Genomic DNA, 65,658 nt, shown 5'->3' with positions numbered 1-65,658 from the left:
GATAGGATTGCAACTGGTCCTAAACTAGCAACCCTGAACTTTTAGGCATACTTTTGCTCTTATCAGCGTCCTGGTATCAAAGCTTTTCTCCCCTCGTTTCTCTCTCTCTCTCTTTGCTACAGGGCGCGGTCAAATAATTTGATACTTACGAAAAAGGACAGACTTTGAAATTTGTTCAACAAACAAGTAACTGCTAAAACCTCTGCTGCCTTTCGAGCAGTACTGCGAACTATAGATCATGTTGAATGTAGGGAGTTTCAGTTCAATTCTTGCCTCCTTGTTATTATTAATACCTTTACAAGGAGAAGAGGTACTGGGCCTTATGCAGAGTCGTTTTGACGTATGATTAGCGTCATACTAAAGGCCTGACTACTGCAGGAAAATATGTAAGTCGAACTCTTTAGTATGGCACTAATCACGCGTTAGAACAATTCCGCATAATGCCCAGTGGGTTTATTTACTACTTTCACTTGCATAAAACGGGACAAATAAGACACTTTTCCCATCTACTGACGGAGCGGCCGGGACACACCGCTAAAACTGGACGCATGTTCGCCCTACTTCAAGAAGTAATGCCTCCAATTTTACATTTTTGAAAACCTCTCTTCCACCACCATGCCGGTCTTCGATGTCAAAATTACTGTTCTTGAAATGTTGGAACTACTCACTAAACGTTCTTTCACTAATAACGGTCTCGCCATAAGTACCGGAGAGCATTTGATGAGTCTCAACCGTAAATTTTTTCATAATGAAGAAATCCCGCAAATAACGAGAATTTGGCTCGTAAACTGAAATTTTCAATCCAGAATACCTTTACAATGCGGATACAAATCGACTAATGTTTCGATGTAGTTATGTTCAGGGGTAAAAAGTGAGGGGGAACGCCGAGGTATGCCGTTACCCCACTTCCAAAAATATCTATGGCGTCCCTCGAGCGAAGATAGGCACCGGGAACGACGTGACGTCATGCATCCCCTTCCTTTTGAGATCTACTTTTATCCCTGGTTATGTTGACAAATTCCCAAGCTTATTGTATAACGTCTTCATCTGTTTCTTTTCATTATCATTACCACTAAAGCCATCTATTGGAAAACGGTGGAAGTAAAGTTGTACTGCTAGCGACCGGTACGTTCATAGAGAACATTCCAATTACAATAATTGTCATAAGTACAGTACATGTTGTATTTTAGTAGCTACTCGAATAACAAATTATTTTAAATGCACAAGAAATGACATACAAGAAATAAGTACTCGTACTTTGAGGAAATAATTATAAACATATTAATTATTTGTTAGAACGAGTAATGAAGTCGTACCTCAAAATGAATATCAGCAGACGCAGGTCGTGAAGAAAGCCACAATAATAAAAATTTAATTTTTGTAGCTTGAAACTGAGGTTATGTAATGTATTAATTATTGCATACAATGCTTTGTACACTTTTTCAAACTACTTTTTTTTTTTTTTTTTTTTTTTTAATGTTTACCGGCGTAATTCTCTATGAGCCGCCTGTGTGTGTAAGTTAAAAATGTGAACATATCTAATCAGTGGCGTATTTAAGGGGGCTTCTGGGCTTAAGCCCCTCGAAATTTTATTTATTATATTAAAGTAAATGAAATATCTTGCATAATTTTCACATTTATAGGAATAAAGTTTGTAACCCCCTCTGAAACAAAATCGTAAATACGCCACTGTCTGTAATAAACTCACAGCCCTTTAGCAACAGACAGTCGTATAACAGTGAATGGGGCTACGATGTGAATTTTTGATGATGAAACACAGTCAGTGTGTCAATAGATAGCCAGAATTAGCAATCGTATTTCGCCTAAAATGGCGAATGTGATTTTTATCTGTGAATAATAGCTAATAGTGTTAAGCAAAATGACTAGTAAATCCTAAAGGCCTACAGTAAATTGAGCTATTTTACTTTTTTTAAAAACTTTTTAGGACTTTCAAAATATATGTGTAAATATGGGAAATCAAAAAAATGATTACATTCATCCGTCTGTAGGTCTACAAGTAGCATTCCGAAAATGGTAAGGAACATGGGGAAATGGTGTGGTGGCTCAGTGATAGAGTGGTTATCTACCTCTTGGTGGATAGGGTCCCTGGTTCGATCCCCGACCAAGTATGTATGTGGTGAGCAACATTGTGTCCATGGGTCTTCTCGTGGTATTATAACCGCCACCAGGTTATAGAAGTATTTTTTTGTGGACGCCCTGTATATTTCGTGAAGACAGTGATTATTATTTTCGATTTGTACTTTATTCTGCAACGCATATAAGTTCTTTCTTTGGTGGGAATTGCTTCTTTCCCACACAATTGGACAAAGAAGTCTTTCATCGTTTTCTCATATATATATTTAAAACATTGATTTTGCTGAGAACATTTCAGTTAGTGACTAACCATTTCAGTGTTTCTCCCTGACTCATTATATGCATAGTATATATTCTATAGTTAATGGGAACTGAATTAAGTGTTTTCTTTAATCGCTTATGGAAACATTATAATAGATTGGAGGAATACGGACTGACCAGATGTTTCAGTAACCAAAGTGGCACCAACTGTGTTGTTTCGTAGCCCGTTATCTGTACTTTCTCACGCCAGTGTTATCGCCGTGTCTAGTGCATTATAGGCAGTTGACTAAAATTAACATAAATTGTTTTCCGTATTCTGTTTGTATGTGCATACAGGTGAGTTAACCGAGTGATTTTTGAAATGAACTGCCAACACTATTCCGTTGACCATTGCAACCCGTAGCTTGAGCTTGGACGCTCGAGGAGTTTGACTACAGGTCTGGAAGATGCAACCACGCATCTCGCGTTGAACTTCAAACATAAGTTGTGTTAAGGGGCACAAGCTATTTAGCCGATGAAGGACGATTACTTACGGCTAGCCCCAATCAGTGAAATCCCAGGTCCTCAGACCTTGTGCGTTTCAAAAGTTATATTCGCGCCCTCCAATATCAGAATTCAACTGTGAAGACCTTCTTTTCGTTTATTTACTCAAGATTTACTTTTACGCTGCAGGACTGTTCAGCGTAACAATTGGGTTCATCGTGGGACGATCCAGACAACTTTTCCCCAGTGCGAATCCCCCAAGTGTGTTCATGGTGTGAGCAAAGTGTTTCTAGTGATACCTGAATTATAATCATATATATATAGAAAGGGCTATATTTCCCGTAAAGGGCAAAACGTAATTTCAGCGGCAAAATTTATTAGTGTCCAGTGTTGTGTTCATTTCTCTTCGTTATTTCTTTTTCAAAATAGTGTTCTAATAAATAAGTATAGTGTCATTTAACCCAGTGTGTTTTCGTTATATGTATGAGTGGTGTTTGTGTGCGTTATGGTCTGGATGACCGTCTGATCGTCCGTGAGGTTTTCGAGACGAGACACCCGAACCTCTCGGCGCCTAATGCTCATCTCATTATTGAGACCGACGAGCTTTTTGGGAAACAGTTTGTAATCTTCTTTGGAGAGGTCTTCGTCGTCCTGTCCAGGTAAGTTAAAGTATCAGGAGTATACTTATTGGTAATACCACGAGCCAAGGACAGCGAACAGAACCACGCCGGTTACAAATAAATGGACCACGAACTTGAGGCCGGTCACAAATAAATGACGCCCGAACTACCGACCCGAATCGAGACCGTTGGTGCTCGAATACTCATAAGATTAATATTTTAATATACCATTTCTCTTTCAGCTCAGTACCAGGAATTTGAAAAATAATAAAAGTTTCTCTTTCAGGTGATTTTAATCATGTTTTTGTGATAGCCTAGCTTATTTTGTTCAAGATGCCATATACGCAAGCAGAATTAGCTTTATTTAATGAGAAACTAGATTTACTTTTACAAAAAGCAGATAAAAACGAAGAAAAGTTTGCTAAATTGTTAAAGCAAAGTCAAGACTACCATGCTGAAATTAAAGAGACTTTTGCTGAGGTAAAGGGCGAATTAGGTCAGAAGATAGACGGTTTACGAGATGTGTTTCGTGAAAATAGCCAAGAAACAGAAAGCGCCGAAAACAAAATACCGGAATGTGAACCCCAGTTACGGTCAGATGTTCCTACTGGAAACGAAACACCGGAATTTGAGCCTCAGTTAGTAACTGAAATTCCTAGTGTAAACATAACATTGGAATTGGAACCTGAGCTAGAGACTAACACTGCTAATGAAAAGGAAACGCAGGAATCTGAACTCCAACCAGATACAGGTAGTCTAAACCAACCTTGTAACAAATCTGATAATGATTTTATCTATTCTGAACCTAGTGACGTCGCTTGTAGTAGAAGTAGTGAAATCCACGAACATATGATTGTAGACGACAGAGGTCGTAAGCGCACAAAACAAACTACCACAAACTACAGAGAGAAAAAGCGTAAACGAAGTTACAGTTATTGTAATAAGCAAAGATACCAAGTTCAGATCGTAAACAATACGATATTTAAAGGGAATCAGAACCAAGACCGCACTCGAAAAGGTAGTAACAGAAACAGAAGGAGTCGTAAATCACGGCCACGAAATATGAGTTATCACAAACGAGATTGGAAACGCAACTTGAGTGAGAACATTAAGAGTATTTTTGTACATAGAGGTAATCATCGTAGAAATAAACGAACAGACTGCAGTTACCAAGGCAGAAATAGTAATCATAGAAAAAAAAAAGTAACCAAGACTTTGTGTGTTGATACAAATTTTTCTCCTCGGCGAGTGACGCATTTCTAAGCGATAAACATGTATTCATTTTTTTTTCCTTTTTGCTTTTAGTTTTTGATAGAACACCTGGACACGAAAAGAAGAACTACGCATTTCTTTCAAACTCATTTTTGCTTCTAGCTTTTAACTGTTCGGCAAAGAGCAGATAACACGTTTTCTTTCTTTATTGTGATAAGATAATCGCTGCATTTCTGACCACCTGCTTATGTCGCTGAATACCGGACGATATACAGCTGATTAATTCTTTTCTTTTTTCTGTCTTTGCTCCGTGTAGCACTTCACACCTCAGTCAACTGTGTATGAGTGTTGCAAACCTTACTAATGACTTACTATTAGTTTAATGTTATTAATTTTTTCTTGTTTTCATTTCAGATGTTTGAATTTAGATCTTTTAGTAAATAATTAACGTATCACATACGTAGAGGGACCGTACTTATCCAAAAACGGTTTGATATCTTGGCGAGATATCCGTACCTCAGCTAGTGGGAAGATGTTTTGGCGTTATAATATATATTTTTATTGTGTTTTAAAATTAAAAAAAAAAAAAATCTTTTAGGATCCCTTCCCACTTTCGAAATTCATAAATATGCTATTACGTGTTATTTACAATTCATGTTTGGATTTCTTTTTAGATTTTTTTCCAAAAACGTCCAGATGTGCAGGATTAGACAATTTTAGTTGTTACTTATATATATAGTTGTGTGTTTATAATTAAAATTTAGTATGTAATCACATACGTAGGGAGATTGCATTTATCCAAAAGCAATTTGAACTAGTGGCGCAGTTCCGTATTCCTAGCTAGTGGGAAGATATTTTGGCCTTATAACATATTTTTATTAAATGTTTTAAATTTTAAATCCCTTTTTAGGATCCCTTCCCACTTTCGAAATTCTTAAATACGTTATTACGTGTTATTTACAATTCATGTTTGGTTTTCTTTTTAGAATTTTTTCCAAAAATATCGAGATGCGCAGGATCAGAATATTTTAGTTGTTACTAATATATATGTATATAGCTGTATGTTTATAATTAAAATTTAGTACGTAATCTCATGCGTAGAATATGAAACTTTACATTTATAATCAATGTTAAATTTCTTTTCAGTGTTAATCTTAGATTTTCGTTTTCATTTTAATAGTAACCTGTAACTAGATATGTGTATTCTTAGTTTAAATTTTTTAGTATATTTATACGTCTAGTAATATTCTAGTGAATATTTTAATGTTTATGAATCGTAACTATATTGTGTACTTGTATGTTAAGGTGTTGTATTTATTTTTATTAAGTTTCAGAAAATTATATTTTAGCCATAGTATGTCCCAAAACTATTTGGAATTTTTTTTTTAGTAAAATTGTTTTTGTTATGGAGGATTTCCTTCAGAAATCAACATGGCCAAAGGTTTTGGAATACAAATCTTTAGGTTTCAGCCATACTGCAAATGACGGATGATTTTCTTCAAAAATCGACATGGCCCATTATTTATGAGGTTTCAGCCGTCTCAGAAATATTGATATAGATCCCGAAAAATAAACTTACTTTCTTTCCAACAGCATGAAGCCATAATGTTTTATGAAAATGACTTTGTCAATTATTTCGTATGCTCGATGACTGAATTTTAATGTGTTAATAAGACCATTTTGAATATTTGTAGCGAAGATGCCTAAGGAAGCTTGTTACAACCGTTTTGTAGGGAATTTAATCTTGATGTTTCAGACCGATCAGAGAGTTGTAATGTCGTTGACTATATTCTTGTTTGTATCTCATGTTTTTCTTTTCACAGGTCTCATGTATTTTGTCTTTCAGAGACATATTTTACGATGCTACGAGAGCATTTGTATTTTGTGTGTTTACACATTTTTTCTAGGTGGAAGACGTATGTTATGTTCCAGGGAACATACGCGTATTTTACTGAATATAAATGTTTATATTTCAGTTATGTATAGAAACATTTTGTAAGTGCCTATGGTCGCAGGCCTTTCCACGTTTCTAGTTTTTTTGCCTCGCAGGTGTCGATGGCATATTGTGTGTGTAAGTACGTGTAGTATTACACATTTTTCCCACCTATGATTTTGGTCAATTCATGGCGTAATGACCATTTATTTTCAGGAATGTTTGGACTAATGAGTCAACTTCCTTGATTCAGACCTTTGAAAAACTTGGATCAATATTGAATAGTTTTCAATATTTTAATTAATAAATTTTTTGCAGATAATACCCATCTATTTTGGTAACCCTACAATGTTTACGTTTATGGAAGTGAACAACCATTATTTTAGACTTAAGCTAATAATAACTTTGTTTCAGAATAAAATCATTTGTTGTATTGAGCATTATCGAACTAAAGTCACGACGAGCAGATGGCATTTGATCTTATGGCGTGCCAAATTTTCTTCGTACATGTCAACGAAATCACGATCTTTTCTTTGATATGCAGAATCATGCTTATTTCTTGGAATTACTATGAACGTCAATTTTGACACTTAAGTTTATTTTTTTTATTTTTGAAAAACGATTTTTCGTTCTTTTCTGCCAAACAACACGATGCACAGTTAAAAAAAAAAAAATTGGACATACAGGTGAAAATCTTATTTTGTTTACATATTGTCAATTTATCATGTGTTTACATTTTCATTCATTTTACTTTTTCAATAATTTCAAATATATTATAGTGATATCGAAACCTTAACAATAATTTTAATATTTTAGTACCTTTAACATGTTTTGCTATTTGCTTATTCATTCACATTTTGATATTTTAAATACAGATATCAGTATATTTACTAATTTTTATTGAGATATTTGATAATTCTTTAAATCGATGTTTTCTTGAATAGTTATTGAGTGTGCATATTTACTTCATATTATATCAAATAAAGTGATCGAAACTGAACACTTAAACATTTTATGAAAAGAATTTATTAGTGTTTAAAAAAAAAAAAAAAAAAAAAGCATTCAAATAGCCCTATAACGTATTTACTTCATATTATATCAAATAAAGTGATCGAAACGGAACACTTAAACATTTTACAAAAAGTCTTTGTGTTTTTTTTTTTTTAATAAGAATTTTAATAGCCCTATAAACGCTTTCTGCGAACTTAAAAAAAAAAAAAAAAAAAAATCTCCCCTTCTCCCCTCATCAACTCATCGTTGGAGAATCATGGAGGATACTCACACAGGAAGACAGCATGGTTTCAACATGTGAGGAAACGGAAGATAAGGAAACCCAACTGCACCAATTGTTCAAGAGGATCTTATTACTTCATGGAACATTTGGATTGGACATTGCTCATGCAGGAATCTCATCATGTTGTCGTGAGTGAACAAGTTCTTTGACTATTTTAAATAGCCCTTTTTCAGGTGAAAAACCATTCATCGTTTATACACGTAAGTCTCACACCATATGACAGTGTTGCCAACTAACTTATTTTAAATTTTCAGGTGAAAAACCTAATTTTATTCATACTTCGTCAGACGGCCAAGGGTTCTCAACCTGTCTACGTGTGCACTTGACAGGTTGTTCCACTTTCGGACACCAATCTATAACCGCCACCAGGTTATAGAAGTATTTTTTTGTGGACGCCCTGTATATTTCGTGAAGACAGTGATTATTATTTTCGATTTGTACTTTATTCTGCAACGCATATAAGTTCTTTCTTTGGTGGGAATTGCTTCTTTCCCACACAATTGGACAAAGAAGTCTTTCATCGTTTTCTCATATATATATTTAAAACATTGATTTTGCTGAGAACATTTCAGTTAGTGACTAACCATTTCAGTGTTTCTCCCTGACTCATTATATGCATAGTATATATTCTATAGTTAATGGGAACTGAATTAAGTGTTTTCTTTAATCGCTTATGGAAACATTATAATAGATTGGAGGAATACGGACTGACCAGATGTTTCAGTAACCAAAGTGGCACCAACTGTGTTGTTTCGTAGCCCGTTATCTGTACTTTCTCACGCCAGTGTTATCGCCGTGTCTAGTGCATTATAGGCAGTTGACTAAAATTAACATAAATTGTTTTCCGTATTCTGTTTGTATGTGCATACAGGTGAGTTAACCGAGTGATTTTTGAAATGAACTGCCAACACTATTCCGTTGACCATTGCAACCCGTAGCTTGAGCTTGGACGCTCGAGGAGTTTGACTACAGGTCTGGAAGATGCAACCACGCATCTCGCGTTGAACTTCAAACATAAGTTGTGTTAAGGGGCACAAGCTATTTAGCCGATGAAGGACGATTACTTACGGCTAGCCCCAATCAGTGAAATCCCAGGTCCTCAGACCTTGTGCGTTTCAAAAGTTATATTCGCGCCCTCCAATATCAGAATTCAACTGTGAAGACCTTCTTTTCGTTTATTTACTCAAGATTTACTTTTACGCTGCAGGACTGTTCAGCGTAACAATTGGGTTCATCGTGGGACGATCCAGACAACTTTTCCCCAGTGCGAATCCCCCAAGTGTGTTCATGGTGTGAGCAAAGTGTTTCTAGTGATACCTGAATTATAATCATATATATATAGAAAGGGCTATATTTCCCGTAAAGGGCAAAACGTAATTTCAGCGGCAAAATTTATTAGTGTCCAGTGTTGTGTTCATTTCTCTTCGTTATTTCTTTTTCAAAATAGTGTTCTAATAAATAAGTATAGTGTCATTTAACCCAGTGTGTTTTCGTTATATGTATGAGTGGTGTTTGTGTGCGTTATGGTCTGGATGACCGTCTGATCGTCCGTGAGGTTTTCGAGACGAGACACCCGAACCTCTCGGCGCCTAATGCTCATCTCATTATTGAGACCGACGAGCTTTTTGGGAAACAGTTTGTAATCTTCTTTGGAGAGGTCTTCGTCGTCCTGTCCAGGTAAGTTAAAGTATCAGGAGTATACTTATTGGTAATACCACGAGCCAAGGACAGCGAACAGAACCACGCCGGTTACAAATAAATGGACCACGAACTGAGGACGGTTACAAATAAATAGCTGCCCGAACATGGACCTCGACCTCTAGTTGGTTACAGTATCAACGTTGCCTCCAACTTTATCATTCCACCAATTCTTCCATCATCATTCAGTTGCTTTAATCGTCGTCTCTCTTATACTAAAGGACACGATCGTGGGACATTCAACTGAAATGTTTTCATTTTTGCAACAGAGGCCTCGGTGGCTCAGTGGTAGAGCGTTCGCCTCTGGTGTTTGGATTCCCGGGTTCGATCCTAGCCCCCGCCAAGTGAACTTTGTGGTGGACAAACACCGTGTGCGTGGGTTTTGTCGGGGTTCTCCCGTTTCCTCCCACTTTCTTCATTCCACTATTTTATTCATTACTCATCATCACCGTCTCCTTTAGGCTAACCGGCATAACCGTGGGACGTAAAACTCAAAGATTCCATTTCATTTTTGCAGCAGCGGTAAGGAATATACACAAAGGTTTCCTCATGCAGATTCAGTGATCCAAAAACTTAATCACAATCGCAGCAACTATTCATGTATTGAAACTATAAGTAATGTATAGAAAGCAATGAATTATCATAGGATTACGCCAGTGGTCCCGTTTGAAAAATGGTTCCTATTTTAATCAAGAGATTCCATCTGACAACGTTTCCGTGGCTTTTCCCCACCATGACAATTCCCTCTTCTCTCTCTCTTCTTTAATTTCGTGGCTTTCCTCCTGCAAGAAAATTATCGTAGCTTTTGCCCTAAAAGAACTAATCTTACTTTAGGCACAAAATGAATCACGGATGAATATAATAGATACAGTTTCTAACACAAAACGTTACATGTTTACCTCTGGTGCATGGAGTCCCTGGTTCGATTCCAGCTTGCGCCAGGGGCGGATCCAGGACCGACTTCTGGGGGGGCGATGGGTTGTCATACTACTACTTTTAAGGGCTCCAAACTTTGGGATTGGTTTTATTTATATATATAAATAAGAAAGTTTCCCCTTCTGGGGGGGGGGGCGATCCGCCCCTGCCTCGCGCCAAGTGAACTTTGTGGTGGACAAACACCGTGTGTGTGGGTTCCCTCGCGGTTCTCCCGTTTCCTTCCACTTTCTTCATTCCACCATTTCATTCATTCCTCATCATCACAGTCTCCTTTAACCTAGCCAGCAAAATTGTGGGACGTAAAACTCAAAGATTTCAGTGAAGCGTGAATAATTTGACAAAATCATTCATTACGATCCACAGTTGGGCATGAGCATTAACAAATTTTAGATAATTTTTGTGTTGCGAGAAAACACGGAATGTGAAGTCTTCACAACGTTGTAATTTGCTCCTCCTTTCTCAGCCTCAATCGAAAACTTCATTACGATATTTTCAAATTTGCTTCCAATTGTCATATTTTGTGCAGTTTTACCTGTGAGTACTGCTTCATGTGAGAGAGACTTCAGCAGCCTCAACAGAGTTAAGACTGCCTACAAGAATTCACTGAAGACTGACACATTGGATGACCATCAAGGGGCCTTCACTTAAGGACTTTGATCCGAAAACTGCAATCGACAACTGGTAATTCAGTGCAGAGAGAGAGAGAGAGAGAGAGAGAGAGAGAGAGAGAGAGAGAGAGAGAGAGAGAGAGAGAGAGAGAGTGTTACCAAAACGTGAGGTCCTAAGGTAAGATATTTTTTACAGGTATGTGGATTATCCAATTTAAAATTGATAATCCTGAATCTAATTGTCTGGTTTTGAAATTTTATGCCCTGATGTAATCTCTTTGTTTGTCAAGCCAAAGGTTTTGTGTGGACGGAGGTAGGAGGAACTCTCATAACTTGTACGTGAGAGATACTGGTGACTATCATTTTTGGATTGGCGAGTGCGTCTAACTTTGAAATTTTGCGTCCTGTATATAATATACAGGGCCGTGCCGCGGGGGGGGGGGGAGAAAAAATCGGGAGAAAACGGGGCAAAAGAAAGGAAAAAATACTTGGAATATATGTATGGGGGCGCCGTCGTATACTCTCGCCCCGGGCGCTGATTTTCCACGGCACGGCCCTATATATATATATATATATATATATATATATATATATATATGTGTGTGTGTGTGTGTATAATATTTTCAAGCATAAGGAGCATGCAAGTAGGATATAAACATCATGCTAAAGTATAAAATGCATCTTGTTATACAGAATATTAATTAGATTACAGAATGTATAGAAAAGTAATTATAGAAACAGCAATCATGCAGTATTTGTTACAAACTAAAAAAAAAAAAAAAATAAGCATGCACGTAGGAAATAAAAAAAAAACAACATAATCATTCACAATACTATTGAAGAAGTTTACAAAATATTAAAGTAAAAGTAATCAATTTTTGACATATAGTTTCTGCTACGAAATGAAATAAATAGTTCTGACAAAAACATATTGAGTAAAAATAAACTCAGTCACAAGATTCAAGTTACAAAGAAAGACAGAATTTCATTTAAAACCAAATAAACCAAACAATTCAAAAATATAACTTCAGTTCTAAATCTAAAGTAAAAGACGAAGAAAATGGAAAAGAGAAATGAAAAAAGGAGACGTTACTAACATTGTAAAAGAAAAACACAAAACAGATTAAAACAGGTAAATGACACCAAGCTGAGAGAATACTTAGAAAAAAGTACCGAGTGAAGAAAAGTATTAATTTTTAAAGCATTTTTAAAAGAATTGAAAACGAACCTTATCGAAGTTCTACTGAAACAAGTCTGATACAAAATAAAATGTATTTCCATCACAATACTATTACAAATGGTAGATTTTGTAAATAAATTCTTGGTAATGAAAAGAACATTTTTAGTTTTTTTTTTAAATAAAAGGAACACTTATTAATTGAAAATTTTCTAAAACAAAATCTCCATAAAGAATTTTGTAAAAACAAAAATTTTAGGAATGACTAAAAACAAAGCACCAAAAGATTGAGATCTTGACCAATAATTATTTTTTTGAATCAGTGGCCACAAAAGTTTCGAACGGCCCCTATATCGAGTTTTCGTATTTTCTACGGAATAAACATATCATACTGAGTGAAGTGATAGTTTTGGTTTGGCTACACTATATGTAGTTCTCCAGATATAAGGCGCACAAGAAAATATTTGATTGAAATATATTGGATCTTTTGATCCAAAAAGTCAGAGAACGCCTATCCGACAAAACTCTAAGTTTCAAATCCTTCCTCATATTCTCTCCTAATTCTTTAAATTTCCATAGTAGCCGAAATAAGAAAGCATTTTGATTTAATTCCATAAAGCCACTAAAATATCCAGTTTCACTATTCCAGACAACTTGTGCAATATTCCAAATGTGATCACATTACACACATAAAGGATTTTACAAGTGTTGATATTTTTAACATTTCTACAGAGCCATTTCAACATAGCTAGGGGAGACCGGGGCTGGTTGTCACAGTTTTTTGGTTTTTGGAATGTAACTCCGCAGGAAAGAAAATTATGAAAGTATCGATTGTTCTGTGTTAACTTTGGTATCTCTTTCACACAATATCATGGTTTTCATTGATAAATATTATTACGAAAGAGGCATTTTTGATGTTTGAAAAATGTCTTCCGTATATGACAACCTGCCCCGTCTCTGGGTTGGTTGTCTCAGTAAACAGGGTCGGTTGTTCCAGCTATTTTAAATAGAAAATACAGTAAATTTTAACTTCAACAAACATGATTTATTTCAAAAGTGCAGCAAAGAAAACTCAGAAAATTGTTCATCCGTAAGAAATTTTAAACTATAAAACATAATACAAAAGACATACTTTGTGCAAGGGCAGTTGTTTCAGGTATTAGAGATCTTAAAATTGAGCTTAACCTTTATTAGGACAATATATGCTTCAAGAAACCAGCAAATTGTATGCCTACAATAATAATAAATGTGAATTAGACATAATACAGCTCGTAAAAGGACAAATAACGCGTATTAGAATTTAAAGACAAAATAACTTGTGTTACTTGACTCATAGGCCTACTAACGTAACTTCAATAAGAATAAAAGGCTGTGATTTAGCTCATTAGTCAGATCCTGCGCAAGAAATAGAGGACTCATAGTTATGGCAAACATAAGAACTAGATCTTTGATCATGGACACATTGGTCGTGCGATATTCTTTACATTCAATACATTGCACCCAACCCTAACAGCACAATTACATAGCAGGCATATGCCTATCATGTTCCCTCAGGTACAAGGGAATGTGTCCAGTATGTGCCTTATATACTTATGAGAAAGAAATCACATGGATGGCAAGTGATAGTCACAGTCTGTGTCCGCCCCTAGGCACATGTCTGACACATATTCTAGCCTAGAACGTGCCTAGAATATTCTACGTATGTTCCCCATGCCATAAGTGTCAATGAACCACAAAATTACTCCCCCCAAAAATGTTAAAACGCTTGTATGAGTAATGTGTTTACATTAAGGTGAGTATAAACAACACTTTAAACAAGTAAAAAAAAATATCCCAGGGTAGGCACGAATCACCAACCTTTGGATTACCAGCCGCGTGCTCTTCCGACTTGGCCACGGAGGCGATGGAGAGAACGTTGCTTGCAGAGGAATAAATTGTTGAGGTCTTTTGAATTTGGCTAATCAGAGTGCTCCGTTAAGCGCGTATATTCGACGATAAGCGTTTGGGATAAGATAAAATCTACCCGCTATATAATTTTGTAACAAATTGACGAGTGTCCATTTACTTTATTTCATGGTTCTTCCATATTCACTTTCAAATGATCGGCGACAGTTGCCATCTAATAAAGTTTATGCGTTTGTTGCTTCTAGTTGCTTCTACAATCGCTTAGAAAAAGAAGCAACAAATGCATCAAATGTGGGAGATGAATTTAGAACACCTAAATGGCGAATGCTTAGCACATCTTGTGCTGTTAGGGAACCTTCTCTGGGGAAACTTATGATTCTACCTACGTAGGTAGAAAACTAAATAATAACATTCTCCTTCGTCACTTTCAGAGTCAATGTCATTGTCATGTACGGATTTTGTCCTTCTAGGCCTACCTCGTCTGCCTGAATTGGCTGCAGATTTATATATGAACTTTCATTTTCAGAAAATATTTTTTTTCTCTTGAAAGTTGTGAAGTTTTAGCCATTCTCTCTTTGGATTTTTGTCCTTGTTCATTGGAAGTGTTGTCTGATTTCAATCCTTTCCTTTTAGTTTTGTGCTCTCTTTTCTTCTGTTCATCTTCCAATTTTCTTTTCACTGGAGTGTCTGTCAAGATAGCGATTTCTCTTCTGCGAGTGTTTTTATTATTATTTGTACTACGCTGTTCTGCATTTTGTAGTGGTTGGCTTACTACATCATTAGAGCTTCCAACTGGACTGGTTATCTTCGGCCAAATTACCTCATTCTGGGTAGGCCTATGTATTTCAGAGTTGTTCGTAGGTTGAGGTTGATCGGTAGGATATGTCTGGATGTCAGGGTTGTCATCAGTTGAAAATTCAGGATTAGATCCAACGTCAGAATCAATTTGGTTGTAAATATTATGAAGTAACTCCATTTGTGATTCTGGTCGATCAGTTACATACAATGGAAGGAAGTCGGCTTCAGAAAAAATATGTTCATTATAAGGGTAAATATCAGTGCACTGAAAACCAGATTGAACGTTTGCTGATGTCATAGCAAGGGGATAAGAAGTAGCCATTATCTTAGGGATGTCATAAATAGTCATCGTCTTGTTGAGCATCCCCAAGAGTCACATGCAGACTTAATATTCATTTTAGTGGTCCAAACAAAGTTCGGTACAAAAGCTGTAGGCGGTGGGAACAATGTGGCTCGAACAATAACATCATTGCACCGTGTTTCTTTGCGAAGTCAAGACCTTCTATTCTTAGGCAGGTGGTTATCCAGGAGCAACAAAACTGGTTTTTCATATCAGCATCGAATTACAGAAACTAAGTGTTGGATAAATGTAACAAAATGTGATTCCGTCATTCATCCAGACGGGTTAGCACATCTCTTGAGGCCTGGAAGCCCACGTGCAATAAAATGATCATTGAAGTAAATATGCGGAAAGACGAAGAAGGGTAGTATATGATTTCCCACTGCTGAAACTGCTCTAGGTAAAGTTACTAAGTTTCCCCTTTCGGCCGAAACCATGGCTCCCACATGCTTGAATCCTCTTCGAGCGTTTACTTTGTCTGGTCTCTGCACTTGTTACTCCTCTTTCATCCATATTTTAAATCTCTTGCGGCAGAAACTTCTGCCTCTTCAAGACGTCAGAAAGATTGCGAAAAAATCATTCTATATTTGTGGGGTTGAACCGTTGAACGCTGCAGTACTTGCTAAACTAGTTGTCTCTGGTACACGAGGAGCTAGTTTAGGACGCATCTTCAAAAAAGCAGTCAACCAATCTGTACCAGCCATTTTATTTTCATGCCAATTAGACGGCATTTTAGGGTTACTTGCTTCAGCAGCTTGAAATGCCCATTTACGAACAACTCCTGTACTCAATCTAAAGTATATATCGTCGGCACGAAGCAAGTACGGAGTTATTTGTTGTTCTGCGGCATCTGGAAAAACTTGATGGTTTTTATTTGTCCAACGGATATTGTTGGAGACGATAGATTCTTATCACTAAGATCACTGTCGGGGATTTTCTGTACGTATTGAGCTAAAGACCTATAATTCACATTAAAGTCTCTGGCAGCCTGTTAAATTGAACGTCCTTCCAATTTAACACTTTTAGCTGTTGGTAACGTAACATCGGGCGGGACTTCTCCTTTGTTGGTTGATATTTTGAAATTCCGAGTCATTGTGCTCTGAAAAAAGTCACATGAAACAGCCAACCCTATTCAGAACGTGACAACCAACCCCACACGCCATGTTTATTTTTTGTACGCCTCCACGGAACATAGAACGAGATACAAAAAATATAAATTATTAAAATTATAGCATTATAAACAAACATTTATAATACCATATTGAAACTTCCAAGCTTCCTAGGTGAAAAGCAAAACACGACGCACAATCTAAGCCTCAAAAATTACTTGAACACTGACAAAACACTTTTTATTGTCTCATACAAACACTTCTGGCGTCTTCCTCCTGCAACTAACTCACAATGTACTCTGTATAATTACACGTCACCGAAGAGAGTCACAGATCCATGCGTCGTCTATAAACTGAATAATTGCTGTTGTGACAACCAGCCCCGGTCTTCCCTAAATTCTTTCTGGCTTTAGATATTGCTACTTGAAGATGTTTCTGATAAAGTAAATTGCCATCCAATATCACAACTAAATCTTTAAATCCTTAACAAACTGAATAACAATACGAACTATTATGATGATGACAATAATAGAAACTGAAATTATACTTTCTGAAAGATTAGTAAAAATCTCAATGTAAGAAGTGCACTCATGGAAGAAGGAAACAGGAAGAGAAAACTGAAAGAACAAGTCATATTTCCATTCATACTCCACACATAGTTAATTTACAATATTCAAATATGTGGAAACAAACAAAACATTGTGCATATGTTTGAAAGAAATTAACACATCAGGCAGTGGAGTAGGGAAGGGGGAGGGGCAGAGGGGCCGGGCCCCCCCAAAGAGGTCCGACAATGTACTTTGGTACTTTGATGTTTGTAATTTTTTATATATTTTTATGTTTATATATTTTTTCTTTGTAATTTTTCTATATGTACCTATAACAGCACTTGCCCCCCCCCCCAAACACACATCATGGCTACGCTACTGACATCAGGTATGAATGTCATATAAACAACACGAAAACAAATTGTGTTTGACCAAGGGAAGCAATAAAAATTGTTATTTTTCCCTCATGACCAGCCTACGCCTGAACCTCGCCTCATGAATAAATACACTTTCAGTACAATGGAATTCAGTATCAAATATTCAGTATATCTAAATTATATAGCTCTTTATCTAAGATATAATATATACAACATTTTTTCGACTTAGAGTATCGCTTTGTTTTCAGTTGAAGATTACGAGAAAGGATTTTTTTTTTAATGAAAAAAATTCGAATCTTTTCATTTTGTTAGTTTGGTTGTTTTTGCTTTCGATTCAGATAGAGCAAAGGAGTTAATCACTTTCAGATTCTGACTCATGATTCTAGAGTAGTCTGAGCTACCGTACTGTTTTTAAATCCTACTGTGAGTTACCAACCAAAATTTTACTACCAAATTTTTACTTTAAAAAAATCTTACATTTGTTTATTGCCTATCAGGTGGAGGAATCAACGTTAGCCAACCGAAGCGTTAACGCAATCTACCGAAAACGTCCCCGCAAGCTTTTAGTAGCTCGCGATCACTGCTCTAGAGGAATAAGTATCAGCGGAAAATTAATAAACAATTTGCCCACGATACGATATGATCTGTGCACCATATTTAACAAGGAATCATGAGCTGGGGCAAAGATGCTATTTGCGCACTTATTAGTGCGTACGAGGAACATACATTTTTATATATTACAAAGTCAATGCTCTATCGCAACAAACATGCAAGGCAGAAGGCACTGGAAAATATTGCTGGCCGAGTATGTGTTATGAGACCTAACACTTCTTCGGAGGATCTGAAACAGGAAAGATCTTCACGTATGTGACACAAAAGGGTAGGTTTTCCTACGAGATATGCAGTAACATTTTTCGTAATATAAATCATAAGATATTTCTTAGGATTTATCTCATAGTGTATAGTCTACCTTAGCGACTAACTGTACAGTCAGCGACAAAAGTTTTTTTTTTCGTTTAGTAAAATTTATTTTGGGAATAACGGTGATACGCACACCGTTTCCCAAGCTGCAACGTACAGAGAATTACATTCTTCTTATTTTACCAAAACCTGTACTCAAATTGTCCTTCCATTCAGAAGTTACTTACAAAACTAATTTTATCAAACGGAAAGAAGTTTTGTCACTGACTTTCTTGGAAAGAACTGGCACTTTCCAAAACAAGACTTTACTTTCACAACAGCTGTTCGAGACAAGACAGTTTCGACTCTCCTTGTCTTGTAGGAAACCATAATACACTTGAGTGTGGACAGAGCTCTTCCAAGAGAAAAGAAATACGTACACTTTCCGAGCCGAGACATCGCTTTCACGAATCTTTTCGAGACGAGACAACCTTAAGTCTTGTGGCGTAGGCAAGCTTAGCGCGCATTGAAGTAAACTTGGGATTTTTGACCTTTTATTGGTCACAGCACAGTCTCCTTTGTTCAGTGTACCCCCGAAACACTACGTAAGTGTTAGATACACTACAGCAGATACCCATTAATTCCTAGTGTCTATTCTTGAATATCTCTAGAAAATAAATATTTTTAGCCTTTTGGAATAATTTTCTTGTTCTTTTTCTTTAAATTACTTTTTAGTTATTTCCTACTTTCATTGTCACATTGCATCAAAGGTTCTGAGGCACACAGACATTGAATCTCGCGGCATACTAGCGTGCCACGGTATACCAGTTGAGAACCAGTCCAGTAGATCAATTTTTTTAGGGAGTGTGCCATTGGACAGTAAGGAGAATGGACAATCTTATACAATAGTAGTAGTAGATATTTCTTCACTTTTCTAAACGTAAGAACATAAAAGATTCTTCCATTTCTTTTTTAACCAACAAAACTATAAAGGAAATGTTATTTTCTTGTCAATTTACTCAAAAACAGAAAAAATAAAATAATATTAACAGTTATGTTTTCAAAACAATTTAAGTGTTAATTATGATGAAATTGGTTTTCAACCACTTATTAACTAGCTCATTTCAGATATTTTCTCCATATGTTATTCAGTTTACTCAAAGTGTTCGTAGTACGAAAATTCTAAATAGTTTGTAAACGTATTTACTTACCTTTATCTGCTATTTGAGATAATTGAAAGCTAAGTACCTGGTAACTCCTAAAGAACTCCTTTTGTCTACAGAAAAAAGAATTTGCGTATATGATTACAAATTATTGTAATTTTAACTTGAAATTTCGACATGTAAAGTTTTGAGGTTTTAATTATGAATACGTCACCAACATTGAATTGTTTTCAAAGTCAAAGTATAGGGAAGGTTAAGTGTCGTTATGTAATAAACAGGTCTCTTCCAGAATGCCTCAAAAGTAGCAAGTTGCAAGATAACGAAGAGTCTATATTATATGTGTTAAGTAAGATTATCTCTGCTAATAACCGTGTTTATAAGGCTTTGTTCATTATCAACTCCTACTACGTAAGACAATTATTCTTAGTTGGACTTAACTGAAAAGTTGGTAGCTTTCGGAAATATCATTCAAGTTGTGTCGCAGATCGTCTCTTGACTACGAGTTGAGGAAGAACTGTAAAAATTCCTTTAAGAAAAGTGTTAGCGCCATGCAAGGTGAGTTAGTTACAAACACTAAGTAAAGGTAGAAAGAAAGAAGAAAGACGTTCCTAAAGTGGTTACGAATTACTGGACAAGACCTTCTTCGTGGCTAAGCGGTTAGCGTACCGCCTTTGGGCTGAAGGACCCGGCGGGAACTCATGTTGTTCGGATTCCACGTTAATCACTAGTCCCGTCTCATATACCCTCGCTGTTGAAAGGGACGTTAAACTCAAAATCAACTCAACTCAATTACTGGACAATTTCTGAAGACAATATTTTCAGTAATATTGAAGTGAAATACACGATCTTATTGTCATTGGAAAAAGGGAAGTCTGAAGTTTTATTCTGACTTCAAATGCACCCAATGCGGGCTCTACTAGTAATACGGCAAGCCTCCAAGTGATGAACCCATTCCTGTCAAACAGTGGCGGCGATTGGACGTTAAAAGTGGGGGGGGGGCAAGACATGATCTGAATATTTGTATATCAATGTTAATATACGAATTTACTTGGTTGAAACTATATACATTAATAGGCCATTTCAGAAAAGTGGGGGGGCAACTGCCCCCCTTTGCCCCCCTAATCGTCGCCCATGCTGCCAAACCTTATCAAGCGTGTCTGGTATGATGTTCTTGATGCTTTCGATAAGGCATCCTCTCAATTATACTCGTAACAGTGTAGCTGGAAGTGCAGGGGAGCTCCCCCGTAGCTAAGCGGTTGGTATACAAGTTGGCGTGGAAGACCGCGTTCAATTCCCAGGAGGAGTTCGTGTGGTTCACATTACGGTACGTTACTCTCAACTCAACTCAACTGAAGACTGTCCGTGGTAGCTCAGTGATGGAGTTTTCACCTCTGGTGCATGGGGTCTTGGTTCGATCCCAGCTTGTGCCAAGTGAACTTAATGGTGGATAAACACTGTGTGTGTGGGTTTTCTCGGAGTTATCTCGTTTCCTTACACTTTTTTCATTCCACCACTTCACTCATTTCTCATCATCATCGTCTCCTTTAGCCTAGCCGGAATAATCGTGGGACGTAAAACTTAAGAGATTTCATTTCATTTTTTCAACTCAACTGGAAGTGCAAGATGTAAACATTGTCCTTCACGAAAATACACAACAAGAAGTAACATACTGTGACGTCCGGTAAACGTGGCAGCCATATACAAAATGTGTTATCTGCGGCCTTCGCACGACCAATCCATTTTCCTAATAGGTCATTTTAGGTAACCCCACACATTCGTATGCTAATGTGGAGGGGCCCTGTCTTGTTGGAAAATGAAGCCCTGTTCCTCCTGTTCCGTGAGGTGTTTTATTAACTAGCCTTTCAATATGTCAAGGTACACCTGTCCCGCGATAAATCGACCTACCACTGAGACATTTCAATCCATAAATATCACCTAAGATAGTTGCTTTCACCACTACCATTTTAACATCACTTAACTCCAAGATCCGGATGGAATTGGAGTACCACCATGCATGTGTCAAAATTTAAAAGAACTAGAGTAACGCAGAGCCCTTCTCTTGGTCGGCAAATCTCGGTAATAAGTGTCGCTATTTACACTAACCTGCCAGACGCAAATAGATGTCGCTAGCGTGCAACAGATTCACTGATTTAACTGTTCAATTTAAATATTTCAAAATAGAATAAGGGTAGTAACCGTGATTGCAAATAGATTTGAGCATATTTCTACAATAATATTTTATGGTTTTATTGCAAACTTAAAAGTGTATTGTTTCAATTGAATTATTTCATAATGGATGATGATTATGATAAACATGAATGTACTTCTTTTGCTTATTATTAAGACGTAATCACATATTTAGATTCGAAATTTAATATTGGCATGTTCTTTGGCTAGATTAGTTTTAGAGAAAGATAAATTAAACAATAACTAACTAACTCTATGGCCTATGGAACACGGAGGTTCAATGCCGCGTGCACAAAAGTTCTCCACTGACTTCTACCTTTAACCAACTGGATACAGTTTCTATTTTGTATTCCTATTTTTGCAAGATCCATCCTAATATTGTCCTCCCATCTGCGCCTAGGTCTTCCTAATGGTCGTTTTTCGATTGGACTTCCAGTTAAAACTTTGAAAGCGTTCCTACTTTTTTCCATTCGGGCTACATAATCTTCCCACCTGAGACTTCTAGACTTGATCACCCTAGCAATGTTTAGTAAATGGTATAAATTACGCATTTCCTCGTTATGAAGTTTCCACTATTACCCATTCTCATCCCTATTGGGTCCGAATATTCGTCTTAGAATCTTATTCTCAAATACTTTCAGTCTACGTTCTTTCCTTAAAGTAAGCGACCATGTTTCGCAACCATACAGAACAATAGGCATGATTATCCTTTTATATATTTTAAGCTTCAAATTCTTTGACAGAATTCGCGACGACAAGAGATTTTGAACTGAATAATAACACGAATTCCCTGCTCTTAGTCGACATTTAATTTCTTCGTGAATATGATTTTCCTCTGTTAGATATTTGAAAGTATCCACTTTATCAAAAGTATTATTGAATATTTTAACGGATCCATAATTTGAAGTATTACGATCTCGACGCACTTCCATGTATTCAGTTTTCTCTACATTTACTTCTAAACCCATGTCCCTGCAAGCATTTAATAAGATCTTTTCATTTCTTTATATTGTTCTTCTATCATCCCCTATTAAATTTAAGTATTAGCGTACGCCATAACCTGGTGAATACTATTCAGCTCTAGAGCTTGGTTGCAATCTTTGATTTTCTTTATAGCGTACTTCAAGACAAAATTAATAATAATGGCGACAACGCATCTCCTTGTTTCAGGCCATTCTCGAAGTGAAAGCTCGTGGAAAAGAATTTTCCTATCCGGACTTTACTTTGGGATTCATTTAAACATATCGGAGACCCGGGTTCGATTCCCGGCGGGAGCTCATGTGGTTCGGATTCCACATTAATCGTTATGTCCACGACTCATATAGCCTCGCTGCTGAACGGGACGTTAAACTCAAAATCAACTCAACTCATTTAAACATATCGTAATAAATGCTTAAATGTAAACAATTTAATTTTAAAATAAATAGATAATAAAAGTTTTAATTATGTTAGCACAGTGACCCAAAATTTCTGGATTTATGATATTGTTCGACTCACACAGCTTTCCCCGTATGCTTGGTTAAGCAATTCAAATGTCTCTGTAAAACTTCACACACATACGTTGATGATTAAACGATACATAATGACCAAACTCATTTTTAATACAAATAAAATACGGAAAACTTATGAAAAAATGTAGCGTATTTTTTTTTCAATAATTTACTCATTATATTTGTCGTCATATTTCAGAAAACAAAATCGCCACAAGCCCAGATTTCGATGAAGCTCTAGATTGTACATGTAAGGAATTCCAGCATAATACTTGTAGATATGCTAATTACAATAATATTTTAGATCCATAAATTACTTACAGTGATATCTTAGATTAGTATGCTGTTTAAGAGTGACACCTTACTGTTAGAGTTATATGTTACTTAGAGTGGTATCCCAGAATGACATGTTAATTAAGTGACATCTTACAGTCATACTTCATCAGAGTGACATCTTAGAGTGATACGTAACTGTAAATCATTTCTGCTCGTAGCTTCGTTTCATATCGCACTGAGAAAAAAAATGTAGGTGGCGTACTTAAAAAGATAGGTTAAATGCGTAATTCCTGTAGTTTTTGGACTTAACGTACAGCAGACGTAAAACTGAAAACGCATATTTTATAATACTTTCTGTATAAGTCTTCCATCTATACGTACTTTAAGTGTGAAATAATGTAGGCGGTCAGGATCTCAAATACAAATGGACGTATACATTAGGGCGGAGCGAAAAATCACTTTTTTATATATCGAAAACGCAATAGTGCGGAAAAGTTGTCAACTGATGTTGATAAAATACTGTAAAAATTTCGTCGCTGAAATCGAATATCTTCGGGTGGCGAATCGCCAAAAAAGATTTTGTGTATTTATAGGGTATGCAAACCCGCCGTACACACCACTTTTTTGTGTTTCTATGGTAAATGAACAAAAGTATTACCTATATTTCTTATCTTAAGCAGTCTGTAAAATTAAAGAAATAATTTCTGGATGATTTAGGCAGATTTGGAACCATAAAATAGCCCCTTTTAGCAAAACAAATTATTCTATACCATACATTGTACTTGTGGTCCCATATAAAATTTAAGGTTCCAGCATTGCATTAATACTCCGATAAATGTGTTCATTGTCCATTACAACTTTTCCTTTAACACTCCTTTTCCTTTAAAAAACAATTATCGTACTGTTTTATACAGCTTACTGTGCTTCCCTGCGTAAGAATGTAATTTGGACTAGTCCAATTCATAGTAGCAGTATTAAAAAGAAACAACATTAGTAGTCGATAACTTTGTTCGAGTGTGGAAGACGATCTTTTCAAGATATTTTGCGGTATTAACATTGCGTTTTGGTGTTTACTTCGTTGTACGTAGTTGATAAGTATATAAACAGTTTGTTTGTGTACTGTAAATTAAACTTTATGTAATTGTGAGATTCGTACTTTGCATCAATATTGAAACTCTAACCATGCCAAAGATAAGAACAAGATTAAGAACGACTTACCCCGTATTTGAACATTCAGCTGAGCTTTCAGGTGTACAGTTACCCACAAAATCAGATGTAATAAAACATTATTTTTAATTGGTAGAGCTTGAAAAGTGTGAGAAAGGGTATGATCGATCTGTAAAGATTGTGGCGAGAGACGTTGCTCAGTGTGTGAAATCTGTTTAGGACAAGGCTTTCATCCCTACTGTGTCTTTAGAACGTATAGTTCAGCTTCTACTTCGCTTGTACGGAAAGTATACAAGAAGTTTGGTAAATCTGAGAAGAAAACGAAAGCTTCTGCAAATTTTAGGAAAAAATGGATATATTTAAACAAGATTACACTAAGTTCTTTGATATATGTTCCTGTAAATGTCATGAACTTTCCATGTGCTCATGTGAATTGGGAAAGTAAGTACCTAAGTGGAAGGAGTGGACATTTCTGCAAGATCAGAGAACAACATGAGTAGGCAGAATAGAGGGAGTTGACTACGAGGAACCTTTAAAACTAATCGTACGCACTAAAAGGAAATCAGGAGAGACCATTCTCCAACAGTCTTCTCACATATCACAAACGAGTACTTCTAATGAACTCCATACATCATCTTCTGATGGCGATCAGTCAAATGTTGATGATTACTTTGCGAAATAATAGGATATTAGAGAAAAAAGAAGCAAGGAGTAACAACATGTCCCTAGACCTCTTGTTGTGCTGGTAGACCGATTTAGAATATCTGATCGTGCAACTGCTTTGATAGCAACAGCTGCAATGCAAAGTTTTGGAATGATTGATCCAAAGGTGATAGGCCGCTCAAAAATCCGGCGAGAAAGGGAAAAGATACGACAAAAGGAAGTGCTAATGGCTAAAGGAAACTTTCTTAGAGGCTTATACTTAAATGGTCTTAAAGATCAAACTCTATGCAGGAAAGAGACTGGAGGTCGCTGGTTTTTAGTAGAAAGATACCCTACTTGTAAAGATGGAGCTAAACACTTGTAACTAATGAGAACTTCAAGATACATACCACAAAAGGAGCGGCAATTGGTTCAAAGTAATTCAAAATAACTGTTATTTCGCTAATCCGGAGAATATATTGCTTTCTATGTTTGACAATGAAAGACTTCAAGTCAGAAAAAACGCATGGAGAAAGATAGTCAGCGCAAGATGAAAGGCTAGGAACGAGAAGAGTAGAGATAATGATAGTAGCAACAGTAGGAAGACGAAACGAGGAAGACCTTCTAAAGTAGACAATGAGTCATATGTAAATAAGAAATATGCTACCAACGCGCAATTTCAATGCAAACGATTACACTAACTTTATTAACTGAGAATCAGTTGAAGTGACGCATGAAGTTGAAGCGGCGCTGTCTTGTTTTCCAATAGAGAAATCTACAGTAATAACTACGAACATCCATTCATAAAAAGAGCTTTGAAATATTTCTGACACATTCAAAATACAGAACTCTACGTGAAATTTGTAACAGAATCATCTGCATCAGTTTGTGGCAGAGTTAGTTTTATTAGACTTAAACTAAAATCCCAATCTGTAAACCGAAAAGTAGAAGCAAAGGCAAACTATGCTCTCCAAAGAACCAAAGATCTAATTTTGAACACACGTGTATGAATGGTAGGGTGGGCATGGGAGGGACCCGACCTGCACCCCCGTTCTTGTCGTGGGTCCTGGGTCGTTTCACTGAAACAAGCAGATGGATATAGAAAAACATGTGTATTTTGTATTAAGTAGATTGTTATTTTGATCACATTGGCTATTGTGTGATTCCAAATCTGCCTAAATCATGCACAAAATATTTCTTAAATTTCACATATTACTTAAGTTAAGAAATATAGGTAATACTTTTGTTCATTTACCGTAGAAACACAAAAGAGTTATATGTACAGCGGGTTTGCATACCCTATAAATACACAAAATCTTTTTTGGCAATTCGCCACCCGAAGATATTCGATTTCAGCGACGAAATTTTTACAGTATTTTATCAACATCACTTGACAACTTTTCCGCACTATTGCGTTTTCGATATATAAAAAAGTGATTTTTCGCTCCGCCCTAGTATACATATAACATATAGCTGAAGAAGGTAACATAAGTATATGCATGTGATATACGGAAAACTGTTAGATGTCAGACATCCTGCAACGGCATGATGTAACATCTAAGGGCAGTGCCTATGCAGCATACGGATAACGTCTGATCCGTACTGATTTACAAGCAAGAGGATACCGTATATTTGTACAGTAAGAGACACTTCTGGATGGTATGGTACAAGCATATCGAATTTCAAGTTTTTATTCCAATTCTAAGTACCTAAAACATCAGATTATAGGTTAAAAAAATACTCTTTAAATAACATATGGAAATTCTTTATCCCCTCTATAGACCCCCTAAAAATTAAAAATATTCACTTTTGGCAATTTTCCCCTGGGTTAGTTTCGGAAAGCTACAATCGTGCCAAATTTAATCATTGTAACCCTACATGAAGTGCTCAATTATTTGTCAGCTCATGTAGTTTTATATAGGCCTATAGATAGGATTAGGATTAGATTACTTAAAGAAAGCGATATGAAACCTGGTGTCAGTAATCGAATCCACTGTCTTCTGGTAATTAAACTTGAGAACTGAAAGTTTTGTAATATTTTTTTATGAAAAAAGACAAAAAGTGGATAGAAACAGATATAAGACCTGTTCGACCATAATCGAACTAAAATACCTCATCTGTGGATAAAACGTTGTGAACATTAAACAGTTTTTTTTTAAAAAAATGAAAAACTAAACTATGCTACTGTATACTTTCCATGTTTCATGACATAAGTATTTAAAGAATGTTGAGCAATTCCTGTTACTTGAACATTTTTTTTTTACGTAGATAATGTTCAGTTCAATGAGTACGTCATATATTCTTACTTTTATTGATAACTACATACAAGATTTCAGCAAGTTTACAATTCAGGAACACTGTCAATGTCGTTACTACTTATTATTATTGAAGAAAAAAATGTATGAGTCAATTATGCCAACAGAGCCGATAACTTGATAACGAACATAAACGTATATAAAGTTTAGAACCGTATTGTAATGTATTTTTAGCATTCTTTATGAAATTCTAAACAACTATCCCGGAGGTGCTAGTTCTTTTCATGGGAACACGAGGAGAATAAGGTGTAATAAATACGTATAAAACCGGAGATTTGAATATTGTAGAAATTGCTAGTTTCCAATTTCAGAAGCGGAATTTTCAAGAAAAGCTGTTAACATCGAAGTGGCCATTTTTAATGAAGAAATTGTGTACCAAATTTCACACTTCCAACTTAAGCATTTCCTCAGATCCGTCTGTTTCTGAATAAAAGGGACAGGGTGGCCCAGTGGTAGAGTGCTTACTTTTGGTGCGTAGAGAGTCTGGTTCGATCTCTGGCCGAGTTTTTTATGGTGGACGTCATGTCTGTGGGTTTTCTTGGGCTATTTCCATTTATCCACTCGTTTCAAAGCATAGCGGACATTTCCCTACAATGAACTGGGACCAAATTTTAATGTCAATGGTCAGATTATGTATTTTGCCCCACCGGTAAAATTGGAACAATTTAAGAAGCTTTCTTTACAATTAACACACTGTCTTATATTTTATAACGACTCACCAAGGGTAGTCGTCAACCTGGTTCGGCGAAGTAAGATATATAAATCTTGAGTGGTAGTATTTGTTTGCATGTAAAAATTATCTTTAATAATTATATACTATTATTCTCACCTTTTCTATTAGAATGATAACGTCGATGAACGTTGCTAAAATGGTTTATTAGTTGATATACTTTATAATATATTTTCCTTCAAACTGTCAAGCACACAAACTTGCTGACGAGGTATCCATAAACATTTACATAGCCACAACTATCCCATAATAATAATTTACATATCTTAAAAAAACATTCTTCTTCTGTTATTATTAAATTAACATTCTATTAAGTATAGTGCACATGTATGAGCACTTTCTGCCCAAGGTACAGGTAATTATTACTCTATCCAAAGTATTTTGTTATATAAAAATGTCGCCCGACAATTGGACTGAATATAAAAGTCATAAGCGAGTTTGGCTTTTATCTTCAAGAACCACTGGTCCGTTTACAATAGTGTTCTTACATTACATATGTTCTTTATATTTTGATCACACCTCGTATATATTCCATTACATTTCACATATATATATAGATACATTCATAACAAATCTTTCATTTCGTTAATACTTATCTTCTATTACATTAATTATATTTATTTCATTATTATCGAAAACATCGTCGCTTATTAATATAATTAACGAGGGTGCGAATTCAAAATCGTAAGGGACAAACATGAGTTACAAATAGCCAGGGCGCATTATATGATAATCATTTTAGGTGATATTTTAAAATAAACATTGGATTCCTAAGACATCAAAACATAGAAGAATCTCATTCAAGACAGCCGTTGAATAATTAGTTTTATAGAAATGGATCTTATTCTTAACATAATCTTTGACAATTAAGTTTTCAACGCAAGTCAATCTAATATAAATAACCTTTGCTTTCAATCATTTATGAATCGAATTATAATTCTTACATATATTAAAACATTTGAGAATTATCATTGATTAATGAGAATTAAAGAAAATTAAATTGAATAAAAATAAAATAAATGTTCATGAAAATCTATAGCTGATATGAATTTAACCTAATTTCATTAACGGTAATCAGGTTACGTTCGTACTTGCATACGATTCTAATAAAGTACATTGTACTGCACAATAATGATTAGGTTCTACAATATGTTGTACAGGAATTTCATCGTGATTCTGATTTTGATATGAAGTGCCATCTCTTGACCTCCAATTACGTCTATCCACGTAGTTCGTTGTATTCCTGGAATTTCGCCATACATTCCGTCTATTTTTAAACCTATTTTGATTATATGGTCTAACATATGGATTGCTACGATTAATTAGGTTAGGCGGATTCCCTACATAACTTTGCCTATTTTGCTCGTTTTGATTGCTAGAATATACTCGGCTTAGGTTATGTTCCGTATTATTCACACTTCGGATATTTAAATTTCGAACAGGCACCAAATGATCTGAATTATTCTTATTTTTACCCATTCCTGTTTGTTGATTCATAGCATGGTATTGAGTTTCATAGCATTGGACCAGCATTAATAAATGGTTGAAACTCATACACTGTGTGGAAAATAACATCTGTTGTAACTTAAATGGAAGCAAATTTCGAATCGATGCTATTATTCTCGATTCCGATTGCAATGGATTAACGACCTTTAATTCGTTGTATGTATTTACAACAAACTCTACAACAGATTTATGCAATCGAGGATTGAAGTGTTGATTTCTAATGGTAGCATCTCTATTTGCAAGCAAAAAGTCATTTTCATAATTGGCGATCAGTGCCGCTTTGAATTCTTCATATGTACTGATGTGATCACGTACTGCTTTAAACCATAATGAACAAGGTGGGAGTAATACATGAGGGATTAATTTCATATATTGTGATCTATCTATACACATTATATTGCATTCGTCCTGGAATTTCTCTAAGAAAGAAGTAGCATTCTCGTTACACTTACCACTGAATTTGCTCATAGCTCGTATTTCACTCATCTTAACACTTAATTTTACCTTCCTTTTATCATTCCGTGTACTTATTGGGTGATAGTTCCTATCCATGACGTGATGTGTCGTTACACCATCTATGTTTCGCCCATCTGTACCTTTCGGATAACTTTCTTCCAATATAATATCCTCATCAGACACCGGCAAAGGCGATGCCATCTCTGGTGAGTGGGGAAACTCCAAGCGATCACTACCCATGTTATTACGGTATGTGTTGTCCTTAACCTGTAGCATTCTAATTTCTTCCTGTAACGTAGCTATCAATTGCGTATTTGCACGTATATTGTTAGAATTATTGATGACCTGGATCTTTTGTTGTTGAACAGAAGATTCGGTTACTTCTAAATCCTTTTTTATGTCGCTGATTTCTTGACTCAGGTGGTTGTGATTATCCTGGCATTCCTCCGATATTCCTTTTAACTTTTCCTCGAACTGCGAGGTGATATCGCTCATCGTCTGGATAATTAATTGTTTCGTTTCATCCGACTTCTGTTCCATCCGTCTACTTAATTCTTCATATTGCTTGTTAGATTCGTCAAACTTCTGTTCTATCTTCTGTTCTATGGTCTGCTTTATCTCGGTAGACATCTGACTCAATTGTCGCTGTAAGGCTAACAAGATTCGATATTCTGATGATGTCATTCCTGGTGCTACATTATGTTCACCGTTGTCACTATTATTGGATTCATGCTCCATTGTTTCATTGTCCATTTTTCTTACAATTATTCTACCACTTCTCAGTATGGTCAAATTTGTATTCATTAACTTAATTGTAAAAGTAAATTCACCCTTACTTTGCTTCGGGGTAAGAATTTATGAAAAGTCCCGGGTGAGGTAAACCAAAATTTTTATAACGACTCACCAAGGGTAGTCGTCAACCTGGTTCGGCGAAGTAAGATATATAAATCTTGAGTGGTAGTATTTGTTTGCATGTAAAAATTATCTTTAATAATTATATACTATTATTCTCACCTTTTCTATTAGAATGATAACGTCGATGAACGTTGCTAAAATGGTTTATTAGTTGATATACTTTATAATATATTTTCCTTCAAACTGTCAAGCACACAAACTTGCTGACGAGGTATCCATAAACATTTACATAGCCACAACTATCCCATAATAATAATTTACATATCTTAAAAAAACATTCTTCTTCTGTTATTATTAAATTAACATTCTATTAAGTATAGTGCACATGTATGAGCACTTTCTGCCCAAGGTACAGGTAATTATTACTCTATCCAAAGTATTTTGTTATAATTTAAAACCAATAAATAAACAATTTCTTTATGATTGAGTAGCCCCAGGTGGCGTAATCACTAACGCTCTCGTCTTTGGTGCGAGCGGTCCCGGGTTCAATTCCTGGTAGGAATACTCGGTCGAAAAAGTGTAACACCTTTTTCAGGCCAGTCAACCTGAATGAGATTTTCCTGGGGTTTCCTCATTCACACCAGGCACATGTCGGGATGGTACCTGATATAATGGCCCCAGGCCGCTTGATTTAAAATACTTATATAACAGTTTAATTATTTCAAAAGAACAGAAAAGTTACTTAGTAAATATAGGTGTTGTGAAAGGTGATAGTTCCAAGTTTTTCCTTTACAGGCGCCACATAAAGGTCTCTAACCAGCACCAGAGTAAATGGAAGTTGTAGGAGTAATGACAATCCATTCTTCACTCGAGAATGGAATGGTCAGTGAAGAATGCTGAAACAGACGATTAGCCAATCAAGATGTCCCGAAGCAACTCTGACACCCCGAAAATGGCTACTACGTCTTTACTAGTATAGCATGCATTTACTCTGGCCAACACTAAATCACACCGCCATCTACTGAAGAAATGCTTAATTATTTGTTGTTGTCTACGTATATACGCAGTCTAAATACGTTTGGAAAAAGTTATGTAATTTTGTACTCAAATGATAAGGTAGAGCAAAAAATGTGTAAAAAAATATTGTAATATCTTCTAGCAGATGCAATTAGTATCGAAATGCCTGAATTTCAAGATTTGACTCAAACAGAAAAATAAAGTAATAAAACTGTTGTGATAGTGAAGAGTATTTATTGAGTTACTGAAATTCTATTAAGGATTGAGCATGTAGGAGTAGAGACTTTTATTTATGTTCTTGTAAAAATATTCTTGTAGAACCTAAAACTCATATTTTCATCTTTTTTTCAGAAGGGATCGGTGCTGATTTTGAAACTGCTATCAGCTTCACAGGTAAAATTATACTTAATTTTAACAATTGTCTAAACTGTAACTTGTTTACATGTTTTTGTTAACTTTTGGTTTCTCATGTCCTACTCAGAGAAGTTAAGTGGGTAAGTGGTAAAGCGCTTACCTCTTGCGCGTGGGGTCCTTGATTCGATCCCCGGTCAAGTAAATTTGTAGTGGACAACATGGTGGTCGTGGGTCTTCTCAGGGTACTCCAGTTTCCTTCCACATTCTCACTCCACCATTGATTTCATCATCATTCACTTACAATAATAATCAGTGTCGCTTAGCCTAAAGGGCTAAACGTCTTCGCCCTTATACACTTTGAAAGAAATTGTGCTACTGACAGTTTTCTAACCTTATAACGAAGCGTACCATCATGGACAACCCAGATGTACAGTCCGCAGCAAAAAAACTGCGACATGAGCATGTAAATTTATTGTGAAACTACCGCTAACAGCACAAGGAATCAACATAACGTCTAAGTGGCACGAATCAGGCCAGGAGACACCTCGGCGTCCTCCCCTGCACACTTATTTTGGAGCAAATGACTTCGTCGTTTCACAATAAACTTACATGTTCATGTTGCAGGGTTTTTTGCTGCGGACTGTACAATGGCTGTTCGACAAACGGCTCAAGAAGCAAGTAGCTCTTATTTTCTACGTTATACAGTGTGAAAACACTTAAAATGTATAAAGTAAATATCAAGCTTTAGTTCAGAGTTACAGGTTAAATTTAGCGCCATTGAATCTAGCATAAACCAACACGACATAACAAGCTCTATCGAATCTGTGGCGGGATATCTAAACTAATGAATAAGAAACTCGTTCGTTGAATGTAAAATGGTTAGTTTTAAGTTTCAGTATCTTTTAATTTTCTTTTAGTTTTAAAGTTGCTTATACAGTATATTGTTATTTCCAACTCTAAAAATTTAGCTTGTGGAGTTCCATGATATTTAAAACCGTTTGATGTAAGCCCTAAGCTAGAAAAGGTTGACAATGAGGACTTCATATTTCTACCATTGTGTTTCATAGTAAACATGAAATAGAACGAAATATTTAGTTTTACGTTTCATGTTTGGAGACCGATAATCAATGAAAATAAATTATTATGGAAATGGGAAAAGAGTAATCAAAGATAACACACAGGCAGGATATACGGAGGTTGTTCAGCCTACGTTTGGCCGATTTCGTTCCTTCCCCCTCCCTGGCAGATTGGACTCACCCGACTGGCTTGTGGCCTCCTGCAATGTTGTGCAGTGGCTTCCTGAGGACGGAGTTGTTCTTACGCGCGAACTAGAATAACGCACAAAACAGGACCAAGATTGCGAGTGTTGTGTTAAATTTGTTTACAAGTGTGTGGGTTTCCGCTCTGTGACCAAAATGCCGCTCAAACTAAGCCGGTTTTGGGAAGGCTATGTTGCGACTCTTTATGACGCCCACTTTAGTGTTTCTGTCATTAGAAAATAGTGCAAAAAGAATGGTTGCAACATCAGTTTAAGTGGAATAAAAAAAGTTATTAAAAAGTACAAGGGCAACGAAACTCCACCATTTGGATCACCAACGAAGTTGCCTAGGAAGCGAGAATGCACCAAGGCCACCTCCGCCATGCAGAGGAAACTTTGCAAAATGGCAATGCAAGAAAGGTGTATGGTTAATCGTCTTGACGTGTCTTTGGGGACTGTGAGCCGGACGTTACACCATCAACTCAAGCTGGAAAAAGTCATGAAAGCTCGCGGCCATCTTCTCACGGATGCCCACCAAAAGGAACGAAAGTGTAACGCCCGGAAGGTGTACGAACGACATCTGGCTAAACAAAGGTGTATGTACATCGTAACGCTCGATGAAGCATGGATTTACCTTTCCGACTGCGGCAAACCGAGAGCCATCATGTACCGAGAGAAAGGCGCCAAGAACTTCAGAAGGTGGATCCGTGTCTGTAAAGAATCCTTCCCAAAAGGGTTCATGGTCTTTACTGGCTCCTGTTACCGATGTAAACTGAAGATTCATAGGGTGGCGAAGAACTGCAAAATAAATTCGCAGTATTTTCAGGAGCTGATCATGCGGCCGATCTACGAGCATGAGATTCCAACAATGTATGGAAATGACGCTAATCTGGTGCGCATTCACATGGACAAGGCCTCATCACATACCTCACGATCGTCCCTCGCATTCTTCAGGGACATGGAGGAGGCAAGTGGTATACAGGTGATACCTTTCAATGAGGTACCTGTTAAATCTCCAGATGCAAGTCCTATGGACTATTGTGGAGTTGGATTTCTGAAGCGGGCTTTGGGAAAACGGCGTGTGACAACTGTGGAAGGACTTTGGAAAGCCGTGCAAAGGGAATGGGACAAGTTTCCCCTCACATTTCTTCAGAGAAGCCTATTGCAGTGGAAATTACGCTGTCGGACTATTGTTAGGAACCAAGGGAACACATCGAGCACTTACGGACCTGGCGCCATGGATTCTGCTAAAATTTTTAGGTAATTCGAAATTGGCCAAATGTAGACTGAACAACCTCTGTAGTCTCCTATATCATCCGTTCTCAATCCCTGGGCAAGGTATTACTTAAAACGTATTCCTCTTGTAGTATAAACTATAATTTTTACACAGTTTATTACTTTTAACCGGTTTGTATGTTATAACTAGTTATTTCGACTCCTTTTATTTATTTATTTATTTACCTTATTTTATCATAATCTTCCATTGTTTGGCACCCTTGCCTTGAAAGGTAAGGATATCTCCTAATGGAATAATGACTGAGTAAAGGTAAGGGATCATACTTTCCAAACCTTCACGCAACAAGAGATGATATACGGGGGTACATACAAAAGTTTCCGGCCCTGACATTGAAATACGCGCCACTGGTAGTAAGCTGTTAATGACATATGGTGCCATCTATGGAAGAAATAATGAATTAATTTCAATTGTTCAGCTGTGTCAGTTCGTTGGAGGCAGTCTTTTGAATCATTCGCTGTTATTTGAGCTCGCTTCCTCCATAACAATGCTCCAGTCTACACAGCTGTTGTTGCCAAAGCTATAGTGCTAAACCTGAGCTGTAGGGTGGGTGATGAATCTCCTCGAATATTTGTAGCCTTGACAACAATAGCTGTGTGAACTGGAGCATTGTCATGCAGGGTACAAGTTCAACGCACAGCGAATAACTTAAATGACTGCTTCCAAGGAACTGACTCAGCTAAACAGTTGAAACTGACACATTATTTCTCCCAGTGTATACTATGAACAGCTTATTATTTGTGGCATAATATTTCAATGTCAGACCAGAAACATTTGGAAACACGCACGTATTCAGAAATTCAGCATTATCCTCTCATGGCCTTTACCCGTCCGGCCTCAGGTACACATTTTACAGATCCTAACTAACCCTTGAACCATATTGGAACTATGCTAGAACGTGAAAATAAATTACTGCTTCCCATACACTGGGCGTAGAACCAATGGCTGCCCAACTGCCAAGTAAGTGCCTTACAGTCCACGCCACCATGGCTGTGTCATTCTTGCTGTACTTAATTTAATTAATAATTCGCATCACAAATTCTATAAATATTACTTCGCAAGGAAAGATAAAGGTTAAGAGGTTATTCTCAAATCTTTCAATTTTACACTATATTACAAGTTTTAAATGATTGACATTTCATGTTTTTTCTTGCTTTTATATATATATAAAATTTCATTTCAGAATATGGAAAATTTCACTACTTGTTACTTCTGCTATGCGGGGCTGTGTACTTCAACAGTGCAATAGGAATCACTATTCTATCATTTGTATTGCCATCAGCACAATGCGACTTCAGGATGGCGTCAGAAGATAAAGGATGGCTAAATGCAGCACCTCTTTTAGGTGAGTTATATAGTCTTCCTCATCTATAAATGCAATGATCTTTGGTTCTCAGTGTGATTTTTCTCTAAATAATTTCTGAGAGATATATATGTTCTTATCATAAGCGCCGGAGAAAATAAAATATTGGGGGGGGGGAGTACTCAAGGTTGTCCACGAGACGAGATAAGACAGTGTTTTTCGAATACAGAGATGTATTTTCCAAGATTAGTCGGGGTAGTCTTTCCTGCACCACTGTTCGTTTTCCCCTCTCCCCCCTGAATTAAAATAAAGTGCTATTACAGTACATGTTGCTTAACCCAACGTACACCAAGGTGGGTTAAAAACTGCACAGATTTATTAGGATAAAAATTTTTATGGATGTTTCTTTAGTATCATGTTCTTAACTTGACCGATCGGACCTACTCGTGTATTTTTTTTGTTTATGGGCTAGGGGATAAATTACAGTTGAACTTGCAATTCTGTTAGTCATTTGTTCATTATTATATAATGTTGTATAAGAAGTGTTGATGAGTTCCTGCTGCTTTTAGTGCTAATAAGTAGTTTCTTTGTGCAATGAAAAACGAAGAAATATGTGCAGAACTTATTGTCATTTGAAATAACAATATAGTGATCTAGACCTTTTTGAAAATTCAACAAATTGACGGGGACTTCACAATACTGGCATCTTGTTAAAATAAATTAGAGTAAGTCACTCAAAAAGCAACATTTAGGTCCGATCGGCCCTACAGAAACAGCAAATACTTGTTAATTGATATTCAGCGCCTCTAGCGGCGTTAATCAGCAACATCTAACAACAAAATTACAGCATAAATATCTCCTATATTTTGTGTGATAGAAACACTACAGATCATCAACACAAGAGGCAGCACTTTAAAATACAAGTACTGTAAGGACAACTCGACAAATTAAAAATTGTGGGTCCGATCGGACGTACGAGAACATTTTCTTACACCACTCTAGTAGGTCCAATCGGACCCACATGGCAGCTAACGTGTTAAAAGTGGAATCCTACGTACACGAAGGGTGTTACGCGTAACGCCGCACATCAAGGAAGTGTTAAAAAGTGTCTGTCACATAAATCATTATTTTCTGTCCCAGAAAATGTAATATTCGTCTCAAATTATGTACTAACTATAAAGCTGAAGGCACAAAATAGAGAAACCTATTACATTTTCTGATTTATGTGGTGGACATTTTTAAACGGTCCCGTGGTGTGCAGGGTTACGCGTAATCCCTTGGCGTACGTAGGGTTAAACAAATCCAATCTTCCTTTCGTTTTTAAATCTTAATTTTTCAATTTCTGCGAATGAAATATTATTAGTTAAAGAAAAGAAATTAATGAATTTTCGTTAAACTTAATGTTTTTACTTTTCCTCCTTACAGGTATGGTTATGGGCTCGTATTTCTGGGGTTCCTTGGCTGACGTAAAAGGACGGAAGTGGCTTCTTTTCGGAGCTCTAATATTGGATGCAGTATGTGGCTTCGCATCAAGTATTTCCCAGTATTTTGGGTTATTCCTCATCTTCAGATTTTTCAATGGGTTTGCGTAAGTCATTGTTAACATTATTTAATAAGAAACTTAATCATTTAGTAACTTTTAAGGAATGTGGTTTACCAAAGCTCAATTATGTACACTCATGTCCAAAATGATTGTCGCATATCTATAACTGTCTTCTTGTAAGAATATACTTTGACAATGATGTTACAGGGCACTTTTAATACTGATACTATGTTTATAATCGGGAAATGTATACTTGTGATAAATTTCATAGAAAAAGAATCATAAATACGAAAATTAGAATGAATAAAACAAAATGTTGCTAAATGGAGAAGAAAGTTTTATTTTCGTTTTATTGTTCTTATTTACTGCTCTTTTGACATGAAATTTGCCACATACATATCTTTGCCGATTATACGCATATTAACATTATAAGAAATTCCGGGCGAATTCGTTATCAAATTATATTCGTAGAACAACATAGTTGTAGACCTGCGACAATAATTTTGGACATGAGTGTACATTTATAGTCTGTCCATGTATCCGTCCGTCCGAGTGACAATGAATCTCGAGAAATACTTGACAGATCACAATCAATTTTAGCTCCTATGCAGAGGTTCAAAGGCTAAGAACAGAGTTTCTTTGAAAAGGTGATATTTAAACCGGAAGTGGTAGAAATAAACCATTTCCGGTTTAGCGTTCATAATTATAGAGCAAGAACTGTTATAAATAGCGAGAAACTGTTTTCTACAATCGTTTAAGCGTCCTAAGAATAAATTTTGTCTCCATCTTTAGCTTTCTAGATAAAAATTACCGAGCAAAGTAGCTCAAGTGGTAGGGCGTTGGCTTCGTATTCGGGAGGTCGTGGGTTTGATTCCCGCTGCCGATCATCCTGACTGGGGTTTTCCAAGTCATACTTCAGTCCTACTAGGCAAATGCCGGGATGGTACCTACTAAACAGGCTCTGGCCCAAACTTCCATTGTTTCCATTGTTATTGTTAGGTATCCAGTATAAAATGGCTTCTGATCTGTACTGTGTCTGGTGATTGTTAAATAAATAAATAAATAAATCCGGGAATAATAGGGATTTGTTGCTACTCTTCAAATTTCATATATGTCCTGCAATTGATAGTTAAATAGAAACTTTCCATATACTGTTAGGCTTACTAAATAGGCCTAACTACACATTAACATTCTCATATATAAATTATATATCAACACTGCAAATAAATCATTAACGAAATATACCACTGGACACGTACTTTAATGCCAAATATGATTTTCACTGAATATATCAATATACAGACACACACAAAATTTGGACAATATAAACAAATATTTCGTCCCTTCTTGCAAAAGTCATATCAACGAATATAATATGCAGAGTCAATACAACTCTTTCTACTTTTAATCAGTTTCATATTACCAATACTAACACATTTAGTACATCTTGCCAATCTCCCAACAGGATTCACTACAACTGTTGGTTTCATAGATCTACAGAGCCAAAGGGATAAGTGACAGCGATAAGCGGTTTTTGCTATCAATGTTAGCGTTCAAAGAATGAGTGCCAACTTATCTCTTAAGTCTCTATTCAAACCGAAAGTGGCTGCAAATTCAGAAATAAACTATTTCCTATTTTAACGCTAATCGGTTTAGAGTAAAAACAGTACTCAGGGAACGGGTCTGGGAGATTCTTGGGGGTGGTTGTGAAAGACATTATTTTCTTTGTCACCGGGCTTTTGCAACACTGATGGCTGTGCCGATGAAGGAGCGAATGACCCTTCGCCTCCCTGGATCTGTTTGATTGTAATAGATGGCGAGAAACGATTCTCTGCAACCAATTAAGAGTTTTAAGAATAAATTTTATCTTCACTGTAATCTCTCAACTATAACCGGAAGTGACACAAATCAACTACCGTCAAATGGGGCTACTTTGATACAAAAATAACACATGTTCTTAAATATTTTGTAAACAACATACTGTAAACCCAATGTTATATTTTTAAAACCATGGCACAAAAAAGTGCTATCACTCTGTTGATAACCATTGTTATCGGATAGTGTCTTCAGCTGGAAAAAAATGAAATACGAGTGTTCAAAGTAGCCCCATAAATGGGGCTACTTTGAACATAATGTTAATTGTTATTATAAAATTCTGCCTATAAGCTCTATGGTATTCTTTGATATTGAGTTTAAAAGAAGCGAGTTTTATGAACATTTTGGTATATATTACATAGTTGTGCGATTTTCCTAACGGTCTACAGAAAATATTTTTAAAATGTACTTACCCAATATTTCTTGAAGGTTGATATCCATCGTATCACTACTGCAACTTGAATATTTAAAACTTTAAAAGGTCTCTCTTGTAGTAAGAGGTCCGTATGTTCATATGAATCTAACAGAGACGTTTTTAAAGATACGCAAATATTTTTTTCGGTACGATGGATAAGCACTATTCACACTACACAGGATGGTAACAAACTATTTGTATGCGATTGGAACATGCTTGACCTTATTGCAAATTGAGACCTTCAAAAGAGATGCCACCAAACTTAAGAAGCACTCGATTACTAAGAATGGGCTCTGGTAACATCGGAACAATGTGTTTTGCACAAACCATATCACTGTCTACATTTTCGGGTCAATAGAATGTCATACTGGTACCTGTTTTATTAATGCGCGTAAACTTGACTTTCCAGTTGCAGCTCTCTTTGTCTATGACTTGCCCAGTATAATGTCATTTACCTTTCTTTAGAATATACCGTACTATTACCCACGAACTGATTTTTAGACCCACCAAAATCAGCTGTTCATAGTAGCCCCATTTCTTACCTAAAACGACATCTGGTTTTCAAAAATTCACCAAAATTTGAATAGAGTCATTGGGGGTGAAGTCAATGTATTAAGGATAAAATGCACTACACTGTGCTTATGCAGATAGTTATTTGAAAATTAAAACTCATGCTAGATACAGTGAACCTTTTACTATAAACTCAATGGAAATGGACGTACAAGTGTGAAACAATAAAGTAAGGAAAGAGAGAAAAAGAAAAGTCGGCGACTTACCCGCTTCACCCCGTTTGTGGGGGTGAAGTCGGTAGGTGCATGGGGTGAACTGGGTACATGTTTATTACTAATCATATGTTCTACTAGGTACCACTACTTCGTCATAAACCATTATATCTTAATACATCATCACTAGAAATTTTCCACCTTCAAGCACACTTTCAATTCAACATTGTCTGTACACAAAGTTCTACTACAAACATTCAGTTTAACATTTTCCACAAACAAACTGTTTTTTTTTTTTTTTTTTTTTTATAAAAAGCACCGACACAGTATTCGTGATACCAGATGTCGCAACTTTGGCACTGTATCCACTCCAAGAATTTGGTATATGTCTCGTTGCTGAATGGTCGTCCACAAAACCCACAGATGTTTCTGTTGTCAGCAAAATCGGCAGTACGTGCCGCATTGCCTTGAGTACTTGCCACCGCCAACTGAAGAGACCTAGGTGTAGGTCTATGTGCAAACTTACCTCGTTGCCCTGTCAGCTGTGAAATATGATCGGGGGAAGTAAGTATTTCCGTGCCCTGCCTGGCTCTTTTCTCTGTCTTGTGTGAAGCTCTCTTTGCAGGAGAAGGCAGACTCTCCCGCACTCCAAGCGTGACCTGTGATTCCTGTCTTGTCGGTTGTTCATTGTCTAGCCTTCCTTCTTCATGAGACGCGTTCGTTACAGAGACGTCGATAATTTTGTCATCACTAATGGCCAGTCTGTTCAATGGAAATATGCCAGTAGCTGTAAAACCTGCTACACCATTTCCCAATGTGGCAGCTTTCCCCCATGCCTGATTCAGGAGCTGACCGAACTGTACTTTTGTTAGTGATCTTCCTGGGTTTGAGAATACCCACTGGTTGCAAGCTTGTTTAAAGAATAAACTAAGAGGGCGAAAGACAGCTTTGTCTAATGGTTGTAAAGCATGAGTCGTGTGACTCGGAAGACACAGAGCTGTGATTTCGTGTTCAAGGCAGTACTCTAGTACTTCCAACGACTTTGTGTGGGCTGCATGGCCATCCATGAGAAATAAACAAGGCCCCTGTGGCTTGTGTTTGACGAAGTGTTTTAGCCACTCTAGAAACTCAACGTCGTTGACGTAACCAGAATCCGTCATTAGCACTTGGGAGCCTGGTGGTAAACCATCACGATATTCGTTCTTTAATCGTTTCCCTTTGAAAATCACAAACGATGGGAGAAACATGCCCGTAGCATTGCAGCACGCAATCACTGATACGTTTTCCCCCCTTTCCTTGGATGTAAGCGACACAACATCACGTTGCCCTTTTCTAGCGACGACTGCGTCTGGAGGCTCGTTGTTCAGAGGCAATCCAGTCTCATCTACATTGAACACATTTGCACCCTTATCTTGAAGATTGGGTTCAATTAATACCCTTTCCAGCATATTGTAAAACTCATCCAGTCTTTAGCGTGTTAAACCAGAAACCCGAGCTTGCGATATGCCAACAGGTGTCTGTATGGAAAGCTCTGAGTGGCGACGCATAAAGCTGTAGAACCAGTCATGCCCTGCTCCACGGCGCGCTTTGTTAAACGGGTGATCTATTTGCAACCATTCAGCATAACGAAAGGCTGCCCTACGAACGTCACCCTGATGTAACTGGGAATCCCCTCTGTGCCAATGTTAGTAATCGGTATGCTAGAGCATTCTCTTGATCTACACTGAACACGGGCTGGCCACCTATAACAATGTTAACTGTGCCTATCTTACCTTGGTGTACGTGTCCGCGTAGTGTCTCGAAGGGAACACCAAAAGCCTTACTTGCTTTGAAAATGGAGTCTTCAGCTTGTACTGCCTTCACTGCTGCTTGCATTGTCGCCGGCTTCCATTTCATGATAGGTCTTCTAGAGTTGGTCCTCTTTTTGTACGTTCGTGGCATCTGAAAATTAAAATACAAAATTGTCACACAGGCGAATAGGTCTGCATTAGTATTACTAACCTAAGCTACGTGAATGTATCAATTATAAACAACTCTTGTGTCACATGGACATTGGAGTGCCTTCCTCCCCTTAACGGAGTGGCTAGCATGCTTTTCTGTGGTGCGCGTAATCCCGGGTTCGATCTGCGGTGGAGGCACTCTTTTACCTAAATGTTTTGGAGTCCACTGTTAATAATTGTACATCCTGTCCTATGTAGCTATGTTAAAATGTACGCAAACGGAACAAATGTGCACATTGGACCGGATGACCATGCCGTGATTGCACTGTTGAGACATTGCTTGACCATTGCTAAGGAAAGCTGCTGTAACATGATACAGGTTTGCGTTGTAATTACGGTCCAGTTGTAACTCGTTAACAATTGCAAGTAAAAGTTTCATATTTATTATATTCCAGGTTCGGTGCGTTATTTTGGTTACTGAAACACGTGGCGTAGTTGCTAACGCCTTTGGTGCGAGCTGTCCCGGGTTCAATTCCCAGTGGGGTCACTCGGTCGAAAAGGTGTAACAGCTTTTTCAGGTCTGCCATCCTGAGAGATTTTTCCTGGGTTTTCCTCATTTATACCAAGCAAATGCCGGGTTGGTATCTAACAAACAGGTCCCAGGCCGCTTTCTTCCCCACCCATTCCTTTCTTCCTTCCCTTTCCCCGGATTGTATGATCGCCGAGGGACATCATTCCTTACACGTGAAGAGCTTAAGGCTATCGATTCCGGAATCCCCATATGTATAAATAAATTAAAGAAATAAATGTACGCTTTTCAAAGTCGGAAATCACGTCCAAACTTCTACATCTTCTACATGGATACTACTTTATTGAAACATGCATTTTTCACCATTCATACAGGAGAGGTCTGGTGCTCACTGACCCCTTGTTCTGATTGTGCCACTGTGTTTGATTATCGAGTGCATCTTAAGGCCAAGTTAGGTTCAAACACAGCTATAACAAACATTGTATTTATTTTCATGCTGAATGTTCATTTTACAAGCATGGAAAAGACGTACCGACTTCACCCCACACAACAGTACCGACTTCGCCCCACATAGGTTACCCCATTGTTTCTCTGCCAAATTACTATTAGTTCATAAAGCATCAAGACAACAACTATGTACTCTCTACACAGAAACCTTATCTTACCTCACAAAAAAAATGCGCAAGTCAAAACTACACGTGCAACTCATTATACACCTTAGGTTCTCCAGAACGAAACTTATAATAGCAAGAATAAGCGGCATGAGTGACTCACCTTCCACACAAGGAAGTCTCGTGGTATGCTCGTTCTGCGATCCAATTTCCTTCTTCTCAACCTCGCTCATACAGCATGACTAACTGTTTCGAAAACAAACCTTTCTTCCCTCACTCGGCTCAACACGATGTTGTCAGTTCGTCATACCTTACACACTACCGACTTCACCCGACTACCGACTTCACCCCCAATGACTCTATAGGATAGACAACAACTGAACCTATTGGAATCGGTAGATAATGGCTGAGATTTCATCAGTAACACTGATTTAGGCAGTTACTGCTTTAAACCAGAGTTCCAGAGACACAATTTTCTGGTCGACGAAAAAAATAAAAAAAAAAGATCGCTCCATATGTAATATTTTTTCTCATATATGCTTCTAAGTAAAGCTTACAGATTTGTTTTGGTTGAATTCAGAACACTCCAAACTACTACTTGTAATATACAAATGAGCCACAAATGACTTTTCAGGACATAAAAATTTTGATTGAAACATTTTCCCAGTTTTGTTCAAAGTAGCCCCCATGTTCATAGTAGCCCCATTTGACGGTACTTCCGATATCAACGTTGATCACTGCAGAGTAAAAACGGTAATTGATAGCGAGAAGTCAGCCCACAAGGGGGGGGCTATGACGCAAACTGCGTCATTGAAATATTTGGGTGGGTTAAAATCTATACAAAAATGTTTGAGGGGGTGTAAAAATTAATCGAAAAGATTTTTTTTTCATGGAAGAACACTTATGGATAGACAATTTGGGGGGGGTCATGGGCATAAGGGGGGCACCACTGAAGTGGTTTTCTACAGTCAATTAAGTACCTCAAGAATAATCTTCACTTCTGTCTCTACTAAAACCGGAAGTGGTAGATAGAGATCTAGTATCACTTCTGATTTCAATATTAAGACAATGTCATGCCAAAGAAATAAAAGCACGTGTTGTACACGTCACAGGGCTACTTGTTTTATTACTATTTGAATGAGATTTAGAGTTTATAGTGTTGGTGTGAATCATAAATACAATTAAGCAAGTAGCTTCGATATTGAGTCGCAGACTTTATATCATGGAAGCGACCACAGAATCTGAGAGGACTTAATCACAGCAAAGAAGTCTAAAAACGTTGTAATTGGGCACATCGGAAAGTTGGATCATAATATTGGGTGCTTTGGCCGAGAACAAAAATGCCTATAGGATTTGGCAAGAATACACATAACTTTGTTCCTGTTTGCTGTAGATTCAGCTAAAATTTACCTGTGAATTTGACTTTGAAGCTGTAGCCATTAAATTACCAAGTGTTAACATTTGTATTATATGCATTTATAGGTCGCCATCCGGCATATTTACTGTTTTCTTAAAGAAACTCGAAAGTCTTTTGGATTTCATACGAAAAGTCTTTGAAAAAATGATCATCTGTGGTGATATTAATGTAAATTGGATAGTGGAAGCAAAAAAGAAATCCGATCTACGAGATCTGCTGAATGTGTACAATCTCCAAGCGCTAGTGGATGTACCGACACGTCATAATAAAAGTGCGCTAGATCAGTTCATCATTAGTAAAAATCAATTTGCCTATAACCTTGAAGTATTTGATCCCGGTTTCTCTGATCATGATGCGATTATTTTAAAAATCACTTTAAACAATACCACTGTTCTTAAGTCTAAAGTATACACAGTTACAAAGAGAATTTTCTCCAGTCATAATATGAAATATCTAAATTTCTTGCTTTCTCACGAGTCTTGGAATGGCATATACAATACGTCTAACACTGAATATAAGTTTAAATACTTCTTTGAAACTTTCTTACATTACTTCAATATGGCGTTTCCAAAAGTTACTCGTAAAATCCGGACGTCGTCCACTAAATCGTGGTTAACTAAAGGCATTAAAATTTCTAAAAGTAACCTATTTAGATATAATAGATTACTCAAAATAAATACATCACTTCCTCACAGCTTTCGAAATTATATTTTTAAGTACAGGAAAATATACAGAAGAGTAATTAAAACAGCTAAATTACTATCAAATAGCTCCACAATACTTAATTCTAGTAATAAAGCTAAAACTATGTGGAAAATCTTAAATGGTAGAACAAACAACAAAAAGAGCGACTTTGAGTATGTTAAAGTTGGGGACGAAATTATTAAAGAACCTAAGCGGATTGCAGATGTCTTCAATGATTATTTTCTAGATAGTGTACCATTACCTGACCCCATACAAACGAGTTATGACGACTCGATGAAATTTCCAATGCATTCACATACGATCTTTTTAATTCCAGTAACAGTAGAGGAGTTATGGAAAATATTGAGTAAGATGTCTAATTCGGGATCTTCAGGTTTTGATGAAGTTCCAGTGACTGTTATTAAATTTTGTTTTCCTTTCATTGTAAATCATCTCTGTTATTTAGTTAACCTATCTCTTGAGAAAGGATGTTTTCCATCAGTGTTAAAAGTGGCAAAAGTAATTCCTCTCCATAAAAAGGGGAGTATGCATGATGTAAGAAATTATCGCCCAGTCTCCATTCTTTCCACGTTTTCAAAAATTTTTGAATATGTGATGAAGTCACGACTCTGCAATTTTTTGAAGTCATGTAACTTACTATCACCATCACAACATGGCTTCCAAAATAAGAAAAGTATTGAAACAGCCTTGTTTGATTACATGTCCAATATAGCTCTTGAATTAAAAAACAGTAAATATGTTGTTGGCCTATTCATCGACTTATCCAAAGCTTTTGATACAATTGATCATGCTATTCTTTTAAGCAAGTTATATGCTTATGGTATTAGAGGAGTAGCTCACAACTGGTTTCTCTCTTATTTATCCAGTAGGCAACAAGCGGTACAAATATCAAAATTAGCTGCAGATGGGTTTCAAACAACTTGTTCGTCTTTATCAACTGTAGTCAGAGGTGTTCCTCAAGGTTCCATTTTGGGTCCTATTCTCTTCCTGATATATATAAATGACTTGTTAGAATTTATGCATCCAGCGAAATGTATTCTATATGCTGATGACATCAGTATGATAATATCAGGAAAATCAATAGAAGAAGTTGAGAGGAAATCTGACATTTTTACGGACAAATTAGTAAAATGGATAACAGCGAATAGGTTAATTATAAATCATGATAAATCGATTCTCTTACATTTTCATTTTCCAGGAAAACCGCGTATATCACCTAGAATAAAAATATCTTCTAACTTACTCCAATATTCTTGCATAACAAAGCTTTTAGGTGTAATCATAAGTGATGATCTTTCATGGTCTGCTCATATCTCCACTTTAAACAAGAAACTAAGTAGCGTGTGTTTTGCCTTATACAAACTTCAAGGTACTGTATCGAGAGAAGCACTTCTTAGCTTTTACTACGCCAAGTTTAATTCATTAATTAACTTCGGCATAATACACTGGGGATCTGCTGAAAATAGTTTAAGCACTTTCCGATTGCAAAAGAAAACGATTAGAATAATTTTTGGGTTACCCACAAAATCGTCATGTAAAAAGGTTTTCATAGAAGCAAAAATTTTAACACTCCCCAGCTTATACATCTATAAATCTATTCTTTTTACTGTGAAAAACAAGCATCTTTTTATCTTTAATAAAAATGTTCATAGCCATAATACAAGACAAGGTAGTGACATATTTGTGATGCATCAAAAATATGCTAATATAAGCAAAACCGTGTACATGAATTGTGTCAGATTGTATAATAAACTTCCTCTGTACTTGAAAAATATGACCAATGTTTCCATTCTTGGTAAGACTTTATATAATCTACTCACTGAAAAGTGCTATTACACAATTAAAGAATATTTAAATGACTCATTAACTGAAGAGTTGGAAACAGATACTTACCCGTGAGTACATGCCTGGTGTGGTAGAAACAGTTACCTAATTATGTGGTTTTGTATTTTTAGAAAGATTGCATGATGTATACTTCTGGTACTTCTGGTACTGACTTTTTTTTCTTTCTTTCTGACAACTGTAATGCTTACATGAGAATTTCTCATGCTTTGTAAGCTAATGAAACAGGCAAATAAATGAAATGAAATGAAATGAAATTTCCTGGTATTATACATAAGTCATTAAAACCTTTATTGATGAATTAATGACAATTTTAAAATTACATATAAATATTACTGATAAGAAAATTGATACATATCAATGACTGAACATTATGTTAATTTAACTTCGTCTGACAATCAATGCATTTATTTCTAAAATCATGCCTTAAAAACTAGTGTTAAAGGAATATCCATAGAATCCCCATTAATAATTACGTTTAATCTTATTTTTCAGTGTGTCAGGAGCCACAAGCATTGTATTTCCATATTTGGGAGAATTTCAACCTGCAAGGCTCAAAAGTACAGTTCTATGTTGGTTGCAGATGTTTTGGACTGCAGGAATTATAGCTTTACCAGGTATTTATAATTTATATAAAGACTATGTAACAGAAAGAACAAATTCTGAAATAACTGTAATGTTATTGGAGAATCAAAGTGTATGGAAGATTCTGATTTTGACATTACTGTAATGATCATACAAATGGGAAATAGGAAATGAACTAGATAACTGGGCCTAACGAAGGATGTGATTTCAACCAAACACTACAGATCTCTCTACATGCAGATAGAAAGGATATCTACGAAGGGCAGTAAAAAGTCCCGAATGTAACTATTTATCACCACACTTTCAAAATAGGCTTCTTGAGAACACACACACTTGTTTCACCGCTACTGCCATTGCTGGAAACCACGCTGAAAATTCTGTTTTGAAATGTTCCGAAGTTCATCCGTTGCGTTGGTTTGGATGTCTTATACGGTGGCAAAATTTCTACCTTTGAGGTCCCTTTTGATCCTGGGAAAACGCCAGAAATCCGCTGTTGCTAAATCCGGTGAGTAGGTTGGCTGGTAGAGGGATGTTCGTTTCTGCGAGCCGTTTAGCCATCGTTCTTCGGAACATACCAAAACAGGACTTTAAGTACCCGGCTATCGAGGCAATCGCAAAGCGTATTTATTGCTCATGCGTACGCTTGGAACACGCTGACCATGTATTTAAATGTAGATGGGTAATCACAAACGCGAAAGCAATAAAAACGCGGAGAAAATGTCAGTTCGAGCGTATTTGGTGCATTTCTGAACATAGACCGCCTGCTGTTTGAAAGATTTCAAAAGGAAGGGAAAAAAAGGAAAGGCGTGTTGCCAGGCAAAGGGATTGCAGCAAGAAACAGCTGCTTGGAAGGTGGTTTGTGCAGAGTATTGGAACTCTGCTATTACACACCTGGACCTGGCAAAAAGACCCGGAAACCCTGACTGGCTCACAGTATGATTTACAACTCTGGTGAAAGTAAAATTACTGAATAGCCACCTTGGCCGCGTTCACTACAGGGGGTAACTCTTTCTCAAATAGCCGAAGACTAATCTTTGTTTCCAGCAATGGCAAAAGCGGTGTAACAAGTGTGTGTGTTCTCAACAAGCCTATCTTGAAGGTGATTAAGTGCCTATATTCTTTTAATATAGTTACAACGAAATTCCGGGAACTTTTTCATTGCCCTTCGTTTTAACCACCGGGATAGGTTATTTTTGCCTGTATTATTGTTATGAAAACACGTTCAATGTATCTTTTTAGGAGTTAAGTCATAGCTACATATTACGCTTATTTCGATTTGATAGTAATATTGAATTCATCAACCACTAGGGAGCATATGAAACTGTATCTACAACTTCTTTCTTAACTATTTTCCAGGTCTAGCATGGCTTGTTATTCCTCAAGATTGGAGTTACCAATCTGCGATTTTTATGTTCAAATCCTGGAATGCGTTTGTAGCTGTTTGTGCTGTTCCATCATTGGTGATTGCCGTGTGTCTTGCGTTCCTCCCAGAGACACCAAAGTTTCTGATGGACAGTGGACAATATTCAGCAGCTCTTATGGTCTTCAGGAGGATCTACAGTATTAATACGGGAAATCCTGCAGATTGGTATCCAGTAAGTTTTCTTATTTTCTTTAAGATTATTTTCTTAGTACTTTGATACAGATAGTTTTTTTTTTTAAAAAAAAGGTCCTTATTTTGTGCCTTGTGAACTTTGAGTTAATAACTATATTAACGCATCTTTTTATAACATATTTATCATGTTAAAAATGTGTAGTCTACTTCAAATATCTTCACTTGTAAGTCTCAACAAAGTATTTGTAACGTATAGGAACCACCATCTAAACTGTAACGATTATTAACTTATTATTCTTACGCGTTACATTTAGCTCACAGTTCGTGAAGATTTTTAAATATGTCAACACGATTAAATTACTCTAAATCAGACACGTCACTTATATCTCTGTTACTTTTTTATTATTCTTTTCAATAACTCACAATAATAATCTTCTTTTTCGGTCGTCATAGCAACCTTTAAACAACTATTTACTGTTACGGTAACTAGGAGTACAGTTTATACATTTAAAACCAACATAGATTTTCAGCTACTATGATTAAATCTTATTTCTTTATATTTTAGAATCAACAACATATTATCTCTTTTCTTCTTCTTCTTCTTCTTCTACTCAACAGATTGTGTACTTTTACGCACCGTTGCCCAAAATCAAGATACGAAAATTGAAGTATTTTATTGCATAGATATACAATACCGTTGTATATCTAACCTCCTGGACGAAGTTCAAAGAGCTTACATCGTAATTTCAAACTTTAAGTTAAGATGTTCCACGAAACGGGACATCTTAAAAAGAGTGTTTTGTTTCTTTAAGTATCTCTACAATTTTCGTCAGACGATATATGAACTATAAACTGTAAGCACCATATTGTTGTAACAAATTGTCACATATCCAAGCACTGGCAAAACAGTCCATTGCACAGAAAAATTATACGGTACATACATTAGTGTTGATTACCCGCTTTGCTGGGTTGAAATAAAAACTTTAAATACACAACTCCTTACGTCATGTGTTTGGTAAAAATGACAGTAAAAATTAAATATTATTATTGTGGGCTAAATTTGGATGTAACCGTCATCGGAACTACCACTCTTCATCTCAGCGACCCCTCCCCCTGATAATTGCTGAATATTATGAGTACGGAGAATATAATAAAGATTCAATGTATATTTATGTGTTAGTTACTCCTTCGTTGAAGATTCTAGTGGTTGAACTATAAAACCGTATAAAATCTTTCGACATTACGTGACTTTATAGTTCTGAACATTTAAACTTAATACATTGTATTGACTAGTTGAGTGGGAACTGAGAAAAAGAGTAATTTATATGTTATTATTATTTATTTTAGATTAAAAATCTCCAGAAGGACGTACCAGTCGACAAAAATTCAAATTTTGGACAATACAAAAAGCGTGAGAAGGCAGCATGTTCGTTGCTAGCAGATATTTGGACACAAAGCAAAGGGTTGTTCAAGTATCCAATGATAAAATGGACCGTACTTACATGCACAATACAATTTGGTCTGATGACAAGGTAAGATCACATAATTGAAATCTATTTATAAATAGTTTGAATTGTCCTAGAAATGGATTTTTTAAAATTAGATTACTCTTTGAAACACTACCTTTCGTTTCAAGAAATTTTGCCGCAATCGCTTACTCAGTTTCTATGATATGTATTTATAAACAGTAGAAAAAGTTTTGATCATTGAGTGGGATTCTCAGTAGTATATAAGAGTACTTCCGTAAGTGTCGCCTAAATGGCTCCACATCAGTTATTAAAATGGCGACCCTAACAGGATCATTTTGTGTCAGACCAAAGTCACTCTTACATTACTGTATTTACATTATAGGCAAGGTAGGTAACTCTCCATGACAATGTGGATGAAATTTTGTTTCGCTTTTTCAGCTGAAAGATAATTTCTTCGTAGAATGTTACTCTTCTGAAGTTATATTTTTTTTAAAGATTATGGAAAGTCTTTCAATAACCGATTATGAAGGTATTTTAGAGGAAATATAAATAGTGCAAGTTTTAAAACTGATGGTCATATGGTATGGATTTGAGCAGGAGCGTCATTTCAGATTTTGCTTGGGGGGGTAAGACCCCTTGATATAAGTAAAATTTCGCGTTTTTCACTGATTTACTATTACTCTATTGGTAAAATCTATATACATCTCAAACTCGGGTGGGGGGCAAATGCCCCTAAATGACGCCCCTCTATTTGAGGTACAATATTTCAGTTCAAGAAGGTTGGTTGATTCGAATCAAAATAAGCATCTTGTGTACCTGTATCTGTAAGGCATCGATTTGTGATTAACTTGCAATCCACTCTCTTTAGACTTTCATAGAGAAACGAATCAGGATCTCCTGCACCAATAGTAAAGCTCTCACTTTAGGCGCAGCTGTTTTACGAGTAGGTTCAAAACCAGCCCATGGAAACTACTGGAAGACGATATCACATTTTTAAGTTTTCTAAGAGATGTTTCCTATCCTTCCACACCAACTAATTTTGTCAGTCATTATTCATCAGTACTTATCACCTATCTGTTGTACGCGTATCCAGAGACGGAGTGGGTCGTTGGTCAAGTGAGTCAAGATTTCTGAGTGGGTCAGTGGTTCGTGGGCAACAAGATGTGACCCACTCTGACCCATTAACCTACTCTGCTCAGTGCATTGTAGACAGCATCTTCTGAACATTGGTGAATTTTCTACGTTTTGCTTGCAAGACCTACATTTTTTCTTCCTTTTTCGTTTGTTGCTATTTAGTTACCTGAGCTGAGTCTTGTAAGTGAAAATAGGTCTTCAGGTACTTTTGGGTATTTATAATTATACTAATTACAGTGGGACTTAATACCTGACTTTCGAGACAGTCGAATTTTACATTGTTTTATTTTTCCTTTACGTTGTTCTATTTTACCTTGATTTGAGGCTTTCAAATTTCATCCTGTTTTCCAGTGAAAAGTAACTAATTCAATAAGGACATAATTATAATGATAATTAAATTGAAATCCATCGTAATATGTATGACGCATGACAAATACTTTATCATTTTATACCTAAAGGTAGATCCACCGGTATTGTAACAGCGGTGCGTGAGCGATTGACCGCAGAAATGCTCAGTAGTAAAGCGCTTACCTCAGGCTATGCAAATTTGTGATGTTCATCATAATGTCAGTGGGTTTATTCTGTGTTCTTTAGTTTCCTTCTACAATATCATTCCATGAATTCTTTCATAATTATTCACTCTCATAAATTACCAATGTCCTTTAAACTTAAGCGTGTAATCGTGGAACATAAAATTGAATATTTCATTTTCATCCTTCCGAGTCGTGGGTTGGATTACATTTGAAGCTATATACGCAGTTTTATCTCAGAACGTAAGCCTTCAACCAAGCAATTGATATATTCTACTATTTGCTAATGTATTTTGTTCGAAAAGAAAGTTCACATAAAACCATGTGGAAAACGGATCTAATACTATAGGAGTGTAGAAACTTAAGACTTCTATAAGTTATGTCCTAAGAAACCATAAGATTTAACAAAAGCCAATGTGTTTAACACTGCTTTTCTTTTTCCAGCTATTATACACTGATGTTGTGGTTTCCTGAACTGTTTAAGCGATTTGACGCATTCTATCAACAATATCCAAACAGAACGGCTTCCGTGTGTGAGGTGGCTTCCATTGTGTTGAAGAATACAACTGACATTCGGGAGATGTTCTGCGCTGACAGCATTGAAAATTCTGTTTATCGCAACACACTTATTGTAGGATTAGCTTCGATACCTCCCAGTATTTGGCTTCCTTTATGTGTCAATAAGCTTGGCATAAAATTCTTCTTAGGTATGTATATTACTTGTAGTAATTGTAATCATTAGTACCACCCTCTTTCTTCTCCTACTACTACTAGTACCAGTACTAAGTTTATTCAATCAATGGCACGTCACTTGTTTCGAATTCGGAAGTATGCCCTCTTGGTTTTGATGTAAGAGTAATGCCCTTTGTCACACACCAATTACCTTCTTATTCTCCTCGTCTTTTTACTTCTTTTGACATCCATATAAGCAACAATGCTAATTTCAGGATGCTGCGGTGGATGTGTGCAGTGACGCGGAAGGACAAAATTAAGAATGAAGTGATCCTTGGAACAGTAAAGGTAAAAGGTAAAGGTAGTAGAAACTGCAAGATTGTAGACTGCGATCGTTTGAGTATGTAAGAAGACCTTTGGAATACGTAGTTTCATGAATGGATGTCATAGAAATGAATGAAGAAACTAGCCTGAGCCCTGCCAAAGAAGTGCATTAAGAACCATATGGTGCAGTAGGGTGTGACAGTGGATATGACACAAGATAGAAACAGGTGGAGGACAACGATCCAATATGTCGATCCCTGCTAACTGGGAGAAAAAGGCTTGGAAGAATTATTTCAGGAAGTGGTCTGGAAGAAAATTCTCCCTATCTTGCTATAAAATTCCCCAAGAAGACATATCTCTGTTGGTGCTCAACGTGGGTTTACTAGTGTATTCTGACACACAAAGGGAACATAATTCTAATGCTACCTTCCATTATCATTCGTGATGAGACGAGGTATAAAACCTTCTCCCGACTATTAATCACAAAAAGGGAAACATTCTTAAAAACTGGGAGAAAATCAATCACCCTCCTTCCTTCCCAGCCATAAGTTCAGATAACAACACGGGTATATTCCGTTAGCATTGTAAATTTTCAGGTACTAAGACCGTGTTTCCATTTTACATGAATCTTGTAGCTGTCATAAAAAAATCTTGCAACCAGATCTTTCTATTTACTGTTTACACATTACAACTTTCTGAAAGCAAGAAAGATATCTTCATCTCTAGTGAACACAGTGAACATCTCTAGTGTGAACGCAGCAATACACTCTAGTGAACAAATAGTGAACTTCCTCATTAAAAACGTGTACTTTGGCGCGCTTTCCCTTCCTATCCAAAAAAAAAAAAAAATCCGTTGTCTCGGAAGCGGCGAAACGGCTGTTTTTTTCTTTCTCAGCGGGAGGGCGATAGCTGATAGCAAGCAAGACGACCCAGAAAGTTGCACATGGTTTAACTCCTTGCAAGATGGAAAAATAAATGTTGTATGTCCCTTTCAATACTATGTTTACATAGAGAAATATTATGGGGTTTCAAGATTTTTTTTATGACAGCTACATGATTCATGTAAAATGGAAACGCGGTCTAACATTTTTTGTACTGTGAAAGCACAGAAATAAAAAAAACAAACAAACAAACAACAACAACAACAACAACAACTACTACTACTACTACTACTACTACTACTACTCTTACTACAGCAACAACAACTACTACTACTACTACTCTCTTCTGATCGAAAACAAATGTGAATGAATAATAAGAGTGAAAAATATTGAAAAAATTCGAACAAAATAGGCTTTAAGCAAACAACAGGTCTGCCTTTGGCTTAAAGTATCTGAATCAACACTGCGGTCATCTATTCTCAACAACATGAACTTAAAGAATTTTAAATTTGATATATACGCATTTTTGACATCATTTGTAGGAGATGCTCTTAATTACAACGGATGCTTCAGGACAGTGATTCTCAACCGGTGTGTCGTACAGTAGAACGTTTGAGGTAAACGTGACAATGAAAGTGAAAAGTAAATGGAAATAATACAATATAGGTTTTAAAAAAGAGAGCATATAAAGTTTCCAAAGGCCTAAAACTATTTATTTTCAAGAGATGATCAAGCTAGAACACTAGTAATTAGTGAGAATCTGTCGCAGTCTTGCTAAACACGTATGTATATTAATGTTCCGCGGATACACTTAACAAAGGAGATTATGCCATACCCTGGCCCTAAAAAATCGAAAGAGACTGCTTTAGGATCCTCATGTATTAAACAGAACTACGTGAAAGAAAGATTTGGAATGATATATTCGGCTGAGTGAGAGTCCGAATTCAACGTTCTGTCAAATGTACGGCCAACAGCTAGGAAAGTGGAAGAATATGGATTAAAAAGAAAAGGAAACATACGATATTTGGTTTCGAATAGAATGAAGTTCCTCATAGCGTAATTACTGGTAAATGAATGACATTAAAATATTAAGGAACGGAACACTAAAAAGATCCAACGTCCACATTCATCATTCCGTCGAATGTACCGTCAATAGCTCAAAGGATTGAAAAAAAAAATCTTGAAACACATTTGTGCAGCCAAAGTGAAGCATAAAATCCCGACCTCTGAAGATATGAAGCCTCAGTCGTGTATTTGAGGAATAACTGTGAGGTCGTGTTTCGATAGATGTTACATTAGGGAACTATAACTTACGTGTTATGCTCGGATGCTCGAATGATATATAATATCGGTGTATTATTTAAAAATATTTAACGAACTATGATAATTACAATCACAACTACACCATTATTTGGGTCTTCGTTCCAAGGGTAATAACATTACATGTTTCCTTCAGCATGTGTCCCATCAATGGTCTTTGCCTGATTTCTACTTATCTACGGTTACACGGAATGCTTCTCCCAGAAGTGGTACCATGACCACTGACGCTGCATGACAAATTCGATCTTTTGAGGTTTTCAAAGGTATTGATGTACGTGTATGTGATATGTTGTAGACGTGTAGTGTGTTAAGTCCTCTAACAAAAATGGGGTAAAGTTGAGTGACCGCACTGCTCATGATTTCTCAAGCTATCCAGCAATTTGAAAACACTTAGTTGAAATAATCCCGTACAGTGTAATGGAGAGGAGCACCATCCTGCTGAAACAACCGTGTTAAGGATATCATGTTCAAGTTGAGGTTACATGAATTCTGTTAGAATATTCAGATAACGCAGTTTCTTGACCAATGGTTCATAAACTTTTCTCTTTGTGGTACCCACTTTAAGTTGACTTTGGAACTATCTCATACGCGTTCAATAAAGTCCGCTTAAAGTTTGTCGCTCCAAATGCAATAATTTTGCTGGTTGACATGTCTATTTAAATGTAGGATAGATTTATCGGCAAAAAGCACATGTCTTATTAATTCGTCGGATCAGTGCACATTCACACACATTCCTCACAACCCTCATTGTACAGGTGATGTACGTAACTCACTATGGATTTGTAGATGACTAGTTTTCGCGGAGAGAACGTACAGATTTAAAACTGCATTCAGTTGATTCACGTGCTACTTCCACATCTGCTCCGGATCTCTCGTTGCTCATCAGTAGAGACCGGATGTTAGGCAAAATGCCTATTCTTTAATATTAAAGATATGATCAAAAATAACGTTTTAAAGTTTATATGGGGGCTTGTAGTTTCGATTTAAGCCAATTTTATTTTGCCTATTTCGACCTTTACTGCCTAAATAATTGCTTTAGTGCCTAATGTTGCCTATTCTATGCATTTTCTTCAAATTAAGCCTTCATTGGGAAAAATGTGATTTATATAACATAAATAATACACACATATATGTGTATATTAGGTGTTTGTAAACACAAGCATGTGGTACGTTGCACATACTTCGGGAAGTGATTAGTGATATCAAAAGAAGACAAACAGTCCTCGTGTATTTTGTCTAATTCCGTGTCATGTATAAGTGGCAGAGTGCCAACTTGGAATCGAAAATCGAATTCTGACAATTGGTACGAAACCGAAAGATGTGCGCATACTTCGAGAGGTGATTCGTGACATGAAAAGAAGACAAAAAGTCCTCTTGAATGTCACGAATCTCCCGAAGTATGTGCACACCTTTATGTCTCGTTCCAATTGTCAGGTTTTGATTTTGGATTCCAAGTTCGCCCCCTTGTCACTCCTACACGACGTCTAATTCGACAACATGCAAAAGTACTTTTTGTCTTCTTTTGATGTCATGAATCACCTCTTAACGTATGTGCAGATCTTTCAGGTTCTCCCAGTATATATGGAAAGCATAACAAGCTTCGTTTTTATATATACAATAAAAGAAGATATTAACAAAGAAGTATGTTTCTATATTCTTTGAATATTATCTATGACTTGAATCTATTTTTTAATTATATTGAGTATTTATCTTAATTATTTCGAGTTACATTTTAGTGCCTATTTTTTTACATTTTTAGTACCTATTTGCCTGTCTATTTTCCAGGTTTTTAGTGCCTAAACATCCGGTCTCTACTCATCAGTAACCATACCAGTCCGTTTGAACTTACTAGTTTCCATATCGTCTTATTCTTAGATCTGATATTACTTGACAGGAAATTACGTTGCAGCTCTACGTACAAAACACATGTAGGCAGACATTGCTTAGGGGCATCATATTAAGCAGTGGCCAACATTGCGCGTAGTGATCGCCTTGCAACGAAGAAAAAAGACCTATAGAAAATAGCACGTTCACCAGACAACCATTGTGACTGATGACAACCTTCAGAAAACACAAAGAAGTTAGTTCTTCACACAGCCAGTGAATAAAAGTCCAATTACTTAGTGAAATACATAATATATCCATTATTACATAGTATATTTGGCTTATGTTTCTCCTGCTGGTGGATAGGACGTGGACTCTGGCCAGTACAGTAATTTGATTTAAACTTATTATATTTCTTAGGAGTCTTCATCCCGGCGAAATTAAAGTACCGCTAATTTTACAGTAATTATGTGATATCTTCAAATAGATAAAAGATAATTGAAATATATAACAAGAGCGCCCTAGACAATATTATTTTGCGTGAGGTACTGTTATCACAAGTCACCTAGTGGCTTTCCGTTTTCAGCTGTTTAGAAACGCGAAAATAAATGCCGATTTTCAAAATGGCTCGAAATCGAAAGCAGATAAGTGAGTCGTGATAACGGTTTCTCATGTAAAATAATATTGTCTAGGGCGCTCTTGTTCCACATATCGATTATCTTTTATCTATTTGAAGATATCACATAATTATTGTAAAATTAGCGGTATTTTAATTTCGCCGGGATGAAGACTCTTAAGGAAGAGGTTTTTCAGGTATAGTAGGTAATATGCTCTCGAATGATACTCCAATCGTATTCTAACATTTTTTTAAAAATATTTGGTATACACTATATAAATAACTCGAGAGAAGATGGCCTTATTTGTTTTTAATATGCTAAGACTGTGCTGAAGATGTAGTTTAATGATTTTTTTTGCTTGTTTTTCAGTATTAAGTTATATTATATCTGGTGCTTGTGCCTTCGGAATGTATTTCGTCGAAAATGCCGACCAAAATCTTGTTCTCTCCTGCATATTTGGGGCATTTACCAATCTCTCTTCCAGTACCATTTACTGTATTATGGTCGACATATTTCCAACAAGTCTCAGGTAAGGACATATTTTTCATTTATTAGCTATTGTTACAAGTAGCGTATGTGGGTAACTGTTATAATTGTGTGTCACTTGTAGGAGTATCTGTGTCACTTGTAGAAGTATCTGTGTCACTTATAGAAGTATCTGTGTCACTTATAGAAGTATCTGTGTCACTTATAGGAGTATCCGTGTCACTTTTAGGAGTATCTGTGTCACTTGTAGGAGTATCTGTGTCACTTGTAGAAGTATCTGCCACAGTTAGAAGCATCTGTGTCACCGTAAGAAGCTGTTAGACAGACAATAATACAATCTGCTAGTGTATCTTTTTCACGAATTATAAATGTTTTGAGTTTTCAGATCAAGCAAAATGGTCAATGACAATCAATAGTGATATGTAAAATTGAGTCTCTGTGAATAGATAGCAAAGCAAGTTCATTCAACATATTTTATCTCTTTTTGTTCTTCAAATATGTTTTAATTAGTCTCAGTTTCGAAAAGTTTTGTTCAACCGAAGCTGTAGAGACAGGAAGCACAGCCAGTATTTCAAGTAGTATTTTTATATTTAGAAGAGAATAATGTTGCGACGAGACGAGCATTCTGGTTGTATCGTTTCGTCTCCTTCAAAACATCTCGTTTCGTTTCGAAAAGATATGCTCGTCTCGTCTCAAATAGTTCTGTCTCGTCTCGTGCAAATCATGTCTCATTTCGTGTTTTGTCTTGAAAAGATTTGCTCGTCTCTTCTTGTGTCTCTTCTCGAATGGTTCTGTTAGTCTCGTGGCAACATTAGGTTTTGGTTCTATTTGGGTGTTTCCGCACTTTTGGACCACCCTGTATACTGAGCATTATAAAATATATCGTATATTAATAAAATATGTTTTATTAATGGTTAGGATCATTATTTTGAGTTTATTTAATATTTGAATACTCTTAGTCCTAATATCTTAATGGACTCTACGTTCCTGTTGTCTCCCTAGCCTCGGTGCATAATTGTGGGAAGTTACTAATATATATATATATATATATATATATATATATATATATATATATATATATATATATTAGAAACACGCTTGTCCTAAAAGGAAATGGAATTGAGTGGTTGAACGGTAACTTTTGACGAAATTCTATGTAATGACTAGCTTAGTTCTAATTTAGGGCCTATATTATGCTTGGCATGAAATAATTACATGTGAATTTTATATAAATAAGGAGACACGGTGGTGGTTCAATAGTAAAGCGTTCACGTATGGTGCGTGGGGTCAATGGTTCGGTTCCATCTCCCGCCAAGTGGGCTTTGTGATGGACAAACATCGTGTTCGTTGGTTTTCTCAGGATTTTCCCGTTTCGTCCTACTTTCTTCATTCCACCGTTTCATTCATTTCTCATCATTATAGTGTTCTGTAGCTTAGCAGGCATAACTATGAGAGGTAAAACTGAAAGATTTCATTTCGTTTCATATGTAAGTAATTACAAACTTATTTTCATTTAAGTGAGTGTTAGTTGTGCTTCATGTAGATTAGCGATAAAGCTTCATGTAGATTAGCGGACGTATATACAGGGTGGTCCGGAAGTGGGATTACCCCCCTTTAGTTTCAACAGTATAGTGTTATTTATGGTAGAATGTTATGATAGAACACAATTACCTTGAAGTCTTAAAAGTCTTAAGAGTCATAAACATCGGTATGATCACTATCCATGTCGTAACGCATCTGAATTCTGCGCCAAGTTCTGGCAGATGTTCTGCGGAAATACTCCGGAGTTACGAGGGTGAAGACATGTTCCACAGCTGCTCGTAATTCCTGCGTTGTGTGATATCGAGCGTTTCTTACTTGTTGCTTTATGAAACCTCAGAGAGCATTGTCTTGTGTCGTCAGATCGGGACTTCTTGGAGGCCAGGCAAAGGTAACTATTGAAGATGCACAATCTCTTCCAATCCAGCGGCCAGGAAACGTCTGATTCAGGTAATTGCGCACGTGAATCGCGAAGTATACGCTGGTGCTCCATCCTGCTGTATCACAACGGTGTCTTTGATACCATTTTCTTCCAGTTGAGGCCCCAATCACCACTAAGCATCTCCAGGTAAGAGTGCCCATTAACATTGGCTTCGAAGAAATACAATTAGGGGTACGCTGTATATACACAAACATCTGATATTACAGGAACTTGAGCTTGACGAATTTCTGAGTACGCCACTACTAGTATATACGTACTATGTTCATATTGCACTTTGTTTCAGGGTAATGGCAGTGGCACTTTCTCTGATCTTTGGACGAGGTGGAGCGTTACTAGGGAACGTGGTATTTGGTTTCCTCATTGACTTAAATTGCATCGTCCCTATGTTTTTATTTGGAGCCATGCTTATAGGTAAGTTGAATAAGAACGAATTCATGATATTAATGCAACCAAGCTTCTTGTAATTAATAATTGTCAAATTTATAAAATATGCAGAGGGACACAAGACTGAAGACAAAATATTTTCAAAACCATATTAAGCAAAAGAAACAAATTCAGAAAGGAAGATATGAGGAATTCCTTTATCCATATGATATCCAGGCAGGGGCGTACGGTGGCTCAGTAATAAAGTCTGGTGTGTGAAGTCCCTCGTTCGATTCTCGGCCAAGTAAGTTTGTGGTGGACAGCATCGTGACCGTGGGTTTTCTCGAGCTACTCTCGTGTCCTCCACTTTCTCATTCCACCAATTCTTCCATCATCATTAGCTTGTCTTTATCATTGTTTACCTTAGCCTAAAGGGCATAAAATCGTCGGACGTCAAACTGAGAGATTTCATTTCATTTTTTAAATCCAGGCAATATCATTGTCCATATGCCATACTTCCACTGGGAGATCCCGTGATCAGTCCATAGTGTATCAGTACCATTATTATTTGGCTTTCTAGACATCAGTTCACTGCCTTTAACTGCTTCTTCAATTCTCTCAATTCTGGTCTTCACCAAAACGCAAATTTGGGTTTGCACTAAAAGCATATCAGCTAGGTTTTCTTTTCCTTTTGACAATTTTGTTGGATAAATAAAACAGACATCAAAATCGAGAAGTGGTGAAGAGTAAGAAAAATGCCAGAATGTTTTTTTTTTTTTTTTTTTTTTAAATAATCATAATAACGTATTAAACTTGATGATCATAACTGTAAATATTTTTTCCATGCCTAAACTACACTTTCAAACGAAGTAATCGAAAAAAAAAAAAAAAGACCTCTGTGGGCTCATTTCACATCAGTTTACGTCAATGCAACTAAAATTGTTTTAGTTTGCAATATTTGATATCACATACACAGCCTAATGATTTTTTGAGATTAAATCAGTGACGCAAATTTTCATTTTAGAATTATCTATCCTCCACATTTTTTTTCCTTGACAGACTCATCACTAATCGTTACCCATGAACACTTTGCGAAGACTGGTTTGAAATGAGGCCTGATATAAGAGTACTCACGCAACAATTTTTATAGAGCGAATTTCACTAAGGACATATAATTTGAAGTACTCACCAACTACCTCTGTAAAACCTGTTGCAGAAGTACCGCAAGATTCTGAAACATGGATATTTGGATAGGGCACATACTAGTTCTTAAATGAAGTCTTGACGCGACTAGGATAGGTCCCATAGTATTGGAGCTATGGACCTTTAAAAGTTAATTTTTTCATGTTTTCGGCAGCCTATAACACCGAAAGGAAGCATTTGTGCATCCAGGTTGGTCTATACTTTTTGTTTTATTTTGGTGTCAGGAATCACCTCCCAAACGTTGTCGGTGTTGTTTTGAAACACCCTGTATACACGGTATATAGTAAATTTTGGGACGAAATGGCGTTAGTAGACCATATCCCAAATTTTAGGTTATGAGTCGCAGCAAGTTAGACAACATTTGACAGCTGAAGCTCTCAGGTGTGTTGCGTCCGAATTAAGAATCAAAAAATGTCAGTTAACAAATATTCATCACCAGGACAACAATTCGTACGCGCTGATGCTCCGCCAAAGGAGTGTCACAATACACCTGTAGGTATACGGAAAGAGCCAAAAATAGAATTACACTTTTTATAATTGTGCAGTGCATAACACATTTATCAGGGGTGCCCACAAGGGGGGGCTATGACGCAAACTGCGTCATTGAAATATTTGGGGGGGGGTAAAAATCTATATAAATATGTTTGAGAGGATGTAAAAACTAATCGAAAAGATTTGTTTTTCATGGAAGAACACCTACGGATAGGCAATTGAGGGGGGTGCGTCATGGACATGAGGGGGGTGGGCACCACTGCATTTATAGATATTTGTTACAATCATATTTGTTGAGTACTGTTTATGTATATTCACTTAATACTTTATTTTTTTTAATACAGTGTAATCTCCTACATAAGTGCTCAAACTGATCTTCAACATTGCAGCATACTTTGAACATTTCCACATCATGGCGTACAATACGTCACAAAATCTTATCTGCATCAGTTTCAATGTATGTTTTCCACTGTATGGGGATTTCTCTCGTAAAAGTTGTTTCTTCCTACACCCCTCAAAAGAAACCCATTGGTGTTAGGTAAAGTGAACGTAGTGTCCATTTGATGCTGCTACTTCCGAACCAACGCTGTAGAAAGATCTGGTTAAGGTAGATTTTTTTTATTGCTAAAGCATAATGGAGAGATGCTCTGTCCTGGTGAAAAGAACAGTTCGGAGAAGTTAACTCTAGTACTGAGTTATGGCACTGCTTCGTCACGAAACATTTGTAGACAATTTGCCCAATCCACAGTTTCATCAAAGAAAACTGATTCGACAACGCCTTCACTGGACATTGCACACCACACTATGATGTTAGGCTGGTTCACTTAGGAAATGATGGTAACACAAGGATTATTAATTGCACAGCACACGCACTTGTGCCTGTTCACGTGGTCTGACAATTTGAAGCACGTACGATCTTATCAAAAAGTTCTTGCTCCAAACTTGGTCACGCATCAGTTCGCAGAACTGCAAACGGCAATTAGGATCGCCTTTGAAGGGATCATGTACAGCAGCCGTAAGCGATAGCAGGACGTGGGTATACTGTATATGTTTTTGAACTGTTGACAAACGTTAGTCACTTTCATCTGATAATCTCCAGTCATAGAATTCATAATAAAAATCTAAACCGACATATGAGGAAATAGCTTGTAACATTTCTAAAACGTAGATCAACGTTACAGAATACCTATTTGGAATTACTGTTTGAAAAAAAAAAAATCTAAAATGTGAACTAATGCTGAAACAACTATGAGGCTACTTTTGACCCACTTAGTACCTATATAAGTACCAGGCCCGCAATCAGACACAAAAGTTTGGGGGACCATGAATAAGATAGGGGGGCCAAGTCATTAAAAATTCTCTTACAAATATCTAAATTGTGATTTTTGTATTAATAATAGCATTTTGTATTGAGGTCTGGAGGGGCCATGAAAAGTTTAGGGGGGGCCTGGCCCCCCTCTAGTTGCCGGCCTGATAAGTACTAATTATACACTATAGGCTCAGTAATATGCGTACATAGTGTAAATTACAGTTGGCAAACTCCAATCTACTAAGAAACATAAAACGTATCATTGATTGTTATGTCAATTAAGGAACCAATAAAAATTATTATGTTCACATTGTAAATGTTACACAATTACAAAAAAGAATATTGTTTTACCATCAAGAGAATAACTAACATATATACTTTGTTTTCCATCTTTACAGGAAGTGGTATTCTGTGCTTGGTATTCCCAAATTCAAAAAATTATTCGGCAAGTTGACAACAACGAATTTGAAACGTACAAATAAACTCTGTGATAAGACTAATATATATAAATATGTATGCTCGAGCAAAGTAGCTCGACAAAGAACGAAACAAAAATGTGGAATTAAAAATCCACATGCAATATATATATATTTTAAAAGACTATATGTATACATTATACAAGAGTGCTTATGTATGAACAATTAATCCTAGTAATATATGTGTCTTATGTATATATATATTTTTACATAAACTACTACGATAGAGTGTAAAATGCTGTTTTTGATTGTTTTTATGTTGTCAGCATTATTATTATTATTAGGTCTGTAACTGTATCTAATAAGGAAAAAATAAAACCTGAAAACTGTACTGCTTTTTTTTATTTAGTGAATGGATGAATTATGAACACTTTCAAATTCATAAAATGAGGGATGTAATCGAAAAAGTTTATTAACCTACAGAACGAAATGAAAGCAGGGGTGTCCACAGGCAGGTTTTAGCGCGCAGGTTGTGAGCATGGGATTTTTGGAGTGATATAGCTACTGTAACTGTTTCATTGGAAATGGCACA

The 65,658-nt window shown here is 36.4% G+C and overlaps 1 protein-coding gene across 1 annotated transcript; it reads left to right on the top strand.

Annotated features, from left to right (window-relative positions):
- Window positions 1-18,063: 18,063 nt before the first annotated feature.
- Window positions 18,064-65,457, top strand: LOC145679621 (synaptic vesicle glycoprotein 2C-like). Its single transcript, XM_081750197.1, has 11 exons — window positions 18,064-18,256; window positions 32,449-32,490; window positions 36,187-36,348; window positions 37,732-37,894; window positions 48,401-48,522; window positions 49,847-50,085; window positions 51,393-51,577; window positions 53,623-53,885; window positions 59,186-59,345; window positions 61,567-61,694; window positions 65,049-65,457. Exons 1-11 carry the CDS (start codon window positions 18,064-18,066, stop codon window positions 65,102-65,104), a joined length of 1,713 nt encoding a protein of 570 aa, XP_081606323.1. The 3' UTR covers window positions 65,105-65,457.
- The last annotated feature ends 201 nt before the right edge of the window (window positions 65,458-65,658 follow it).

This window comes from Thermobia domestica, chromosome 2, assembly GCF_964235325.1.
Source record: "Thermobia domestica chromosome 2, izTheDome1.hap1.1, whole genome shotgun sequence".
NCBI lineage: Eukaryota > Metazoa > Arthropoda > Insecta > Zygentoma > Lepismatidae > Thermobia > Thermobia domestica.
This window is presented reverse-complemented; position numbering and strand designations above follow the sequence as displayed.

Coding starts and splice junctions, on each gene's coding strand:
- LOC145679621 (XM_081750197.1), top strand. CDS start 18,064: ATGAGCTGGGGCAAAGATGCTATTTGCGCACTTATTAGTGCGTACGAG. Junction 51,578..53,622: donor CAATTTGGTCTGATGACAAG/GTAAGATCACAT, acceptor TTCTTTTTCCAG/CTATTATACACTGATGTTGT. Junction 53,886..59,185: donor TGGCATAAAATTCTTCTTAG/GTATGTATATTA, acceptor CTTGTTTTTCAG/TATTAAGTTATATTATATCT.